The sequence below is a fragment of the Heptranchias perlo genome, unplaced genomic scaffold (assembly GCF_035084215.1).
Source record: "Heptranchias perlo isolate sHepPer1 unplaced genomic scaffold, sHepPer1.hap1 HAP1_SCAFFOLD_181, whole genome shotgun sequence".
In the NCBI taxonomy this organism is placed as follows: Eukaryota; Metazoa; Chordata; class Chondrichthyes; order Hexanchiformes; family Hexanchidae; genus Heptranchias; species Heptranchias perlo.
This window is the reverse complement of record NW_027139088.1, coordinates 81,542-153,630: the sequence shown is the minus strand read 5'-3', so window position 1 is coordinate 153,630 and position 72,089 is coordinate 81,542. Positions and strand designations below refer to the sequence as shown.

General features: G+C 45.1%; 1 protein-coding gene across 1 annotated transcript; it reads right to left on the bottom strand.

Moving 5' to 3' along the window:
* Window positions 1–13,362: 13,362 nt before the first annotated feature.
* Window positions 13,363–70,371, bottom strand: LOC137309809 (NACHT, LRR and PYD domains-containing protein 3-like). The gene is given in 17 exon segments (XM_067977843.1): window positions 13,363–13,450; window positions 14,382–14,549; window positions 14,773–14,887; window positions 14,890–14,942; window positions 15,438–15,608; window positions 15,788–15,958; window positions 16,132–16,218; window positions 50,886–50,892; window positions 53,042–53,118; window positions 53,733–53,819; window positions 55,372–57,145; window positions 61,309–61,374; window positions 61,480–61,651; window positions 61,966–62,132; window positions 63,975–64,070; window positions 66,118–66,284; window positions 70,250–70,371. Coding segments are annotated over 15 exon segments (3,267 nt in total). The 5' UTR covers window positions 64,039–64,070; window positions 66,118–66,284; window positions 70,250–70,371.
* Between the last annotated feature and the right edge of the window lie 1,718 nt (window positions 70,372–72,089).

The window sequence follows — 72,089 nt, the reverse complement described above, 5'->3', positions numbered from 1 at the left end:
GATTATTTTCTTTATAACGCTATGGTTTGTGCCTGAAGTTTCTTTACTAAAAAGAGCCCATTAAGTTAAATGTAAATTTAAACCTCGTGGAGATAAAAAGGCATTGCCCCAAATTCAAGTGTAAAATCACTTTGCACCTTTTTGCTCCTCCATCTGGAACATGTGTCACTTTCCCAGTGAGCTGCTGGATTCTGTAATAAATCATAATGTACTCTTAAAACTTCTGCTGAATTACTAAACTGGACAGGGTCCCGCAGCACTCTCCTGCTCTGTCACTTTTACAAATACTGTATTGTTTCAGGTAAATAAAATTATGAATAATGGAGAAATGAATTGAATCCGAGATCAGAACTTCATTCAGATTGAGTCCAATTTTACTCTGATTTAAATAATAGAAGCTGGAATTACATTCTCTACACAAAATGGCTAATTGGACCTTTCCTCCGAATGTCTGGTCTCTCCTACTCCTTGAACATTATGTAGAAATAACCAAATGTTAATCCATTTTTTTGCTGAAGCTCACATTTTGGTGTTTAATTCCCTCACCGCACCGCTGTCTTTGTGTTAAACACCAGCTGGTGCCTTTCTCACACAGTTTGTATCTATAACGTTAGTGCAACTGTGATTTAACAGGAGCAGAAAACGAACCCTCTCTGATTCTGTCACCTTAACAAGCTTCACCTTGCCCCTCAGTAAGATGGCAGCATTACTGTTGGTCATTTTGCTTCAGGTTCAGTGCAGCCATTTTGATTAAAATTCACATCCGCCATTTTGTTTAAGGTGCACGCCCCACCCCTCAGCAAGATGGCTGCTTTACTAGTGGCCATTGTGTTTGAGGAGCAGGGCTCTCAATTTTGTTTAAGCTACATGGTGGCCATTTTGTTTAACATGCTCACCTTGCCTCCCAGTAAGATGGCCGCCTTGCCCTCCGGTAAGATGTCCAGCTTGCCCCCCAGTAAGATGGCGGCGGTAGATGAGTTGATTTTGTTTCCTGTTCCAGGCATTGAAGTTTTGTGCATAGTATCATAATGGGTGCAACACTTACGGAGGCAATTCGGCCCACCCTGCCTGTGCTGGCTCTTTGAAAGGGCGATCGAATTAGTCCCATTTCCCCCTCGGCTCTTTCCCCACTGCCATTATCTGGGCTTTGTAATCGTTGTTGTAATATATAATTATATAACAAGTATATATATGCATGTACGTATATGTATTTATAAAAAAATATATACTTGTTGTTGTTGTAGTTGCTGTAATATAGAAATACAAGTTGTTATGTCTATAAATATTGTCTCTCAACCTTTAGATTTATCTCATTTATAAACTGGGCTTTGTTTCTGTGTAAATGAATGTTGCTGAGAGATTGTCCCTGTAACTGAGTGAGGAATCATGCTGTGCATTTGTTTTTCAAAAAAACTTCTTTGTTTTGGCTCCTTTAAATGTCATGAATTTGTTTTATTTCGTTGTCTAATTGGGAAAAGCCACAAACTGGAAGTTGACTACAAACTACAGGCTTTTCGTCACTGCCGATTAAAACAAGAGAAAAGAGCAAAGGTACATTTTGTTCACCTTTGCAAACTGCAATAAATAGGGATGAAGTAGCAAGAAATAGTCCAAGCTTTTTGTCCCCTGCTTCAAGAACAGAAGGGGAAACAAACACAGTAACAGTTTGGGCCCTGCAGCAAATACAAGCAGACAGACTGGCACCTTATTAGGGAGGTGAGTGAGTGTCGAAGCAGGAGAGAAAACCTTGCAAACTTGTATGAGAGAGAGAGAAGCAACATGTGCTCTTCAGTCTGTCCCGAGTGTATTTCTCTCTCTCCCAACTTTCCTCTCTTCTCTTTAGATTCTCTGCTTTGTAACTGGGGATTTTATCAATGGTGTTTGCTGAGAGATTGCCTGTGGAACGGAATGAGTGTGAATGAGTGTGAGGGAGCTCTGGGCTCTTGCTGAACCTTTTCAATCCCTTGCTTTGTTTTTAATCAATTCCTTATTTCTCTCCCTCTCTCCAGTGGATTATTTTTGTGGAAATGCCGTAACATGAAGATGTGGAAAGAGAAATTTTGAGAGGAGGAGGAATTCTTGGAAAAGAAGGTTTCTCTCCAGAGCGGACTTACCGAGGCCTTCACCACAGGCTGCACCCAATGGAGCTCAGGTGAATTGTGTCTGGGTCACTGTGGGATCACTGGGAGCACTGTGGGATGACCGGGTCACTTTGGAATGACTGGGTCACTGTGGGATGACTGGTAGCACTGCAGTTTCACTGGGTCACTGTGAAATCACTGGGACACTGTGGGCTCACTGGGGCACTGTGGGATGACTGGCTCACTGTTGGACACTGTGGGATCACGGCGACACCGTAGGATCGCTGGGGCACCGTGGAACACTGTGGGATCACTGGGACACTGTGGGGCACTGGCGGCTCTTATGTTTATGATCGCCGCCATTTTGTTTCAGGTACACGGTGTTACAGGAGAAACTTCTTTACCCATTCTATAAAACATGGTATGATATATACTCATTTTATATAAACAAGTTTTTGTATATAAAGATTGTCTCTCAATCTTTTACACAGTTTCAGTTTGGACACTGGGATCACTGGATGCACTATGGAATCACTGGGTGCACTGTGGGATCACTGGGTACACTATGGGATCGCTGTGGGATCATTGGTCACTGTGGGATCACGGGGTCAATGTGGGATCAATGTGGGACAGATTGCGACCACTTTGTATCAATGTGAGATCACTGGGATCACTGGGTCACTGTATGATCAATGGGTCATTGTGGGATCACTTGGTCATTGTGAGATCACTTGGCCACTGTGATTTCACTGGGGACTATTGGGTTATTGGGATACGGTGGGAGACTAGGATCACTGGGACATTGTGGGATCACTGGGACACTGTGCGATACTATGGCATCATTCAGACACCGTGTGATCACTGCAACACAGTGGCATCACTGAGACACAGCGGGACAGTGTAGGATCACTGGGTCACTGTGGGATCACTGGAATGCCATGCACTCACTGGGACGCTGTGGGATCACTGGACACTGTCTGACACTGTGGGATCACTGGAATCTCTCCGACGCTGTGGGATCACTGGGACACTGTGGGCACTGTGGGATCACTGGAACACTGTGGCATCACTGGTACCCTCTGGGATCATTGTAGGATCGTTGGTTGCACTATGTATCGTTGGGACATCGTGGGATCACTGTAGGTTCATTGGGTGCACTTTGGATGACTGGGTCACTATCACTGGGTGCACTGTGGATTGTTGGGACACTCTGCGATCACTGTGGGATCATTGGGTGCACTGTGGTTCATTGGGTGCACTGTAGGATCACTGTAGGATCATTGGATGCATTGTGGGATCAATGGGAAACTGTGTAAGCACCGTGGGATACTTCTTTACTCAGTTGGGCCGAATGGCCACTGTTTTGCAAGCCGTATATGCGATGTCATTCTATATAGTATATTTATATATATATATATATATATATATATATATATATATAATTGTTGTAAAACACAAATAGCATTTGGGCCGAATGGCCTCTGTGCTGTATTGTGCTGTACTGTACATTCGATGTAAATTATATATAAATATATAAATATATAATTATATATTCAAGAAGTAGTTATTGTGAAATGGAAATAACAGGCTTTCCTTCAATCAATGATTGTGTTAACCCAGAACATAACTCACCTCTCTCAGGTCCATCCATTACCCAGCCTTAACATGCAAATTATCAACAAATGACGTCTGGTGTCGTCTCGTGTTGTGTTGGGTTGGCTGCATTCTCCCTCCCTCACCAAATGTGTCGCTCGCTCGCTCTTTAAGTTTTGCCTCTTCGCATTTCGTCTGTTATCATTTTACTCTTGTATGTGTATTTGAACATCTGGATTAGATTCTTAATAAAACTTTTTATTCTTTGGAACAAAGCACGCAGCCTCTTGAAATCATTCACCTTCCTTAAACACAGACAACAAATGACTGACAGACAGACAGACAAACACGCACTTTGTCCTTCCTGGGACAGGGTGAAGCGTGGCTCGGCTCGGCTCCACTCGGCTTGGCAACGTATCGGCGACCATTTGATGCGTGGCCGTTTAGGAATGTAGCAATTGAGGGAGTGGGGGAGGGAAGAACAGACGGACGATAAAAAGACCAAGGTCCATCTGGTCCTCCTTCTCTCGTCCCTGGGAAGGAGGGCATGAGTCCCACCATACAACAGTCAATAATGGAGTTCTGGACTAAACATAGCAACCCATCTCTTATCAATTCAAAGAAAGGACTTGCATTCAGAAAGGACCTTCGTTTCACCACCTCACCACATCCCTCACAAAGGACTTCACAGCCAACCATGTACTTTTCCAAGTGTATTCACTGTTGTAATGTAAGGAAAAGCTGCTGGCAATTTGTGCACAGCAAGATCCCACAAACAGCAGCAATGTGAGAATGAATGAGCAGATCATCTGTGTAGTGAATAAGAACTGAAGTTAATGGTAATATTAACTCAATCAAATATAGAGATTTTGGGACTCTCGTGGAATCAAGGGATATGGGAATCAGGCAGGAAAGGGGAGTTGAGGTTGTAGATCAGCCATGATATGATTGAATGATGGAGCATGCTCGAGGGACCTTATAGCCTACTCGTCCTCCTATTTCTTATGCCCTTATGACCCGGTACTGTACCACGGTTCAATGCGCGGTAGCCAACACATGACCGCCAGTCTCCAGGTGTCTTCTTTGGAACCATGTGCAGAGGTGACAGCCAGTTACTGCTTGAAGGTTGTATTATACCAAGCTTTCGCAACCTTGTAATGATCCGGTGCGTGACGCCATGGCCGAGCTGTGACGGGTGGTCCACGAGTGTCATTGTGATGTGTCATGGAGTGCTTGATTGACGTTTCACTGTATATCGGTCGAGTAATCTCGGCATATCCTCGAAGGAGGGTGTCTAAACTTGTGGTGTTTTCAGTTTTAACAAACATTGGGCTGATGGATGGAACACGTGAAGCGATACCTTGGACAGTCAGACTGGTCGTGGAATCAATCAATGAGCTTTCGATGTTTGATATCCACTAACAGACCGAAATGCCTCAGGAAATCAGCTCTGATGTTGGGTGTCTGGACGTCAAAACCCAACAGCAAACTCGGCGTAAACGAATATTCAGAGTTACTGACCTCTCTCCAAACGTGATGATGGAGGACTTGTTAGCCACCTGTAGTGAATAAACGTTCGAAGTAGGGTGCCGGCGTTCTTCTGGAGTTGGAGGAAGAACATTAACCTCCTCACCCGTGTCTACCAAAAAACGATTTGCCAGAGTACTTGTCTGTGAGATAAAATAGGCGACTTTCATTGTCCTGACCAGCTGCACTCGTCGCCTTCAGCTACTGGCCTGGTCGTTTTCCTGACTCTGTCTCGGCTGGTCTCCATTCGCACAAAACACCAGTGGTACTAGCGTGCTTTGCCGGCCTGCTGTCGAGCACTCGGGCTAAGTGAAGACCATCTTTTATGTTCTTTCAAACCACCTCATTCGCGACCACAGCTCCGACGGTCTTCCTACAGCTGGCAGGTTAAGGCTTACTCTTGAGCTGTGAGTCTGTCAATTTGTGGGTTGAGTCGGTTCACCTCACTTCCAGCTGAAGTCGCTCCCACTAGAGATGCTGGAGTGGTCACTGGAGCGATGGAGGATGGCGGTACAGTGATTTCCAAGATTTTATCAGCGATGTTGGCAAGTTGTTCAATTTGACACTGACGGTGGTTGACGCCAGGATGAGCTGGACGTTGGTGGGCAACCTCTGTGAGATGAGATTCCTTACAATACCGTCCTCCGGAGTGTTCTGGCCTAACAGCTGCTTCAGGCCATGTCGGAACAGTGAACGCATTCGATCCCCAAGCTCCACCGAGAACAATATTTAGTGAAGACGTTTCTGCTCCGAAGCTGAAGTCCGTTTCACCAGTTGTTCCTTCAATACCTCATAAGGACGCTCCGTCGGAAGGTCGATTAGTCGATCTCCAACCACCTGAGTGATCTCAGTTTGCAGCGAGGCAATGACGGAGGCATACTTGGCTCCCTGAGCTGTTAAAGCTCTGGTCATGAACTGCACCACCACCTGGGTGAACCATATTGTTGGGTCGCAGGACTAAAAGAGCGCCAGTTTAAGGCTGACTACCGCCGCAGGAGCTTGGTGAGTGGAGGAAGTCTCTGCTTCCGACGCCATGATGAAAAAGTCAAAATGCCTCAAGCTGGACTAAAAGGTAATTTAAACTCAAATTCGTAAATAGCAAAAACAAACAATAATGTTTAAGCCCAGTAAAACTCTGGTAGGGTCTCGATCTAAAATCACGTCGATCACGTCGGCGTCACTAAAGTGGTGAATAAAGTATTTAAGCTAATAATAGAAGAATAGAATCAGAGAAAGTTACCACACAGCAGGAGTCCATTCGGACCATCATCCCCGTGCCCCTAGTTATACCCTCTCCTGTTGCCCATGTTTAGTAGATTGGTGCAATGTGAAATTTTGTTGGGTCTTAAACAGAGAGGGTGGAGTTAGACTGCAGGTACATGTTGAGACTAGTGATGCAGGGATTGTAGAGTCGAGTTATACTGCAGGCTCTGCATTGCCCTCTAGACAGTGATCATTTCTGGCAGGGATTCGCAATACAGGAATTGCAGTCAGTAATTCTCTAAACATTTTTGATACACAACAAACAATTTGGTTCGAATGAGTTTGCAGGATCTTGTTAAATAAAACCGATATCTTTACTGCAGTAAACTGTGGCCCGTCACATTGAGTTCCCATTGTGGCAGTAACTTAGATACCTGTGTGTTAGGCTACTGCAACCTCACCATTTGCCTGTACCTGTGCCAACGGCCATCAAAATGTATATTACCGTGGCTCTTCAGGTTTCCTGTCCCACTAGTGTGGGATTATATGAGTGAGAAGCTGGGCCTCGCTTTCATAAACGCAATTGTGGAGAAAAATGGTCTGTTGTTTTTAAAAAGAGAACATTTGAGTTATTGCTTGAGTGCAGACAGGCTTTTAAATCTTTAACACGACAATATTAGTGTCTAAAGCTGTTTGGCATTTTGCTGTCTGGGATAGAAGAAACTTTTGCAATTGAAGTGCCGCAAGCAACAAGGCTACGGACCAAGAGATGGGAAGTGCGATAAGGCTGGGTGGCTCTTTTTCCGCCGGCACAAACACAATGCGGCGAATGGCCTCCTTCTGTGCTGTAAATTTCAATGATTCAATCCTGTCCCTGTGCGGTTTGTAAACAGTGGCAGATCTCCCATGGTGATGGGCACAGTGAGCCTGAGAATACATTGCTTTTAATTACAGCTAACACCATATCGTGTAACACACCATGTGGTCTAGCAAAGTAATCCCGTGTGACAGAATGAAGTTATTTTGTCTGAGATTGAACATGGTATTGGCTTCTTTAAGATATCATGGTATATAAGAGATTACAAACTAGCTTCACTCACAGAGATAATGTGCCATATTAATTTAATACACGCGATGTTGCCGGGTAGTTGCTGGGGGCACAACTCAAACATTTGATTCAGATACAAACCTCCGGGGTCATTTCTTCTCGTACAGTTTTGATTGGCAGCATTTTTTGAATTAAACAGACCATTGCTTAAAATGACTGGCTCCCAGTCACTGTTTTGAAGCCATTTATCAGCCTGTCTTTTTCAAACTGGTGAGTCTGTTTGGAATCTCTGAGAATGTTAATCAAGTCGACAGTTTCCATAGTTTGTGAGAAAAAGACAACAAAGAACCAGGATGTTCGAAAGCTCGGTCACAGTTTGGTACAGCATTTGTGAATTATTTATTATTTTTTTCCATTAAGGATCTGGTTCAGCTTTACAGTAAAACTGTTGTCTTACTGCTACTATTCTGTTTCATCAATTTGTTTGGCAGTTAAAGTCTAAAACAAGCTCTAGTGTAGTGTGAATCTGTCACCCTCTGAAGAGCAGGCACTATTAGGCACTGGATAGAACGAGTGGGCTGAGATAATCTGAATGGGTTTCATGGTTCATTACCTGGAGCCCTTCAAATGTTACATTGATATCAGGACAAGCGGAAACACTGAGACATTGGGAGTGAAGCCTCACCTAACAGAGGAGCTGCTTTTTCAAGCTTAGAAATACAGCTGATTTTAAATCAGCAATATTTCACTTCATTAAATTAGGTAAAAAGGCAACTATCTCTGAACTGTCTCCACTATCTGAAAAACACAGACATTTTACTGACCGGGGAATAATGATCGTGTTCAAAAAGTACAAAATAGAAATCAATTCTAATCTTTTTAAAATAACGATCTGATATAAAGCATTCCCCAACCAAACAAAAGCACCAAGCATTCCCAGGACACTGAGAGATTAAGTGAGTGGGTAAAATCGTGGCAAATGGAGTTCAATGTGGGGAAATGTGAGGTCATCCACTTCGGATCTAAGAAAGATAGATCAGAGAGTTTTCTAAATGGTGAGGAGCTCGGAACTGTGGAGGAGCAGAGAGATTTAGGGGTCCAAGTACAGAAATCATTAAAAGCTAGTGGACAGTTACAAAAAATAATTAAAAAGGCTAATAGAATGTCGGCCTTTTTTTCAAGAGGGCTGGAATATAAAGGGGTGGAAGTTATGTTCCAGCTGTACAGAGCTCTGGTTAGAGCCCACCTGGAGGACTGAATTCAGTTCTGGGCACTGCAGCTCAGGAAGGATAGATTGCCCTTGGAGGGGGTGCAGCTCAGATTCATCAGAATTATAGCTGGGCTAAAAAGGTTATATTATGAGGACAGGCTGCATTGACAAGGCTAGTATTCCCCTTAATATGGAAGAATAAGGGGTGATCTAATTGAGGTGTTTAAGATGACTGAAGGAGTTGTTAGGATGGATGGAGAGAAACTACTTCCTCTGGTGGTGAATCCAGAACAAGGGAGCAGAACCTTAAAATTAGAGCGGGGCCGTTCAGGGGTGAAGTCAGGAAGCACTTCTTCACACAAAGGGTAGTGGAAATCTGGAACTCTCTCTCCCAAAACTCTGTTGAGGCGGGGGGATTAATTTGAAATTTCAAAACGGAGATTGATAGATTTTTTAGGCAAGAGTATTAAGGATTCTGGAACCAAGGCGGGTGGATGGAGCTAAGGCACAGATCAGCCATGATCTAATTGAATGGCGGAACATGCTCAAGGAACTGAATGGTCTACTCCTTTTCTTATGTAACAGGCTCGTGGGGCTGAATGACCTCCTCCTGTTAGTGTGTAACAGGCCCGAGGAGCTAAATGGCCTCGTCCTGTCCCAGTGTCATCGGCTTGAGGGACTGCATGACCTCCAGTTCCGGTATAACAGGCTCCAAGTGCTAAAAAGCCTCATCCTGTTCTTATCTAACAGGCTTGAGGGGTTGAATGACCTCCTCCTGTTACTGTATAACAGGTTCGAAGGGCTCAATGGCCTCCTGCTGTTCCTGTCTAATAGCCTAGAGATGCTTGCCGCCATTTTGTCGAAGATGGCCCCCTTCTTGCCGCCATTTTGTCCAAGATGGCTGCCGTAATTGCCGCAGTGCTGGCCGTGTCTAATACTCAGGAATCACTTTTGTTTGACAGGGTTTACTCTGGGATCCCCGGGTGCACTCTGGTATCACTCAGAGGTGACTGGGTGCATTCTGGGATCACAGGGTGCTCTCTGGGATCACTCAGGGGAGACGAGGTTCACCCTAGGATCCCTGAGTGCACTCTGAGATCTCTCTGGGGTGACTGGCTGTACTTTGGGATCCCTGGGTGCAATCTGGAATCACTGAGAGCATCTCTGGGTTAACTCTGGGGTCACAGGGATATTGTGGAGTCACTGCGAGATCACTGGGGACATTCTACGCGGCACTTGCCGACATTTTGACTGATAGCTGCAGTACTCGCCTCCATTTTGTCCAAGATGGCCGCCGTACTTACCGCCCCTTTGTCCAACATGGCTGCCGTGTGTAATTACTCTGGGAAAACACTGGGGTGACTGGTTGCACTCTCGGATCAGTGGGTGAACTCTGGGATCACTCTTGTCCAACATGGCTGCTGTACTTGCCGTCGCTTTGTCCAAGATGGCCGAACGATTTGTCACCATCTTATCCACGATGATCACCGTACTTGCTGCCCCTTGTGTAAATACACATATACATATATACATTATAAATAGAAGTTGTTTTGTTGTAGTAGTTGTTGTGATGTTTTAAATATAAAGACTGCCACTTGGGATCTCTCTGGGTTGACTGGATGCACTCCAGGGTTAATTTGGGATCACTGGTACACTCTGGGGTCACTGTGGGATCACTGGGGACACTTTGCGCGGTGTTTGCCGTCACTTTGTCCAAGATGGCCGCCGTACTTGCGGCCATTTTGCCCACGATGCCCCCATGCTGGCCGTGTGTAAATGCATATTTAGTATATGTGTATTTTAAATACAAATTGTTGTTGTTGCAGTCGTAGTAGTGGTGTTGGTCTAATTATAAAGACTGCCAATCTGGGATCTCTGGGTGCATTCCGAGATCACTCTGGGGTGACTGGATGCACTGAGGAATCCCTGGGTGCACATTGGCATCACTGTGGTGTGACTGGCTGTATGCAGAGATCCCTGGCTGCATTCTGGGATTAATCTGTGTTGACTTGGTGCACCTTGGGATCACTCGTTTCACTCTGGAATCACTCTGGTATGACTGGGCGCAATCTGGGGTCACTGCGTGATCACTGAACACTCTGAGCGCAGTACTTGCAGCCATTTTAGACAAGTTTGCCACCGTACTTGCCGCCATTTTCCATGATGGCCGCCATACCTGCTGCCATTTTGTCCAAAATGCCGACACGCTGGCCATGTGCAAATTAGACAAATATAGTATATATACATTATATATTATCAATACAAGTTGTTGTTGGAGTAGTTGTTGTGGTGGTGGTCTAAATATAAATACTGCCACTCTGGGATCACACTTGGGGGGTCTCCATGCACTCTAGGATCCCTGGTGCATTCTGGGTGACTGGGTGCACTGTGGGATATATGGGTGCAGTCTGGGGTCACTGGGGACACGCTGCGCGGTACTTTCCGCCATTTTGTCCAGGATGTCGCCTTGCTGGCCGTGTGTAGTCGTTGTTGTGGTCGTGCTCTAAATATAAAGGCAGCCACTCTGTGATCACACTGGGGTACCCATTGCCTCCATCAGCGTGGACCGACCGAGGCCTCCTCGACAGCCTGCAACGAAATAGGGTCCACGTGAGTTCGGTCTGTTTATTGCCCTGGGCTTTAATTTCCTCTCTGGGCTCTGGTTTTGAGGCCTCGGTTTAACATGTTCCTGTTCGATTGTGACCGTTGTGATTTAACCAGGTTAAATCCTGGGGTTAAAGTAGCCCGGCCTGCAATGTTAAACAAACACGTGAACCCAGTGTGAGACAAAAGGGCCGAGAGGAGATTAACGTCTGAAACGTGAACCCCTGAACGGGCATCGAGGGTTTGTTATAATTTCAAAAAGATGCTTGTGTTTCGGGGAGATGGGACAACTCTAAGGGGACAGAGCGGCCATTTGAGGGATTTTGATGGAGTAAATAAGGAGAAACTGTTTCCAGTGGCAGGGGACACAGATTCAAAATAATTGCCTAAAGAGCCAGAGGTGACATGAGGAAGGATTTTTATTTTATGCAGCGAGTTGTAATGATCTGCAATTCACTGCCTGAAAGGGAGGTGGAAGCAGATTCAATAGTAACTTTCAAAAGGGAATGAGATAATTATTAGAAAATGAAAATGTGTTGGACACGAAGAAATATCAGGGTAATGGGATTATCTGGTTAGCTTTTTAAAAGAGTCGACACCGGCACGATGGGCCGAATGGTTTCTTTTTGTGATGTATCATTCTGTAATTTTGCGGCAGGTTCATGGCGGCCATTTTGCGTTGGATGTCGGGAGGCCATTTTGTGGGGTCCCAGCTGAGCTCTTTTGCTCACAGTCCGTCTCACCGTTTTGTGTAAACTGCACATCCAGCCTACCGGGTAAGACCCCTCCCCCCAACACACACACACACACACACACACACACAGTTCACTGGAACAAACAGTCAGGTCTGTGATGCCGCTTGGAGGAGGAGGGATGTAGTTTCCTGGATGCTTTATTCAATATTTTAAAACACTAACACCATTTAAAACAAATAACGAGACCAGGCCTGAGCTGAAGTAAGTGGTGGAGTTTTATTAACACAGCACACTGACAACAACTTACATTTATATTACACCTTTATAGTAGTAAAACGTCACAGGGCGCTTCACAGGAGCGATTCATGCGATACCGCGACTCACAAGGAGGTATTAGGACAAGTGACCAAAAGCTTCGGCAAAGAGGTAGGTTAAAGGAGCGTCTTAAAGGAGAGCGAGGAGGAGAGGTTTAAGGAGGGTATTCCAGAACTTAGGGTCCAGGCAGCTGAAGGGACGGCCGCCAATGGTGGAGCAAAGAGAGTGCGGGATGTGTAAGAGGCCAGATTTGGAGGAGGGCAGAGACTTTGGAGAGTTGTAGGGATACTTGTTACAGAGTCTGATTCCTCACTGGGAGGGACACATACTGCACAGAGGGACACTTGTTATTCTGAACACTTCCTGTCTGTGCACTGACCCAGTGTCCCACTGCAGCCCATACTGAGCCCCACCCTGGGTCCTTCCTGTCTGTACATTGACCCAGTGTCCCACTGCAGCCCAGACTGAGCCCCACCCTGGGCCCTTCCTGTCTGTACATTGACCCAGTGTCCCACTGCAGCCCAGACTGAGCCCCACCCTGTGCCCTTCCTGTCTGTACATTGACCCAGTGTCCCACTGCAGCCCAGACTGAGCCCCACCCTGGACCCTTCCTGTCTGTACATTGACCCAGTGTCCCACTGCAGCCCAGACTGAGCCCCACCCTGGGCCCTTCCTGTCTGTACATTGACCCAGTGTCCCACTGCAGCCCAGACTGAGCCCCACCCTGGGCCCTTACTGTCTGTACATTGACCCAGTGTCCCACTGCAGCCCAGACTGAGCCCCACCCTGGACCCTTCCTGTCTGTACATTGACCCAGTGTCCCACTGCAGCCCAGATGGAGCCCCACCCTGGGCCCTTCCTGTCTGTGCATTGACCCAGTATCCCACTGCAGCCCAGACTGAGCCCCACCAGAGAATCGGCCAAAAATGTTCATATAATGAGACCAGGAATGGTTAAAAATTGAAATGTTCATATAATGAGACCAGGAATGGTTATAAATTGAAATGTTCATATAATGAGACCAGGAATGGTTATAAATTGAAATGTTCATATAATGAGACCAGGAATGGTTATAAATTGAAATGTTCACACTTCCACATTCAGTCCGGGTCTCGTTCCCTGCAATGACTTCAGTTGATTCTTTCCGTTTGAACTGAACTGATTCTCCCCCAGCCTGAAACAGATTAAAGATTAAACAGGAAATAAACAGATTGAACAACAGTGTGAATAACAGGGAGACTGGGGTTAATATTTCAATAATAATTACAGACAAATATTATCCATAAAAGGCAATGAAACCCTTTGATATTTTATTTAGAACATTAAACATTTACACAGTATTATTTATATGATGATAGGTTGAGGAATGTTGATGTAAAAGGGACCTGGATGTCCTTGTACACCAGTCACTGAAAGCAAACATGCAGGTGCAGCATGCTGTTAGGAAGGCAAATGGTGTGTTGGCCTTCATTGCAAGACGATTTGAGTACAGGAGCAAGGATGTCTCACTGCAGTTTGCAGGGCCTTGGTGAGACCACACCTGGAGTATTATGTCCAATTTTGGACTCCTTACCTAAGAAATGATATACTTGGCAAAGGGGGAGTGCAGCGAAGGTTCACCAGACTGATTCCTGGGATGGCAGGACTGTCGTATGAGGAGAGCTTTGGTCGACTCGGCCTGTATTCACTCGAGTTTAGAAGAATGAGAGGGGATCTCATTGAAACATATAAAATTCTGATAAGGCTAGGCAGACTGGATGCAGGGAGGATGTTTCCTCTGGCTGGGGGGTCCAGAACGAAAGATCACCGTCTCAGGATATGGGGTAGGACATTTAGGACTGAGATGAGGAGAAATTTCTTCACTCAGAGGGTGGTGAACCTGTGAAATTCTGTACCACAAAAAGCTGTGGATGCCAAGTAACTGAATATGTTTAAGAAGGAACTAGATAGATTTCTAGAAACAAAAGGCATCAAGAGGTATGGGGAGAGAGCGGGAATATGGAATTGAGATAGAGGATCAGCCATGATCATATTGAATCGCGCAGCAGGCTCGACGGGCCAAATGGCCGACTCTTGCTCCTATTTTCTATGTTTCGAACACTCACCGGATCCACTTCAGATTCCTGCAGGTCAGTATGAGGGAGCGGAGAGCGGGGACAGATCGGTATGTGAAGGAGTTTGATCCCAGGGACAGACCCGTCAGTGACCGGTTTGTCCTGAGAGAGGAGACGAGATCATCGGTACAAGAATCTGTGAGACCGACATTGTACAGACTGGAGATCAGAGAGAGAGAAATAACAGGAATCAGGGTAAATGCCCAGTGTTTATTAATAACACCCTTCCCTATATTAATAAACACTACATTATTAATAACACTATTACCTATACTAATAATGTTCAGTGTTTATTAATAGCACTATTACTCATACTAATAATAATGTACCGTGTTCAGCATCCAGTTATTATAAACACAATCTCACACAGTCTGGTACTTACCCCAGTTCCTGTATTTTACAGTCCGGGTTCCTCAGAGCCGCAGACAGTAGTTTCACTCCTGAATCTCCCAGTTTATGATCACTCAGATTCAGATCCGTCAGCGACCGGTTTGCATGAGAGCGGAGGAGAGATCCTCGGTACAAGAATATGTGAGACCGACATCATCCAGACTGGGGATCAGATAGAGAGAGAAATAACAGGAATCAGGGTAAATCCCCAGTATTAATTCGTAAGATGATTACTGATATTAATAATAATGTACAGTGTTTATTAATAACACTATTACTGATATTAATAAACATTGTACATTAGTAACACTATTACTGAAACTAATAATGTACAGTGTTTAATAGTAACACGATTACTGATACTAATAATAATGTACATTGTTTATTAATAACACTATTGCTGATACTAATAATGTACAGTGTTTAATAGTAACACGATTACTGATACTAATAATAATGTACAGTGTTTATTAATAACACTATTACTGATACTAATAATGTACAGTGTTTAATAGTAACATGATTACTGATACTAATAATAATGTACAGTGTTTATTAATAACACTATTACTGAAACTAATAATAATGCACAGTGTTTATTAATAGTGTTATTCATCCAGTTATTATAAACACAATCTCACACAGTCTGATTCTTACCACAGTTTCTGTATTTTACAGTCCGGGTTCCTCAGAGCCACAGACAGCAGTTTCACTCCTGAATCTCCCAGTTTATTATTACTCAGGTTCAGATCTGTCAGTGACCGGTTTGTACTGAGGGCGGAGACGAGATCCTCAATACAAGAATCTGTGAGACCGATATCCCATTTTCTGGGGATCAGAGAGAGAGAAATAACAGGAATCAGTGTAAATCCCCAGTGTTTATTGATAACACTATTACTGATAATTATGCAGTGTTTATTAATAACACTACGACTGACACTAATAATAATATACAGTGTCAGACATCCAGTTATTATATACACAATCTCACATAGTCTGATACTTACTCCAGTGTCTTTATTTTACAGTCCGGGTTCCTCAGAGCCGCAGACAGTAGTTTCACTCCTGAATCTCCCAGTTTATTATTACTCAGGTCCAGAACCGTCAGTGACCGGTTTGTACTGAGTGCGGAGGACAGATTCTTGGTACAAGAATCTGTGAGATCGTTATCGCAGAACCTGGAGATCAGAGAGAGAGCGAGAGCGAGAGAGAGACAGAGAGGAGCAGAGATAACAGGAATCAGAGAAAATTCCCAGTATTTATTTGTATTATTATTACTTATACTGACATTAATGTACAGTGTTCGGCATCCAGTTATTATAAACACAATCTCACACAGTCTGATACTTACTGCAGTTTCTGTATTTTACAGTCCGGGTTCCTCAGAGCCGCAGACAGTAGTTTCACTCCTGAATCTCCCAGTTTATTGCTCCCCAGTCTAAACACAAACAGACAGAGAGTGAGAAACAAACTGAATCCAATCCCCGATCTGACACAATTTCTCTCTGATATTACAGGAAACACTGAAAAATCTTTAGCAAATAAATAACCAGATTTCCCTGTCACTGACAATGAATCTCACTCTGTCCAACTCCCCATATATTCAGGGACTGTCAGTAAATGTATTTATTAAATAAAGTGCTGTCTGTGTGAAGCCTTTAAATGTCCATCAGTCCGGTCTCATTCCCTGATGATCAGAATTACCCTGCTGGAGGTCAGTGACCGGTCCCGTCATGTTTGGGGAAACTTGTCTCATTTCTGCTACTTCTTAAATCCCGGATTTTATTGGAATGGGGCGATTTTTCCCGAATTAATTGATAAAGCAGTGATTACCTGTGCTTTATGCAATATTGTATTAGTATTATGTTAATCTGTATAATATCTCGGGGTGAGTTATATTGTGAAACGGCGCTAACTGCTGGTGTAAAATCCATGCCGCAGGATTTCATGTAACAAGTAGAGTTTATTCTGTCCTGTTACAATTTTTCAATGTCCCTGTACTCCTAGTTGATAGGGGAGGGGAGTCTCTCAGTTTATTCCCATTAAACCGGCCCCACATTTATTTCAGGTGCAACGGTCCCGACAGTTTTTGGGGAATTTTCAGAAGTTCCCTCCCCGAGCGGGGCCTCACACACAGGGGGCAGATAATGGGAAATTCCCAGGTACACTGCCCCCTGATTGACCCAGGAGTCAACCGCTGTGTGTGAGGCCCCACCGCTGGCCGGTGTGTGTCTGTACTCCTGGGCTAATACCAGGCAAGCCGTTAGATTGGAAACTTTTTACGGGCAGATTTTCGTTCCCAAATCCCACTGAAGTGTCGGCCTCGATTAGTGAGCGAGGGGCGTGAATCCACGACCTTCTGACTCAGAGGCACGAGAGCTGCCAGCTGGGTGAAGAGCTGGTGTGAAGGGCTGTGTCATTGATGAGTTAAGATAACGGACCGACGTCCTGCGGGGAAAGCTCAGCTCGCCCACTGGCGGTTGACTGCCCGAAAGCTGTGTTTTCCTCTTTGTTACTGAATGTTTGGTGTTTCTGCTCCCCTCTCCTACACATGTTGACAGTCCGGTGAATGTTACTTGCCCCCACACCTCGGTAAGAGGGTGGGATGCTCCGACACACAGACTGCTGCAGTTAGTGTCGGTCTACGTGTAAGTCACAGTGAGAAGGAGCCTCTTCAATGGACGTATCTCAGGCAGTGAGAAAAACAGCAACAAATATCATTTATTGCAATTAAATTATCAAACTCTTTCAGTGACCTGTATTTACTGATCCGATCAAGACTGTAAAATCCCAACTTGTTCACAAGCATCCATTTTAGATTCTCCAGTCCTCAGGGATTTACCGATCCTCTTATCATTTCTCATATTTGTGTTGAATCTGCTTCTCGATAGTTTGAGGAAGCACTGATGGTAGCAAGGGCACAGTCTTCATTCTGGGTGGAGGACTTCAATGTACTTCACCAAGAGTGGCTCGGTAGCACCACGACTGACCGAGCTGGCCGAGTCCGGAATGACATAGCTGCCAGACTGAGCCGGTGGCAGGTGGTGAGAGAACCAAAACAGAGGAAAAACCTGCTTGACCTCGTCCTCACCAATCTACCTGTCGCAGATGCATCTGCCCATGACAGTATTGGTAGGAGTGACCACCGCACAGTCCTTATGGAAATGAAGTCCCGCCTTCAGACTGAAGACACCATCTAACGTGTTGTTTGGCACTGCTGCAGTGCTAAATGGGATAGATTCAGGACAGATCCAGCAGCTCAAAACTGGGCATCCATGAGGCGCTGTGGGCCATCAGCAGCAGCGGAATTGTATTTCAGCACAATCTGAAACCTCATGGCCCAGCATATTCCTCACTCTACAATTACCAACAAGCCAGGGGATCAACCCTGGTTCAATGAGGAGTGTTGAAGAGCATGCCAGGTGCAGCACCAAGCGTACCTAAAAATGAGGTGCCAACCTGGTGAAGCTGCAACTCAGGACTACATGCATGCTAAACAGCGGAAGAAACATGCTACAGACAGAGCTAAGCGATTCCACAACCAACCAATTGGATCAAAGCTCTGCAGTCCTGCCACATCCAGTCGTCAATGGTGGTGAACAATTAAAAAAATAACAGGAGGAGGAGGCTCTGCAAACATCCCCATCCTCAATGATGGCAGAGTCCAGCACGTGAATGCAAAAGACAAGGCTTAAACGTTTGCAACCATCTTCAGCCAGAAGTGCCGAGTGGGTGATCCATCTCGGCCTACTCCTGATATCCCCACCGTCACAGAAGCCAGTCTTCAGCCAATTCCATTCACTCCACGTGATACCAAGAAACGGATGAGTGCACCGGATACAACAAAGGCAATGGGCCCCGACAATATCCCGGCTGTCGTGCTGAAGACTTGTGCTCCAGAACTAGCTGCGCCTCTAGCCAAACTGTTCCAGTACAGCTACAACACCAGCATCTCCCCGACAATGTGAAAAAATTGCCCAAGTATGTCCTGTCCACAAAAAAATACGACAAATCCAATCCGGCCAATTGCCGCCCCATCAGCCTACTCTCAATCATCAGAAAAGTGATGGAAGGTGTCGTCGACAGTGCTTTCAAGCGGCACTGACTCACCAATGCCCAGGTTGGGTTCCGCCAGGACCACTCAGCTCCAGACCTCATTACAGCCTTAGTCCAAATGTCGACAAAAGAGTTGAATTCCAAAGGTGAGGTGAGAGTGACTGCCTTTAACATTAAGGCAGCGTTTGACCAAGTGTGGCACCAAGGAGCCCTAGTAAAATTGAAGTCAATGGGAATCAGGGGAAAGTTCTGCAGTGGCTGGATTCATCCCTCGCACAAAGGAAGATGGTAGTGGTTGTTGGAGGCCAATCATCTCAGCCCCAGGACATTGCTTCAGGAGGTCCTCAGGGCAGTGTCCGAGGCCCAACCATCTTCAGCTGCTTCATCAATGACCTTCCGTCCATCATAAGGTCAAATGGGTATGTTCCCTGATGATTGCACAGTGTTCAGTTCCATTCGCAACCCCTCAGATAATGAAGCAGTCCGTGTCTGCATGTAGCAAGACCTGGACAAAATCCAGGCTTGGGCTCATAAGTGGCAAGTAACACTCGCGCCAAACAAATGCCATGCAATGACAATCTCCAGCAAGAGAGGGTCTAACCACCTCCCCATGACATTCAACGGCATCAGCATCGCCGAATTCCCCACCACTAGCATCCTGAGGGTCACCATTGAACAGAAACTTAACTGGACCAGCCACATAAATACTGTGGCTACAAGATCAGGTCAGAGGCTGGGTATTCTGCGGCGAGTGACTCACCTCCTGACTCCCCAAAGCCTTTTCCACCGTCTACAAGGCACAAGTCAGGTGTGTGATGGAATACTCTCCACTTGCTTGGATGAGTGCAGCTCCAACAACGCTCAAGTCGCTCGGCACCATTCAGGACAAAGCAGCCCGCTTGATTGGCATCCCATCCACCACCGTAAACATTAACTCCCTCCACCAACGGCGCACAGTGGCTGCAGTGTGTATCAGTTACAGAATGCACTGCAGCAACTCGCCAAGGCTTCTTCGACAGCACCTCCCAAACCCACGACCCCTACCACACGGGAACACATCCAACTGCACGTTCCCCTCCAAGTCACACACCATCCCGACTTGGAAATATATCGTCGTTCCTTCATCGTCGCTGGGTCAAAATCCTGGAACTCCCTTCCTAATAGCACTGTGGGGAAGCCTTCACCACACGGACTGCAGCGGTTGAAGAAAGCGGCTCACCACCACCTTCTCAAGGGCAATTATGGATGGACCATAAATGCTGGCCTCGCCAGCGACGCCCTCATTCCATGAACGAATAAATAATAAAGAATAATTCGCAGACCGCCTTTAACGTAATAAACATTCCCAAGGGGATTCAATGAGAAGTAAATGGAGTAAGAAGATATCAGGAGGACTGGTGAAAACCTTGGTCAAAGAGTGGGCTTAAGGATGGTGTAAAAGGAGAAGAAGTAAATGGAGAGTTGGAGGGGATAATATGGGTTTTCAAGAGTAGAATTTCGAAGTCTGAAGGATAAAAATGGATCCCCGACCAAAGAAGGAGATATTAGGAGGGATGACAAAAGCTTGAAGCAAGAAATAGTTTTCATGGAAGGCCTGAAAGAAGGAAAGAACTTGCCTTTATATCGCGCCTTTCAAGGCCTCAGGACCTCCCAAAACAGTCAATAAAGTACATTGTGAAGTGTAGTCACTGTGGTAATGTAGGAAAGGTGACAGCCAATTTGCACACAGCAAGATCCCACTCACTGCAATGCGATAAATGGCCAGGAAATAGGCCTTAGTAATGTTGCTTGAGGGATAAATATTTGCCAGGACACCGGAAAGAACTCCCCTGCACTTTTTCGAATATTGCTGTGGGATCTTTTACATCTCCCTGAGAGGGTAGATGGGTCCACGATTTAATGTATCCTATTGTCGGAACCTCCGACAGTACAGGACTGCCACAGTACTGCCCCTCCAACAGTACTGCACTCCCGCAGCACTGACCATTCAACAGATTGAGAGTCCCTCAGTACTGGCCCTCCGACAGTGCAGCACTTCCTCAGTACTGACTCTCCGACAGCGCAACCCTCCCTCCATCCTGACCCTCCGTCAGTGTCGCACTCCCACAGTACTGACCATCCGACAGTACAGTGCTTCTTCAGTACTGACCCTCCGTAAATACAGTGCACCCTCACTTGCATTTCAGTGTCTGCATGGATTATGTGTTCAAGTTTCTGGAATTGGATTTCAATGCACAGCCTTCTAACTCACAGATGAGACTGCTACCAATGATCCACATCTGACACCTGAAAGGAGGAGAGGGAGATGGAGGGGCTTCGGGAGATCATTGAGTCGCGTGGATATGGCTGAAGGCACGGTTGTCAAAAGTAGGACAAATGGACTGCGGATGCACAAGCGATCAGAGGTGGAGGAGTAGAGTGTTCCAGAGGGGCTGTCGGACTGGAGGAGGTTACAGAGGTAGGGAGGGGTGAGGCCCTGATGATATTAAGTGTAAGAAAGAATAAAAATAAACTACAGGCTGAGGAGAATGGAATCCAATGCAGGTCAGTAAGGATTTTGGTGATTGGTGAGCCGCTCACCAATCAAAAAGCCAAGGGTGTGGATGGCATCCCTGGCAAGGATGTGCCAATTTTGTGGCCAAATATCATGACTTCCCAATTTTTAACTGGAGGAAATGGTGGGTCATCTAAAACAGAAAGTGGGTCTGACATCACAAAGACATTGGAAGGGTCAAGAGAGGCGGTGGTTTTGTCAGCGTCCATCTGAAAGCTGGTCCATGTCTGTGGACTGTGTCTCCAAAGGGCAGCATGTAGATAAGGAAGAGGAGGGAGCCAAGGATTGAACCTTTCGAAACATCAGAGATAACGGTGATAGGGTGGGAAGAGAAACTTCTCCTGGCTGTGATCAGAGAGGTGAGTGGAACCAAGCGAGGGTAGTCCCAGCAAAAGAGGCCAGTGTCCGATGAATGAAGAGGTGACGGGTGGGTTGTCTGTAGGTATGGAGATGGGGAGGGTTTTTAACTCAAGGATGAGAATTTAAAATTTAACGGATATGTAACTGGGAGCCAGTGAGGGTCAGTGAGGCCGAGCAGGACCTGGTGCTGGTTGGACAACAACGTTTTGGACGAGCTCACTTTTATGGAAGGTGGAGGTTGGGTGGCCTGTCAGGAGTGCATTGGAGGAATGGAGTCTGGAGGGGACAGAGACATTGATGAGGGTTTCAATGGCGATGTGCTGAGGAAGGAATGGAGGCGGGTGAGGGACTCACGGGGCCTTTGTGATGGAGGTCAATTTTACTGGAGCCGCGAACCAATGTAGAATAAACGGGTAAACTTCTGCCGTAAAATGGCGGAGAGAGGAATGTCAATGGGACACGTTCAGTGTCCGTCCCCAAATATCACCCACAGTCATTTCTGGGCTGCAATCCTCAACCTGCCCTTTAACTGTCCTCGTGGCAGTGACTCAATATTCCTATTTTAACTGGGAAACTGCAGGAACAGAGTGAAACGGGCCTGCTTGTGTCCCTGGATTCAGACTACACTGCGGAGAATCGATAACATTCATAAATGAATCGCCAGCACTGACCATGGACAATACAATTATATAAAAACCGTAAATGAAGCCGTTTATTATTGTCGGATCAGTCCCGTTTGAGAACAGATATAAACTTTATTCCTGAGAGAGGTCTGATTAAGATAATGTCCTGGACTTTGAGGTGTTTGTGTTTTATTCACCACATTATTTACATCGGAGTCAAAGCTGCTGATATAATGTGTTTGTTAAAGTGACTGTAACTAATAGCAATGGTCAGGGGTATAACCGTGTCAGTGGAGAATTATCCCCTGTATAAATCAGGGCTTGTTGGAATGGAGCAGCTCAGAGTGCCTGACGGAGTTGTGCTTTCCTGGTCAACAGAAGTCACTGCTTCTCAAAGAAATGGATTATCCAGTAATATTTCAGATACAAGACATTTATTATCCTGTTCTTGCAGCAATTGGAGTTCCAGGTAAGCCGATATCTCAGCTGTTAATGGTGTAAATCAGTGTTGAATCTGCTGCTGTACTTGGTGTATGATTTTTTTTTCTCCTAGCGCATTTAACACAGTCACCTGGTCTGTTCTTCGGTTGAATGATGGAATATTTTAAGTCTCTGCTCTTTCGGGCTTGTCGGAGCTGCATTATATCCATAATGACCCTTTTATATCCAACCCTGGCATTGTTAATGGATTATTCTCTGTACTGAATGTATTGTTGACTAATTGTATCACTTTAACTTCCAAACTTTCGATATTGTCGGAATTACATTAGATCTGTAATGACTTTGTATATACAAAGCTGGCATTGTTACTGGATTATTCTCTGTATGGAATGTATTGGAATCAGGTGTCTGGGCTAAGAGCTGGTATCAGACCATCAGGAGCTGTTAACAGTCTCATGTTGTGGAACGAACCTGTCCTGGAATATGTTTTCATCAATGTGTTTTCAGTGATTGTATCACGGTCTCAGTGTTAAAATGGGGCAGTGCAGTGTCCTCCCTTCCTAATAACATGCTTCAGTTTAACTGAGATTTAAATGTATTTATTGATTATCACTGTTATGAAATATTATTTTATGATGTGAGTATCTGACGCCGCTTCAGATGTCTGGTTACTGAACTGAGTTTGCTGCTGACTCTTTCACATCTCCTTCTCTGATTCACTGTGGATGAATTCACTGACTGTCACTGGACTTCACTGTAAAATGAAATGTTTTGATGTTATGTTGTCTCAATTTGCACCGTATCTGTTGGAATCAGGAGCCCTTCAGTGTATCTGTACATTATCAGTGTGATTTTGGCGTTTTGTTAATTGAACAATCCCGCCAAATATGACTTTACTTTATAATTACAGGAGAAGGAATTTCAATTATTGTGAGATCTGCCTGGGAGAGGCTTTCGATTCTGTTTATTCCATGATTGGCAGATGAAGTGAACAGTGTAGGTGAACAAGTGGACAATCGGATGATCTCTAGAAACATTAAACTATTCCACAGAGGCTTCACTATTTAACAAACTGACACTGAGAATAGGATCGGTGGAACACGGGGCTGGTGAACAGAATGCAGGCACAGGATGATAGGATTTAATCGGATATGAAAATGGACTTGAGAAAGAGAGTAGAGTGAGTGATAGAGAGGGCGACTGAGAGGGAAAGCGAGAGGCTGTGGTGTGAATAATTCATCAGAATGAACTGCTGAAACTTCCAGTACAATTAAATATAGAAAATGTGATTTGAAGGTGTTATTATGAAGTGCTCCTCATGTTTATATCCCTGTCAGGTACTCAGTCTGTTTTTATGAATGTTCCTTGTTTTCCAAACTTAGCACTAAATATAATTGAAATTTACTTCAAGAATAGAATCAGTAATTTATTGATTGTGATGAATTATGAGGATGCTGTGAATTTAAAACTCAGCTGAATTCAATAAACAACAAGTTTGATATAATTAATATCCAACACAGGTTCCCTGACACCAATAACCACAGAAAGGAACTGTTGAATGCATTCGTTGGATTGTGCAAGTGGGACCGATAGATCAGATTTCCTCTAACACTCTGCAGCAATCTCTCCCTGTGAATCCCACCCTCCCCTCCCACTGCATTGAATCCTATGTCTCCCTCCCAATCTCACTCACTGGCTCGGTCTCCAGCTGACTTTCCCGTTTAGTGCCAGTCCCTGTCGGCTCACTTAACCCAGAGCAACAAACCAGCTGCACCTCCCCCTGTCCCCTCACCTTCCCGACACTTCCCTCTCTTTCCCCATCCGTCTGGAGCCCAAATCCGGCTTTAATCCACTGGATTCCCGGTGTGTAAAACCCCTTCTCCCTTCCCCACCGGCACTGTGCCCTCACTCAGTCCTTCCACTGGATCCAGTGCTCACTTTATTCACTTTCTGTATCCATCTCCCAATTCATTATTGATCATTGTGCCCGAAAGCGCTGCCCAGGTCAATCAATCACTTTCCACCCTTCGATGCAGCAACAAAGCTGGAAATTTCACCACAGATCCTCTCAAACCGTTGCTTTGGCTCCAGGTCTGATCAATAATTTTTCTGGTTCCTTTTCTCTCTCTTACAGTTAACTTGGTGGCGATTGTGATCCTGTCCCGAGGAAAGTGCGGTCTCTCCAAATGTATCAGTCGCTACCTGGTGGGAATGGCAGTGGCCGATCTCATGGTCGTTATCATTGGTGTGATATTGAATTGGATTGGTGCGATTTATTTCCCAGGTTCATTCCTGCTCATAACTCCCGTGTGTAGTTTTATTGCCTCCTTGAGTAATGCAGCCACGGATGTTTCTGTCTGGCTCACAGTCGCTTTCACCTTTGATCGATTTGTGGCCATTTGTTGTGAGAAGCTGAAAACTAAATATTGCACCGAGAGAACGGCGGCTGTGGTTCTGGGAACAGTGAGTGTGCTGGGCTGTTTGGTGAATGTTCCCTGGTACTTTATGTATGAACCTTACGATATAATTGATGATGTTCCCTGGTTTTGTGAGACTAAACCGAGCTTCCGTACTTCCCCCGCATGGGCCGCATTTGACATGTTTCACCTCATTTTAACCCCTTGTGTCCCGTTCTGTCTGATTTTGCTGCTCAATGTTCTGACAGTCAGGTGTATTTTAGTGTCCAGTCGAGTCCGCAGGGGACTCCGGGGCCGCAGCAATGGAGAGAACCAGAGTGATCCAGAGATGGAGAACCGAAAGAAATCCATAATTTTACTATTTAGTATATCGGGCAGTTTTATACTGTTGTGGCTGACACAGGTTGTATTTTACATTTATCTGCGAATTGCAGACAATCGGTATTATTACTCCGACTCTGAGCCTGGTTTTCTCTCACAACAGACAGCAATGATGTTGCTGCTCCTCAGTTCCTGCACAAACACGTGTATTTATGTCCTGACCCAGACTAAATTCAGAGAGGAGCTGAAGAACGCGGTGAAATACCCACTCAATCTAATTGTTAAATTAGTGAAATAAAAGAAAGAGCTGAAGGGTTTCGAGCACGAGAACTAAATCCCATTTCATACTCCATCGAATCATAGAATGGTTACAGCACAGAAGGAGGTCATTCAGCCCATCGAGCCCGTGCCGGCTGTTTGTAAGAGCAATCCTGTTAGTCCCATTCCCCTGCAATTTTTTCCCTTCAAGTATTTATCCAATTCCTTTTTGAAAGCCATGATTGAATCTGCTTCCACCATACTTTCAGGCAGCACATTTTGCCAATCACCTTAAATCGGTGTCCTCTGGTTCTCGACCCTTCCGCCAATGGGAACAGTTTCTCTTTATTTATTTTATCTAGATCATAGAATCATAGAATCATAGAAGTTACAACATGGAAACAGGCCCTTCGGCCCAACATGTCCATGTCGCCCAGTTTATACCACTAAGCTAGTCCCAATTTCCTGCACTTGGCCCATATCCCTCGATACCCATCTTACCCATGTAACTGTCCAAATGCTTTTGAAAAGACAAAATTGTACCCGCCTCTACTACTGCCTCTGGCAGCTCGTTCCAGACACTCACAACCCTTTGAGTGAAAAAATTGCCCCTCTGGACCCTTTTGTATCTCTCCCCTCTCACCTTAAATCTATGCCCCCTCGTTATAGACTCCCCTACCTTTGGGAAAAGATTTTGACTATCGACCTTATCTATGCCCCTCATTATTTTATAGACTTCTATAAGATCACCCCTTAACCTCCTACTCTCCAGGGAAAAAAGTCCCAGTCTGTCTAACCTCTCCCTGGTCCTTCATGTTTTGAACACATCTAACAAATTTCCTTTCAACCTTCTCTGCTATAAGGAGAACACCACCAGCTTCTGAAGTCTATCTACGTAACTGAAGTTCTCATCCCTGGAACCATTCTAGTAAATCTTTTCTGCTCCCTTTCCAAGGCCTTCACATTCTTCCTAAAGTGCAGGGCCCAGAATTGGACACAATACTCCATTTGTGGCCGAACCAGTGTTTTGTAAAGGTTCAACATAGCTTCCTTGCTTTTGTACTCTATTTATAAAGCCCAGGAACCCGTATGCTTTTTTAATCTTTAAAGATTTATGCACATATACCCCCAGGTGTGTCTGTTCCTGCACCCCTGCAATATCTTATTTAATATGGAATATTAACATTTCAAACTCCAGATGAGAAACCCATTCGGAAGTCAAACGACATCAGTCCCAATCCTTGGAAGATGCAAGATAACAACTACTTGCATTTGTCCAGTGCCTGTAAAGTGGAAAAATGGCCCAAAACACCATACAGGTGTAAGATGGCATTAACTGAAATAAATATCATCTATGAAGAGGCATTTCAGTGACATATGAATTGACATTTCAAATTAAACAGGTAGTCATTTTAATTTTACTTTCAAATCTACTGTTATCATAAAAAGTTATTCAAATCCTGAAGAGGCTGAATGGAAATAGTCATGAATCTTCAAAATATAAATGTAGAGTATCTAAAACCGGAGCAATTGGTTTTCCTTTGCATTATTAAGCTGGAAGATCATTTTCTGCTTGGATACAGTTTCCATTCATATCTAAAACCAGACAGACATCCAACCACATTAAGTTTAGTGGACCATAAAGCGGCAATGATTACTTTCCTTCAATTAACTAAAATCTATAGGTTCAAACAAGCTTTTCCAGCGCTTAATATATATTCATGCATTGTGTATATGTAGCTGTGCATGAACTGGTTTGTTGTATGTATTTTCTTCCCTTTTCTCTTCCCTCAGTTGGTGACTTTGTCCCCTAAATCTATTTCATCCACACTAGGTCACTACTATTAGTCTCGTCATGTCCCATACACCAAAGAAACCACATATGGTCTCACAGAATTTTTAAAAAATTTTCATGTTCGAATTTTTTTTAATTTTATAGGTTGGAAAAATTGTGATTATTTTGAATATGAAGACTGAGGAAATGTAAAGAAAGTCCATTTAGTGAAATCTACTGCAGTAATTGGTCCATCAGTAGCATGAACAGAGCTGGCTGAATCATAGAAAAGAAACGTGGAAAAATTTACAGCACAGGAGATGGAAAAAGAGCTACCCAGCCGAATCCCACATCCCAGCACTTAGTTTGTCGCCCTGTCGGTGAAGGCACTTCACGTGCATCTCCAAGTTCCTTTTAAATGTGATGAGGGTTTCTGCCTCTACCACCCTTTCAGGCAGTGAGTTCGAGACCCCTACGATCCTCTGGATGAAAAAAGTTTTCCTCAGCTCCTCTCTAATCCTTCTACCAATTACTTTAAATGCATAAGATGGTCTAATAGACCAGTCCATTGATATCTTCCTGCAGTCTACAGCTTTTCTCTTCACTATCAACCACACGGCCAATTTTTGTAACATCTGCAAACTTCTTAATCCTACCCCCTACATTTAAGTCCAAGTCATTAATATATACCACAAAAAATAATGGACCTGGTACTGAGCCCTGTGGAAGCCCACTGGAAACAGCCTTCCAATCACAAAACCCATCGACCATTACCCTTTGCTTCCTGCCACTGAGCCAATTTTGGATCCAATTTGCCACTTTCCCTTGGATCCCATGGGCTTTTACTTCTTTGACCAGTCTGCCATGTGAGACTTTGTCAAAAGCCTTGCTAAAATCCATGTGGACTACATAAAATGCACTACCCTCATCGACCCTCATTATTACCTCCTCAAAAAATTCAATCAAATTAGTCAGACATACCTTCCCTTAACAAATCCATGCCTTTCTAAATGACGGTTTATACTGTCTCTCAGAATTGATTCCAATAATTTGCCCACCACTGAGGTTAGACTGACTGGCATGTAATTAATTGCTCGCTCCCTATTCAAACAGTACAATATTACCAGTCGTCCAATCATCCGGCATCATGCCTACAGCCAGGGAAGATTGGGAAATGATGGTCAGAGCCTCCGCTATTTCCTCCCTTGCTTCTCTTAACAGCCTGGGATGCAATTCATCCGGGCCTGGCGATTTATCTACTTTCAATGATGCTAAATCCCTTAATACTTCTTCTCTCACTATGTTTATCCCATCCAATATTTCACATTCCTCCTCCTTAACTACAATCTCTGTATCGTCCCCCTCTTTTATGAAGACAGACGCAAAGCATTCATTAAGAACCTTACCCACATCTTACGCCTCCATACATAGGTTATCGTTTTGGTCTCTAATAGGCCCTAACAGGATGGTAAGACAATTGGCTGTTTTTTTTAAAGCAACTTGACTACTGACTAATTTTCACAAGTGCATGCTCGTACTCAAACCTTGAATTTACGCCTCTCACATTGTGTAACATGTTTTTCAAGTTTGACTTCACAAATTCCTAGTGGTGGTGGTAGGTCAAAGGTTGGTTTGCTCCTATTAGGGAATAATGGAGCTCGAACTTGCTGTTTTCTTTCTCTGAGCCAGTGTTATCTCATGATCTATCAAGAATGCTCTTTCCCCTCAAACTTAGTACAGGCTGAAAGTAGCTTCGCATCTGACAAGTTCACTTTTTAAAAAATCATACCTTGTAAGGCATTTTAACATAGTTGGCAATATATTTTTTCTCACTAATGAGTTAATGTATGTGATGCAAGACACTCAAAACACAAGGAATTAATAATATAACTGCAAACTGTGAAAGCAGTATTCATGGAATTTGTACTGAAGTCGATTTTACACAAATATTAAATCAGATAATCATGTTTTGAAGGATTCATTTTTCCACCCAAATAAATACCATTTTACTCAACCATGAAATTGCTTTGGACTATAACTTTTCTGTAAATGTTATCTTGCAAACTGAACAGGGGACGGAAAGTACATTTTATATTCGCAGCACAGAGTTCTGAAATGATCTTACATTTGTTTCTGATATTATATTTTATTGACAATCTGACCTATTGAGGCAGGATTTGCTCCACACACGGCACATGAACTGTTGCTCGAAATGAAGGCACTAAAGAGCTCAGCTGGACTTCAACTAAATGGCCGCCCTGATAAATAAGCAAAGCTGGTAATCAAAGCAGATGTTTGTGGTCTGATCAGAATGGGTACACTCTAAATAAATGGAGAGGGAGAAAGGGAGTGAGTGCAGAGAAAGAGAGACAGAGAGAGACAGAAAGAGAGAGAGGCGGAGAGGGAGAGAGAGACAAAGAGAGAGAGAGGCAGACAGAGAGACGAACAGAGAGAGGCAAAAAGCGAGAAACAGAGACAGAGGCAGACAGAGAGAGAGAGGCAGACAGAGAGAGAAGCAGACAGCGAGAAACAGACGGAGCGAGGCCGACAGAGTGAAAGAGACAGAGAAAGAAAGACAGGGAGAAAGAGACAGAGAGAGAGAGACAAAGAGAGAGACAGAGAGAGAGAGAGAGACAGGGAGAGAACGACAGGGATAGAGACGGACGGAGAGAGGCACAAGGACGAAAGAACGGTAACGATTTAAAAAGCGCAGAAAATTAAGACAGATTCACATAAAAGGGTGAGAGTGTGTGTGTGAGAGAGACAGAAACAAATAGGGGCAGAGACAGTGTTACTCAGAGATGGAGAGAAATAAAGATAGAGTTATTAAGATAGGAGAGAAAAGTAAAGGCAGAAAGAAAGCGGGTACATATAATATATATTATGAGAGAGAGAGAGAAAGCAGACATGGACGGGACGAGAGTGAGACACTGATAAAGAATTACAAAGTGATAGAAACGGAGAGGTAAATAAACGGAATAAATCAATTCAAATTAAGTAGAGACTGAGGGAGAGGCAGAGCAGGAGAGTGTAAGACATAAACAGACAGTAACAAAAAGAGAGAAAGTGGAATAGAAAGCATGGAGAATAATGGAAAACAATAAAGAGGGAGAAATACAAAGATAAAAACAGAGATTGAAAGAAATGGAATGAAATACAGAAACAGATGCAAAGACGAGATCGAGAAGTCAACTAGAAACAGAGAGAAAGAAGTCGACAGAAGCAGAGCTGGAGAGAGTGAGAAATAGACAGAATGAAATAAAGACAGATGAAAAGGGAAGGAGCAAGATATGGATAGAAAGAAAAGGGAAAAGTAGTCCCACAGAGAGAAACAAAGGCAGAGATAGACAGAGGAAAACGGAAAGAGGGAGAAGGATACGGAGAGAGAGGTGGAAAGACTAAAAGACGGATGAAGTCAGAGAGAGAGAGAGCGGGGGGAGACAGAGAAGCTAGAGAGAGAAGATAGGCAGCGACGAGCAGACCGAGAGAGAGAGGGAGGCGTATAGAACTAAAAGCCAAGAGCAACAGATAAAAAAAGATGGAGAGATAAACAGTGACGGAGACTGAAATTACAGTCGAAGTGGAAATAACAAGATAGAAAAAGATGGAGACGTAAACAGCAACAGGGGCGGAAATTACAGTTGAAGTGGAAATAACAAGTAGAAAAACAAACAGAAAATAAACAGAGATCAATGAAATGAACAGGAATAGACAGAATGAAAGACGGACAAACATATAAAGTGACAGGAGGGTAGAGAGAGAAGTGAGAATAGAACACAGAAAGCATTAAATAAACAAACAAACTGTGTAATCAGCCTGGAGTGTGTGAGAGTGCTGACCAGCAGAACAGCAGCAGATGAAGCAGGCCAGACAGTTCATGTTTGTTCTGGGGTAACACTCTTGTGGATTTAATTTTGACATTTCTAATGGTGATGCCTGGAGGCTGCACAATAAAGTCACTCAGTCTTGTGTCCCTGACCCTGACCATTACTTACTGCAGGAGTTTCCCAGCTGTTCTGTGTGGTAAACACTCATCTGAAAAACGAAAGCCTGAGACTAAATCGGCTTCAGCATGTCTGAAGGAAAAGGACGATAAAAAGGAGGAAGGACTGTGAAAAGAATTGTTAATGACACGTTGTAAAAGACCACATAGCAGAGGATAGATCACCATAGCAACAATGACGATTCCAGGAGGGCGACAGGTCGTTTGAACACCTGCCGACTTAACTTGGTTACACTGTGGACACTGAGAGAAAACAAGTGAAGTATCAATCAAATGTGGGTTGTATTTGTAGGAATCTATTGTTGATAAGTTGCCGTCCCCAGAGGTGTGATTCTGTGTTAAAAAAGGTATTTAAAGCCGGGCAGAAGTTGAGTGGGGAGAGACACAGATCCACCACGACTGCTCCAACCTCGCCTTTCGCTTCCTGGCAGCACCACCTCAACTGGAATCTTGCTGACTGCTCGCTACCTCCCTGCTTAATGCCTCGATGCAGGTTTAGAGATTGCCTGTGAAGCAGATGACCTGACGACAAGAGAAAGCCATGCTGTACTATAACATTATCCATCAAAATACCTGGAATCTTCCCGGCAGGCTTGAGCCAACAATCAGTATAAAACTTTCGTTATGGGCTTAGTCTAAGATAGGCATTTGATTTCCAAACGGTTATGCATTTTGTTAATTCAGAATGTGTTGTTTTATTGTGGGTAAATCAATTCTAAATCGGACATAAACTCAAGGTGTTGGTTAAATTCTATTCTCAATTTTTATACTGTATTAATAACAAATGATTGTTTTCTTTGTGACGCCACGGTTTTATGCCTGAAGTTTCATTAGGAAAAAGAGCTCATTAAGTTTCATGTAAAATTAAACCTTGTGGAGATAAAAAGTCATTGCCTCAAATTAAAGTGTAAAATCACTTTATACCCTTTTGCTCCTCCATCTATACCATGTGTAACTTTCTCAGTGAGCTGCTGGATTCTGTAATAAATCACAATGTATTCTTAACCCTTCTGCTGTGTTACTAAACTGGACAGGGTCCCGCAGCACTCTCCTGATCTGCTACTGTTACAAATACTGTTATTGTTTCAGGTTAATGAAAAATATGAATAATGGAGAGATGAACCAAATCCCAGATCAGAGCTACATTCAGATTGAGGCCAATTTTACTCTGATTTATTTAACAGAAGCTAGAATTACATTCTCTGCACAAAATGGCTAATTTGACCTTTCCCTCCGAATGTCTGGTCTCTCCTTCTCGTTAACCATTAAGTTCAAATAATCAAATGTTAATCCATATTTTTGGAAGTTCACATTTTGGTGTTTAATTCCCTCACTGCACCGCTGTCTTTATTTTAAACACCAGCTAGCGCCAGTCTGACTCAGTTTGTATCTTTAATTATAGTGCAACAGTGATTTGCGACCCGTTTTACACTATCAGAGTCTACCTCAATGGATCTACAGCAGACCCAGACATGAGCTGTGAAGCTTTGTGAATCTCAGGGTATAAATTTGTCTACAGCAAGCCCAGACATGAGCTGTCGAGCTTTGTGAAACTCAGGGTATAAATTTGTCTACAGCAGACCTAGACATGAGCTGTGGAGCTTTGTGAATTTCAGGGTATGAATTGGTCCACAGCAGACCCAGACATGAGCTGTAGCGGTTTGTGAACCTCAGGGTATAAATTTGTCCACAGCAGACCGAGACATGAGCTGTGGAGCTTTGTGAACCTTCGGGTATAAATTGATCTTCAGCAGACCCAGACATGAGCTGCGGAGCTTTGTGAACCTTCGGGTATAAATTGGTCCACAGCAGACCCAAATATGAGCTGTGGAGCTTTGTGAATCTTAGGGCATAAATCAGTCTCGTGCAATTCCGTAAAACAGGTGGTAAAGAATCAGCCGCCCGTTCTACAATCCGCCCGATTTCCTTTTCCATTGAAGTCAATTGTTGGGAAAATCGGACCAACAACAAAACGGACTGCTGATACACCATCGCTCATTTTACGCTATCGCTTATTTTGCACCATCGCTCATTTTGTACCATCGCTCATTTTGCACCACCGCTCATTTTGTACCATCGCTCATTTTGCACGATCGCACATTTTGCACGATCGCTTGTGATGGAACAATTTCATTCTGAAAGTGCTGTTGACGTCAGGGCTGATTCCTCGAATGGGCGCTCTGGGAGAGCCCATCCATAAACCATAAGGTCGCTGCGCTTTATTTTCTGCCCACTAATTTAAATCGACTGGAGATCGAAGAAATCCGTCTGTGGGCCGGAGATTTCCCCACCCTGCTACTCGACCAGTTGTGCCAGCCCTGTTGTTACGAAAGAAGAAGCCTCTAAAGTGGAAAGACTGAAAACCCTGGTGAAAGCAACTCAAAAAATATGTGGGTAAAATTCAACTTACGTAGAAACATAGAAAATAGGAGCAAGAGTAGGCCATTCGGCTCTTGGCCTGCTCCGCCATTCAAAATGATCATGGCTGATCGTCTAACTCAGTAACCTGTTCCTGCTTTTTCCTCATATCCCTTGATCCCCTTAGCATTAAGAAATATATCTATCTCCTTCTTGAATAAATCTAATTACTTGGTCTCCACTGCCTTCTGTGGTAGAGAATTCCACAGGTTCGCCACCCTCTGAGTGAAGAAATTTCTTCTCATCTCGCTTCTAAATGACATACCCCGTATCCTGAGACTGTGAACCCTGGTTCTGGACTCCCCAGCCATCGGGAACATCCCCCTTTCATCTAGTCTGTCTAGTCCTGTTAGAATGTTACAAGTTTTGCTGAGATCACATGTCATTCTTCTAAACTCCAGTGAATATAGGCCTAGTCGACCCAATCTCTCCTCTGACGTCAGTCCTGCCATCCCAGGAATCAGTCTGGTAAACCTTCGTTGCACTCCCTCCATGGCAAGGACATCCTTCCTCAGATAAGGAGACCAAAACTGAACACAATAGTCCAGATGTGGTCTCACTAAGGCCCGGTCTAACTGCAAATCCTCTTACAATGAAGGCCAACATACCATTCGCCTTCCTAATTTCTTGCTGCACCAGAATGCTCGCTTTCAGCGACTGGTGTACAAGGACACCCAGGTCTCGTCGCACCTCCCCCTTTTCCCAATCTATCACCATTCAGATAATAATCTGCCTGTCTGTTTTAACAACCAAAGTGGATAACCTCACATTTATCCACGTTATACTGCATCTGCCATGTTCTTGCCCACTCACCCAACTTGTCTAAACCACATTGGAGCCTCTTTGCATCCTCCTCACAGCTCACTTTCCACCCCAGCTTTGTGTCGTCTGCAAACTTGGAAATGTTACATTTAGTCCCTTCATCCAAATCATTGATATATATTGTGAATAGCTGGGGCCCAAGCACTGATCTCTACGGTACACCACTAGTCACTGCCTGCCACCCGGAAAAAGACCCGTTTATTCCTACTTTGTTTCCTGTCTGTCAAACAATTCTCAATCCATGCAAGTACATTCCCCCCAATCCCATGTGCTTTAATTTTGCACACTAACCTCTCGTGTGGGACCTTATCAAAAGCCTTCTGAAAATCCAAGAACATCACATCCACTGGTTCTCCCTTATCTATTCTACTAGGTGCATCCTCAAAAAACTCCAGTAGATTTGTTAAGCATGGTTTCCCTTCCATAAACCCATGCGGACTTTGTCCAATCCTGTTAATGTCATCCAAGTGTTCTGTTATCACATCTTTTATAATAGACTCGAGCATTTACCCCCTACTGATGTAAGGCTAACTGATCTGTAATTCTCTGTTTTTTCTGTCCCTCCTTTTTTAAATAGTGGGGTTACATTTGCCACCCTCCAATCTGTAGGAACTGTTCCAGAGTCTATAGAATTTTGGAACATGATCATCAATGCATCCACTATTTCCAGGGCCACTTCCTTTAGTACTCTGGGATGTTGATTATGAGGCCCAGGGGATTTGTTAGCCTTTAGCCCCATAAATTTTCCTAGCACTAAGTTTTTACTAATAGTGGTTTCCTTCGGTTCCTCCCTCTCACTAGACCCTTGGTTCCCTAACATTTCTGGGAGGTTATTTGTGTCCTCCTTTGTGAAGACAGAACCAAAGTATGTGTTTAATTGTTCTGTCATTTCTTTGTTCACCGTTATAATTTCCCTCATTTCTGACTGTGAGGGACCTACATTTGTCTTCACTAATCTTTTTCTCTTGACATATTAATAGAAGCCTTTACATTCAGTTTTTATGTTCCCTGCTAGTTTACACTCATACACTTTTTCCCTCTCTTAATAAATCTCTTTGTCCTCCTTTGCTGAATTCTAAACTGCTCCCAATCCTCAGCATTGCCGCTTTTACTGGCAATTTTATATGTCTCCTCTTTGGATCTAATACTATCCCTGATTTCTTTTATAAGCCACGGTTGATCCACCTTTCCTGTTTTATTTTTGTGCCAGAAAGAAATGAATAATTGTTGTAATACCTGCACACGTTCTTTAAATATTAGACATTGCCTATCCACTGTCATACCTTTCAGTAAAGTTCTCCAATCTATCCTAGCCAACTCGCACCTCATACTTTCGTAATTTCCTTTATTTAGATTCAGGAACCTAGTTTCGGATTCAACTACTTCACTTTCGATCTGAATGAGGAATTCTATCATGTTATGGTCGCTCTTCCCTAAGGGATCCCGCACAACAAGATTGTTAATTAATCCTTTCTCATTGCACAATAGCCAGGCTAGGATCGCCTTTTCTCGAGTTGGTTCCTCAACATATTGGTTTTGAAAACCATCACTTACACACTCCAGGAATTCCCCCCCACCCCCAACAGTATTATTGCTAATTTGTTTGAAAAATCTCTTTGTATATTAAAGTCACCCATGATTATAGTTGTACCCTTGTTGCATGCTCTCTAATTTCCTGTTTAATGCCCACCCCTACATTTCCACTACTGTTTGGGGGCCTATAGACAACCCCCACTAACGTTTTCTGCCCCTTGGTGTTTCTTAGCTCCATCCACACAGATTCCACATCGTGATTTTCAGAGCCAATATGCTTCCTCACTATTGCATTGATTTCCTAACTTTACTAACAACGCTACACCACCTCCTTTCCCTTTTTGCCTGTCCTTCCTAAATATTGAATACCTCTGATATTCAATATTTCGACCAGGGCACAACGCAGGCGGTAGCGGATGGGCCGCCTATTATACACCCCACTCAGTTCTCCTTTGCATTGAAGTCACGGTGTGTAAAACAGGCGGTCGATGCGCTACCGACTGTAATTCCGCTCCACTGAAGTTACATTTCATCCCTGATAATCCACAGGGTGCAGCCACCAGCCTCCGACCTGATCCGGGGCACTCAGCAGGTTCATTCCAGATTGAACTCACTGACCATCTGTCAAGCAGCTCAAAGTGTCCTCAATTTCCACAACTCGAATAGTCCAACACTTTGCCCCATAAACAATACACTGTTTATGTCTGGGTGCCTCGGTAAATTTTGGTATAAGGAATATAACATTTGCCTTTTATTCCTGTTATCAATGTAACGCAAACTATCTTCCCCCCAGTCATTTTATGTCAGGTCCAACACAGCAGTAGCAATGGGACTTGGACCTGTTTCTGCTCTCATCTCACTTGTGCGTGTAATGCATACTGGGTTCAGTCCAGAACCACACACTGGAATGACACAACCTCATTATCCACGCCATCAGAAACAGTGAAATGTGCAACCACTCCTTGCAGGTCACTGGTGCTGGGAATGGGCTCGGTTGGACTGAAGGTCAGCGTGAGACTGACCGAATTGTTACAGTGAAGCTGTGAAAGCCTGAAATATGCTGCTATTGAGGGCATCAGACTAGTAATCTATGGAGGCGGTAATGACTGTCACTCCAGAAGTAACGAACGCCCTTAGAATCTCCACCATATCCCTTGTTGCAACAGGAATCACCTGGACTGCCATATTGTCCGGGGTGCTCTGAATGGCCTTACATACCTCCTGCGTTGTCTTACAAATGCAGATCTTGAACTTCTCCAACTGATCGGTCATCTCCAGAATGTGAGAGGTGACTGTCTCCACGGCCTGCCCTTTAGGTCTGTGCTGCCAAGTCATAGTTCTGTTGAAGACTGGCGTCCTCAGCTCTGGGGCCTTGGGCCCCTCAGCCAAGGACAGTTGTTCCTCGGCCTCCAAACGGGAGAAATATATTATTTCAAGCTCCTCCTGCTCACTGGTGCTCTGTGCTTAACCCTGTCATATACCCTCAGTCTCACTATAAACATCCTTTCGAGAGGGTGCATCTGGGCTGGTGATGGGAACGGTGAATCAGGTATAGCAATAGATGCTTTAGCGATTCAAAGCTTACTCTCATATCCTTACTTTATTAAATGGTGGGAGACTTTACAATTATCAACAACATGCGTTTATATAACGCCTTTAACGTAATGAATCCTCCCAAGGTTCGAGTCACTATTTCATTCTTTTCATCAAATGCACTCATTTCGCTGAGATGAAGTTTTTTCTTTAATGGCTTAACATTTCATCTTCAAATCCAGTAAATTTCCGTTGTGCTGGTCACTTTTTGATTGTTTTTAACAAGTGTAACTATTTCACTGAGATAAAGCTTTTTCTTTAATGGCTTAACATATTATCTTCAAATCCAAAAAATAATCGTGGTTCACCTTAATGTTTTCTTGTTTTCAATAAATGCACTTATTTCATATTGTCAACTCATTTAATAAGTACCTTAACCTATATGGCTACGGACCAATTGCTGGAAAATGAGATTAGGCTGGATGGCTCATTTTCGGCCACAACGGACACGATGGGCCGAATGGCCTCCTTCTGTGCCGTAAATTTTCTATGATTCTGTGATTATAAGGCACGTCACAGGAGCTTCTCAGATCAAATCAGAGGACAGCAGCTTGATGACTGGTTGGTGAGTGATACACTTTCTTGCTCTCTCAGTTAGGGGAGTGGTTTAAACTAGAGACCTATAACTTACTAATACTTTATTCAATTATTAACTTAAACTAGATCAATTAATTAATTAAAAAATTATCAAAATAAACCAAGTGAATTAATTACATAAAGACTTTAATGAAGTAAATAAATAAAACAAGTTTAGGTAGGGATCGTAGGGCGGGTGATGTGCTGTAACTGCAGCATGTGGGAGTTTGTGGAGAGCAGCGTGATCCCAGGGATCCACATTCGCAGTAAGTGTCTGCAACTCGAGGAACTTCGGCTCAGAGTTGTTGAGCTGCAGTCCGAGTTGCAGACATTGCGATGAATAAGGGAGGAGTGAGTTATCTGGATACTTCGACCCAGGCGGCAGTCACACCCCTTAGGTTAGGTAGTGGTTTAGATTTGGTTAGTGGTCAGGGACAGGAGGATGTGACTGCGAGTCAGGCAGTTAAGGGGACCTCAGATGCAGTGGTGGAGGAGTCTCATCATTTGCTTTGTCCAACAGGAACGAGGTGCTTGTTGCCTGTGTGGATGAGAATAAAGATTGCAGGGAGGAAGGGCAAATTGACCACGGCACCGTGGTGCAAGGGGCCATTCAATTTCCGGAGGGGTGGAATTAAAAGAAATATGCTGGTGTTACATGATAATATACTCAGTGGGATAGATACTGTTCTCTGCAGCCGTGACCAGGAGTCCCGAAGGCTGTGTTTCCTGCCTGGTGTCAGGGTTAAGGATATCTCCTCATGGCTGGAGAAGAACTTGGAACATGAGGGGGTTGGGGTATGGAATGTAGTTTTCGTGGTCCACGTAGGAACCAACGACATAGCTAATGCTAGGAATGAGATTCTGCTGAGGGACTTTAAGGAGCTAGGGTCCTAATTAATGAGAAGAACCACAAAGGGAATAATCTCTGCATTACTAACTAAGCCACGCCCATATTGGCATCGGGTCAAACAGATCAGAGATTTAAATGCGTGGCTCCAAGAGTGATGTGGGAGACTGAGGTATCAATTCATGGGGCACTGGCACCAGTACTGAGAAAAGAGGGAGCTGTTCCGTTGGAACTGGCTCCATTTAAACAGGACTGAATAACGAGGGCGGTAGATAGGGCTTTAAACTAAAAAGGGCGGGGGAAGATTCAAGTAAGGTTAAATTTATAAATATGAAGAGGAAAGTCAAGTCCAGAGAGCAGTGTAGCGATTTGGTTAAAGCTAAGCAGAGTTTGTGAGGAAGGGACAGAGAGTGTAACGGGAATAGTACCTCAGTGAATAAGGTCAAATCAGGGGAAAATAGTAAAACGTTAAAATTAAACGCTCTTGATCTGAATGCATGAAGCATTCGGAACTAGATCGACTAATTAGTGGCACAAATAGAGATAAATAGGTTTGATCCAGTAACATAGAAAATAGGAGCAGGAATTGGCCATTCGGCCATTCGAGCCATTTAATATCATCCTGGCTGATCTTCCATCTCAATAGCATATTCCCGCTCTCTCCCCATACCCCGAAATGACTTTTGTGTCTAGAAATCTATTTAGCTCCTTCTTATACATATTCAGTTACTTGGCCTCCACAGTCTTCTGTGGTAGAGAATTCCACGGGTTCACCACCCTCTGAGTGAAGAAATTTCTTCTCATCTCAGTTCTAAATGTCCTACCCCGCATTCTGAGACTGTGCCCCTCGTTCTGGACCTCTTGGCAGGGGAAACTTCCTCCCTGCATCCAGTCTCGAGCCCTGTGAGGATTTCATACGTTTCAATGAGTTCACCTCTCATTCTTCTAAACTCGAGTGAACACATACGACAGTGCTGCCATACCAGGTATCAGTCTGATGAACCTTCGCTGCATTCCCTCGATGGCAAGTGTATCCTTTCTTATGTAAGGAGACCAAAACTGCACGCAATACTCCAGGTGTGGTCTCACCAAGGCCCTGTATAACTGCAATAAGACATCCCTGCTCCGACACACAAATCCTCTTGCAATGAAGGCCGACATACCATTCGCCTTCCTAACTGTTTATAAGAACATAAGAAATAGGAGCAGGAGAAGGCCAATCGGCCCCTCGATCCTGCCAGCCATTCCATAAGATCATGGCTGATCTGATCCTAACCTCAAATCTAAATTAATGTCCAATTTCCTGCCCGCTCCCCGTAACCCCTAATTCCCTTTACTTCTAGGAAACTGTCTATTTCTGTTTTAAATTTATTTAATGATGTCGCTTCCACAGCTTCCTGGGGCAGCAAATACCACAGACCTACTACCCTCTGACTGAAGAAGTTTCTCCTCATCTCAGTTTTGAAAGAGCAGCCCCTTATTCTAAGATTATGCCCCCTAGTTCTAGTTTCACCCATCCTTGGGAACATCATGACCGCATCCACCCGATCAAGCCCCTTCACAATCTTATATGTTTCAATAAGATCGCCTCTCATTCTTCTGAACTCCAATGAGTAGAGTCCCAATCTACTCAACCTCTCCTCATATGTCCACCCCCTCATCCCCGGGATTAACCGAGTGAACCTTCCTTGTACTGCCTAGAGAGCAAGTATGTATTTTCTTAAGTATGGAGACCAAAACTGTATGCAGTATTCCAGGTGCGGTCTCACCAATACCTTATATAACTGCAGCAATACCTCCCTGTTTTTATATTCTATCCCCCTAGCAATAACAGCCAACATTCCGTTGGCCTTCTTGATCACATGCTGCACCTGCAAACTAACCTTTTGATTTTCTTGCACTAGGACCCCCAGATCCCTTTGTACTGCAGTACTTTCCAGTTTCTCGCCATTAAGATAATAACTTGCTCTCCGATTTTTCCTGCCAAAGTGCATAACCTCACATTTTCCAATATTGTATTGCATCTGCCAAATCTCCGCCCACTCACCCAGCCTGTCTATATCCCTCTGTTGGTTTTTTATGTCCTCCTCACTTTCTACTTTCCCTCCCATCTTTGTATCATCTGCAAACCTCGGTCCCCTCCTCCAACTCGTTAATATAGATTGTAAAGAGTTGGGGACCCAGCACCGACCCCTGCGGAACACCACTGGCTGCAGGTTGCCAGTCCGAGAATGTACCATTTCTCCCAACTCTCTGCTTCCTGTTAGATAACCAATCCTCCACACATGCCAGAATATTACCCCCAATCCAGTGATTATTTATCTTGAGCAATAATCTTTTATGTGGCACCTTGTCGAATGCCTTCTGGAAGTCCAAATACACTACGTCCACTGGTTCCCCTTTATCCACCCTGTACGTTATATCCTCAAAGAACTCAAGCAAATTTGTCAGACATGACTTCCCCTTTGTAAAGCCATGCTGACTTGGTCCGATTAAATTATGTTTATCCAAATGTTCTGCTACTGTCTCCTTAATAATAGACTCCAAAAGTTTACCCACCACAGATGTTAAGCTAACTGGTCTATAATTTCCAGCCTTCTGCCTACTACCCTTTTTAAATAAGGGTGTTACATTGGCAGTTTTCCAATCTGCCGGGACCTTTGCCGAGTCCAGAGAATTTTGGAAAATTATTACCAAAGCATCCACAATCCCTTCTGCCACTTCCCTCAAGACCCTCGGATGTAAGCCATCAGGTCCAGGGGATTTAACCGCCTTGAGTCCCATTAATTTACTGAGTACCAATTCCTTAGTGATTTTAATCGTATTTAGCTCCTCCCCCCCAAGAGCCCCCTGTTTTTCCAGTGTTGGGATATTCTTAGTGTCCTCTACCGTAAAGACTGAAACAAAATATTTGTTCAGCATTTTTGCCATCTCCATGTTTCCCACCATTAATTTCCCGGTCTCATCCTCTAAGGGACCTACGTTTGCCTTAGCCACCCCTTTTCTTTTCATACAACTGTAGAAACTCTTGCTATCTGTTTTTATATTTTTTGCTAATTTATTTTCATAATCTATCTTCCCTTTCTTCATCAATCCTTTTGTTACTTTTTGCTGTCTTTTGAAGACTTCCCAATCTTCTATCCTCCCACTAAGTTTGGCTACCTTATATGTCCTTGTTTTTAGTCGGATATTATCCTTAATTTCTTTACTTGGCCACGGATGGCTGTCATTTCTTTTACACCCTTTTTTCCTCAGTGGAATATATATTTTTTGAAAGTTGTAAAATAACTCCTTAAATGAACACCACTGCTCATGTACCGTCTTACCCTTTAATCTATTTTCCCAGTCTACTTTAATCAATTCCGCTCTCATACCATCATAGTCTCCTTTATTCAAGCTCAGTACGCTTGTTTCAGAACCAACCTTCTCACCCTCTAATTGGATATGGAATGTAACCATATTATGGTCACTCATTCCAAGGGGATCCTTAACTAGGACATTATTAATTAATGCTGGCTCATTACACAGGACCAGGTCCAATGTTGCTTGCCCCCTTGTTGGTTCAGTTACATACTGCTCAAGAAATCCATCCCTAATACACTCAATGAACTCTTCCTCAAGGCTACCCTGCCCAATTTGATTTGTCCAGTTAATATGATAGTTAAAATCCCCCATAATTATAACTGTTCCCTTATTACATGCCCCGACTATTTCTTGATTAATACTTCTTCCAGCAGAGTTGCAACTATTAGGAGGCCTATGTACTACGCCCACGAGTGTTTTTTGCCCCTTATTATTCCTTATCTCTACCCAAACTGTTTCATTATCCTGATCCTTTGTCCCAATATCTTTTGTCTGTATTACAGTGATTCCTTCCCTTATTAACATAGCCACCCCACCTCCCCTTCATTCCTGCCTGTCCTTCCTGATTGTTAAATACCCTGGCATATTTAATTCCCAGTCGTTGTCACCCTGCAGACATGTTTCTGTAATGGCCACAAGATCATACCCATACGTTGTTATTTGTGCCGTTGACTCGTCCATTTTGTTACGAATGCTACGTGCATTCAGATGAAGAACTTACAAATATGTTTTGTGACACTTAGTTCCTGCTTTTTCCTTTTTTAACACTTTACCTTTTACTCCATACCTTCTGTCCCTTCCTGATATGCTTTCCTCAGTCTCGTTGCTCACGTTCCCAACCCCCTGTCACAGCTTTGATGCTGGGTTAATCGCCTTACGCCTTCTAGTTTTCATTTTATCTGTCGTGCCTAAAGTGCCTAAAGTACACTTTCTTTCCGCTGCTCTATGCTTTTCCCTTTCATTTGTTCTTGAACAACTGTTTGTACTATTCGTATTGTAGATTTCCCCTGGGTCTTCCCCTCTCTTGCTGCTCTCAACTTTATTCCCTTCTGACTCCCCGCTCAGGTTCCCATCCCCCTGCCATTCTAGTTTAAACCTTCCCCAACAGCACCAGCAAACACCCCCGCGAGGACATTGGTCCCGGTCCTGCTCGGGTGTAACCCGTCACGCTTGTACATGTCCCACCTTCCCCAGAACCGGTCCCAATGTCCCAGGAATCTAAATCCCTCCCTCCTACACCATCCCTGCAGCCACGCATTCATCCTGTCTATTCTCCTGTTCCTATACTCACTAGCACGTGGCACCGGTAGTAATCCTGAGATCACTACCTTTGAAGTCCTGCTTTTTAATTTATCTCCTAACTCCTTAAATTCACCTTGCAGGACCTCATCCCTTTTTTTACCAATGTCGCTGGTACCAATATGGACCACGACTACTGGCTGTTCACCCTCCCCCTCCAGAATGCCCTGCTGCTGCTCCGTGACATCCTTGACCCGAGCACCAGGGAGGCAACATACCATCCTGGAGTCACGTTTGCGGCCGCAGCAACGCCTATCTGTTCCCCTTACAATGGAATCCCCTATCACTATAGCCCTGCCACTCTTCTTCCTCCCCTCCTGTGCAGCAGAGCCACCCGTGGTGCCCCGAACCTGGCTCTTGCTGCTTTCCCCTGATAAGCCATCTCCCCCAACAGTATCCAAAGCAGAATATCTGTTTGAGAAGGAGATGGCCCCAGGGGACTCCTGCTCTACCTGCCTAGTCCTTTTACTCTGCCTGGCGGTCACCCATTTCCTTTCTGCCTGCGTATTCTTTACCTGCGGTGTGACCACCTCACTGAACGTGCTATCCACGATAGTCTCAGCATCGCGGATGCTCCACAGTGAGTCCACCCGCAGCTCCAGCTCCGAAAAACGGTTAGCCAGTAGCTGCAGCTGGACACACTTCCTGCACACATGGTCGCCAGGGAAACTGGTCGTGTCCATGACTTCCCACATAGTGCAGGAGGAGCATATCACGGGTGCGAGCTGTGCTGCCATGACTTTCCTCAGACTCCTAGACTCTCTTCCCGCTCTCGGCCTCCCTTTTTATACTCTGCTCACCTCTCGGACTCTCCTGCCTCACCTGTGATGTCGCACAGTAGTTGTCTCTTGGTGCAGGTCTGCTGCTGCTTTTATTTCACAATCTCAGTCTTCTACTCTCAGGTACACTGCCGCTCTGCGGGAAAAGTTCGGAAAAGCAAGGCAAAGCAGCACCTCCCTCCCCCACTACACCGAACTCCCACACTTACCAAACTCTCAGCACACTGTGTCGTCCGCAGTGACAGGCCCCTGTATTTCTACAGTTGAGACTCAGATGAGTCAGGCAGGCCCCACCTTCAAGTACCAGTTGAATCTAGCTAACCAATTAACTTGCTACAGCAGCTCTCTGCTGAAGCCTGACAGAAATTAAAAAATCAAACTTTTAAATTGACCTTAAACAGTTGAAGCAATATGCACTAGATTTAAAGAGATTAACCCTTAAACTCCCACACTTACCGAAGTCTCAGCACACTGTGTAGTCCGCACACCGTGCAGTCCGCAGTGACAGGCCCCTGTATTTCTACAGTTGAGACTCAGATGAGTCAGGCCTGCCCCACCTTCAAGTACCAGCTGAAGCCTGACAGCAACTTAAACATTTAAACTTTTAAATTGACCTTAAACAGTTGAAGCAATATGCACTCGATTTAAAGAGATTAACCCTTAAACTCCCACACTTACCGAACTCTCAGAACACTGTGTAGTCCGCACACCATGCAGTCCGCACTGACAGGCCCCTGTATTTCTACAGTTGAGACTCAGATGAGTCAGGCCTGCCCCACCTTCAATTACCAGTTGAATCTAGCTAACCAATTAACTTGCTAAAGCAGTTCTCTGCTGAAGCCTGACAGAAACTTAAAAATTTAAACTTTTAAATTGACCTTAAACAGTTGAAGCAATATGCACTAGATTTAAAGAGATTAACCCTTAAACTCCCACACTTACCGAACACTCAGCACACTGTGTCGTCCGCACACCGTTTGCTGCACCTGCATTTTTGCTTTCAGTGACTGGTGTACAAAGACACTGAGGTCCCTTTGTACATCAACATTTCCCAATCTATCACCATTTAAATAATACTCTGCCTTTCTGTTTTTCCTTCCGAAGTGGTTAACTTCATATTTATCCACGTTATACTGCATCTGCCATGTATTTGCCCACTCACTCAACTTGTCTAAATCGCCTTGAAGCCTCTTTGCATCCTCCTCACAACTCACGATCCCACCTAGTTTTGTGTCGTCAGCAACTTGGAAATATTACATTTGGTTCCCTCATCCAAATCATTGATATATATTGTGAATAGCTGGACCCCAAGCACCGATCCCTGCGGTAACACACGAGTCACTGCCTGTTACCCCGAAAAAGACCCATTTATTCCAACTCTCTGTTTCCTGTCTGTTAATCATTTTTCAATCCATGCCAGTATATTACCACCAATCCAATGTGCTTTAATTTTGCACACTGACCTCTTATGTGGGACTTTATCAAAAGCCTTCTGAAAATCTAAATAAACCACATCCACTGGGTTCTCCCTTATCTATTCTAGCAGTTACGTCCTCAAAAAAAACCCAGTAGGTTTGTCACACATGATTTCCTTTTCATAAATCCATGTTGACTTTGTCTGATCCCGTTGATATTTTCTAGGTGTTCTGATATCACATCCTTTATAATAGACTCCAGCATTTTCCCTACTTCTGATCTGTCGTTCAGGGCTAAAGGGTTAAATTATGAGGACAGATTGCATTGACTAGGCTTGTATTCCCCTGCATAGAGAAGATTAAGGGGTGATCTAATTGAGGTATTTAAGATGATTAAAGGAATTGATAGGGTAGATAGAGAGGAACTATTTCCCCTGGTGGGGAATCCAGAACAAGGGGGCATAACCTTAAAATTAGAGCTCGGCCGTTCAGGGGTGATGTCAGGAAGCACTTCTTCACACTAAGGGTAGTGGAAATATGGAACTCTCGCCCACAAAAGTCTGTTGAGTCGGGGGGTCAATACGAAATTTCAAAATGGTGATTGATAGATTTTTGTTAGGCAAGGGTATTAAGGATTAAGGAACCAAGGCGGGTAGATGGAGTTAAGATACAGATCAGCCATGATCTAATTGAATGGCGGAACAGGCTCGAGGATCTGAATGTTCCATTCCTCTTCCTATGTAACATGATCGTGGGGCTGAATGGCCTCCTCCAGTTTCTGTGCAACAGTTTGGAGGGGATGAATAGCCTTCTCCAGTTCCTACTTAACATGATAGAGGGGCTGAATGGCCTCCATTTCCTGCAAAACAGGCTTAAAGGACTGAATGGCCTCCTCCTGTACCTGTGTAACAGGCTCGACGATCTTAATGGCCTCGTCCTGTTCCTGTGTAACAGGCTTGACGGGCTGAATGGCCTCCTCCTGTTGCTATCTGACAGGCTTGAGTGGTTGGTAGGCCTCCAGTTCCAGTATAATAGACTCGAATGTCCGTATGGCCTCCTCCTGCTCCTATGTGACATGCTTGAGGGGCTGATCGGCCTCAGTACTGATGTAACTGGCTCGAGGACCTGAATGGCATCCTCCTTTTCCTATATAACAGGTTCGAGGGGATGAATGGCCTCCACCTGTACCTGTGTAACAGCCATGAGGGGCTGAATGGCCTCCTCCTGTTCCTGTCGAACTGCAGTGAGTTACTTGCAGCTACTGCATCCAAGATGGCTGCCGTAATCGCCGCCATTTTGTCCAAGATAGCCACCTTACTTGCCGCCATTTGTCCCAGAGGGCCGCCAAACTTGTGCCCATTTTGTCCAAGATGGCTGCCATACTTGCTGTCATGCTGGCCTTGTGTAAATACGCATATATGATATATATATTATGAATTCAAGTTGTTGTTGTTGTACTAGTAATAGTTGTGTTCGTGGTCTAAATATAAAAGTTTGCCATTCTGTGATCACTCTGGGGTGTCTGGGCGCTCTCTGGGATCATTGGGTGCATCCTGGGATCACTCTTGTGAGACGGTGTGCAATCTGGGATCCCTATGTGCGCTCTGGCATCACTCCAGGGTGACTGGGTGCACTCTGCCAGCATTTTTTGCAGGATGGCAGCCACACTTGCAGTCACTTTGTCCAAGATGGCCACCATATTTGCCGCAATTTTGTCCAAGGTGGCCGCTGTGCTTGCCGCCATTTTTTTCCAAGATGGCTGCCATTCTTACCGCCATGTTCGCCGTGTTTAAATATACATATATATATCATATATATACTATAAATACAAGTTGTTGTTGTTGTAGTTGTTGTGGTGATAGTCTAAATATAAAGACTGCTACACTGGGATCAACTTGGGGTGACTGAGTACAGTGTGGGATCATTGGGTGCAATCTGAGGTCCCTGGCTGCACTCAGGATTCCCTGGCTGCACTCTGGGATCACTCTGGGTGCAATCTGGGATCCCTGGATGCACTCTGCGATCAATCACGGGTGACTGGTTGCACTCTTGGATCACTGGGTGCACTCTGGATTCACTGTGGGGTCACTGGGACATTCCGGGGTCGCTGTGGTGTAACTGGGGACACTCTGCGCGGTACTTGCCAGCATTTCGAACAAGATGACTGCCGTACTCGCTGGCGATTTGTCCAAGGTGGCTTCGGTACTTGGGGCAATTTTGTCCAAGATGGCCACCACACTAATTCACGTCCTCGTCGTCGTCGTTTGTTTGTTTGTTTGTTTGTTTGTTTGTTTGTTTGTTGTTGTTGTTGTTGTTGTTGTGTTGGGGGTTGCTGAGGTGGTCTAAATATAAAGACTTCAACTCTGGGATCACTCTGGGTGACGGATGACACCCCCAGAAGGGACCGACCAAGGCCTCCTTCCCTGGAGGGGATGGATGGTGGCTTCCCTTAGAGCGCCTGACCAAGTCCTCCCCCAGAGTGGACCGACTAAGCCATCCCCCAAAGGGGACCAACCGAAGCCTCCTCTACAGAGTGGACTGACCGAGGACTCCTCCAGGGGGTACCGAATGCGGCCTCATGAAGAGGGGGCTGACCGAGGCCTCCTCTAGAAGGGACCGAGCCAGAGATCCTGCACAGGTTGCACCCAAACAGGGCCCACATGAGATCGGTCTGTTTATTGCCCTGGGGTTTAATTTCCATTCTGTGCCCTGGTTTTGGGGCCTCGGTTTAACACGTTCCTGTTCGATTGTGACCGTTGTGATTTAACCAGGTTAAAGTCTGGGGTTAAAGTAGCCAGGCCTGCAATATTATACAAACACGTTAACCCACTGTGAGACAAACAGGGGCCGAGAGGAGATTAACGTCGGAAACATGAACCCCTGTACGGGCTTCGAGGGTTTGTTACAATTTCAAAATGATGCTTGTGTTTCGGGGAGATGCGACAACTTTGAGGGGACAGAGCGGCGAGTTGAGTCGGTTTTGATGGAGTAAATAAGGAGAAACTGTTTCCAGTGGCAGGGGGTCGGTAACCAAAGGACACAGATTCAAAATAATTGTCAAAAAGCGAGAGGTGACATGAGGATTATTTTTTATGCAGCGAGTTGCAATGATCTGCAATTCACTGCCTGAAAGGGAGGTGGAAGCAGATTCAAAAGTAACTTTCAAAAGGGAATTAGATAATTACTAGAAAAGGAAAAATGTGTTGGCCACGGGGAAAGATCAGGGTAATGGGACTATCTGGTTATCTTTTTAATAGAGTCGACAATGGCACGATGGGCCGAATGGTTTCCTTTTGTGATGGATCATTCTGTGATTTTGCGGCGGGTGCATGGCGGTCATTTTGTTTTGCATGTCGGGAGGCCATTTTGTGGGGTCCCAGTTGAGCTCTTTTGCTCATAGTCCGTCTCACCATTTTGTGCAAACTGCATATCCAGCCTCCGAGTAAGACCCCTCCCCCCACCAAACATAAACACACACAGTTCACTCGACCAAACAGTCACGTCTGCGGTGCCGCTTGGAGGAGGAAGGATGGAATTTCCAGGATCCTTTACTCAATAATTTGAAACACGAACACCATTTAAAAAAATAACGAGACCAGGCCTGAGCTGAAGTAACTTTCAATAACTTACATTTATATTGCACCTTTATAGTAGAAAAATGTCACAGGGCGCTTCTCAGGAGCGATTCATGTGACACCGAGCCACACAAGGAGGTATTGGCACAAGTGACCAAAAGCTTTGGCAAAGAGGTAGGTTTTAAGGAGAGTCTTAAAGGAGGAGAGAGAGGCGGGGAGGTTTATGGAGGGAATTCCAGAGAATAGGGCCGAGACAGCGAAAGGCACGGCCGGCAATCGTGGAGCAAAGGGAGTGGGGGATGTGCAAGAGGCCAAAACTGGAGGAGCACAGAGATTTTGGAGGGTTCGAGGGTCAGTTGTTACAGAGTCCGACTCATAACTGGGAGGGACAGAGACTGCACATGGGGACATTAATTACCAGGAACACTTCATGTCTGTACATTGAACGAGTGTCCAACTGCAGCCCAGACTGAGCACCACCCTGGGACAATCCTGTCTGTACATTGAGCTGTGTCCCACTGCAGCCCAGACTGAGCCCCTCCCTGGGCCCTTGCTGTCTGTACATTGACCCAGTGCCCGACTGCAGCCAAGACTGAACCCCACCGCTGGGCCCTTCCTGTCTGTACATTGACCCAGTGTCCCACTGCAGCCCAGACTGAGCCCCACCCTGGGCCCTTGCTGTCTGTACATTGACCCAGTGCCCGACTGCAGCCAAGACTGAACCCCACCGCTGGGCCCTTCCTGTCTGTACATTGACCCAGTGTCCCACTGCAGCCCAGACTGAGCCCCACCCTGGGCCCTTCCTGTCTGTACATTGACCCAGTGTCTCACTGCAGCCCAGACTGACCCCACCTTCGGACAATCCTATCTTTACATTGACCCAGTGTCCCACTGCAGCCCAGACTGAGCCCCACCCTGGGCCCTTCCTGTCTGTACATTGACCCACTGTCCCACTGCAGCCCAGACTGAGCCTCACCCTGGGCCCTTCCTGTCTGTACATTGACCCAGTGTCCCACTGCAGCCCAGACTGAGCCCCACCATGGGCCCTTCCTGTCTGTTCATTGACCCAGTGCCCCACTGCAGCACTGAATGAGCCCTACCCTGGGCCCTTCCTGTCTGTACATTGACCCACTGTCCCACTGCAGCCCAGACTGAGCCTCACCCTGGGCCCTTCCTGTCAGTACATTGACCCAGTGTCCCACTGCAGCCCAGATTGAGCCCCACCCTGGGTCCTTCCTGTCTGTACATTGACCCAGTGTCCCACTGCAGCCCAGACTGAGCCCCACCCTGGTCCCTTCCTGTCTGTACATTGACCCAGTGCCCGACTGCCGCCCAGACTGAACCCCACCGCTGGGCCCTTCCTGTCTGTACATTGACCCAGTGTCCCACTGCAGCCCAGACTGAGCCCCACCCTGGGACCTTCCTGTCTGTACATTGACCCAGTGTCCCACTGCAGCCAAGACTGAACCCCACCCTGGGCCCTTCCTGTCTGTACATTGACCCAGTGTCTCACTGCAGCCAGACTGAGCCCCACCTTCGGACAATCCTATCTTTACATTGACCCAGTGTCCCACTGCAGCACAGACTGAGCCCCACCCTGGGCCCTTCCTGTCTGTATATTGACCCACTGTCCCACTGCAGCCCAGACTGAGCCTCACCCTGGGCCCTTCCTGTCTGTACATTGACCCAGTGTCCCACTGCAGCCCAGACTGAGCCCCACCCTGGGCCCTTCCTGTCTGTTCATTGACCCAGTGCCCCACTGCAGCCCAGACTGAGCCCTACCCTGGGCCCTTCCTGTCTGTACATTGACCCACTGTCCCACTGCAGCCCAGACTGAGCCTCACCCTGGGCCCTTCCTGTCTGTACATTGACCCAGTGTCCCACTGCAGCCCAGACTGAGCCCCACCCTCGGTCCTTCCTGTCTGTACATTGACCAAGTGTCCCACTGCAGCCCAGACTGAGCCCCACCCTGGTCCCTTCCTCTCTGTACATTGACCCAGTGTCCCACTGCAGGCCAGACTGAGCTCCACCCTGGGACCTTCCTGTCTGTACATTGACCCATTGTCTCACTGCAGCCCAGACTGAGCCCCACCATGGGCCCTTCCTGTCTGTACATTGACCCAGTGTCCCACTGCAGCCCAGACTGAGCCCCACCCTGGGCCCTTCCTGTCTGTACATTGACCCAGTGTCCCACTGCAGCCCAGACTGAGCCCCACCCTGGGTCCTTCCTGTCTGTGCATTGACCCAGTATCCCACTGCAGCCCAGACTGAGCCCCACCATGGGCCCTTCCTGTCTGTACATTGACCCAGTGTCCCACTGCAGCCCAGACTGATCCCCACCCTGGGCCCTTCCTGTCTGTGCATTGACCCAGTGTCCCACTGCAGCCCAGACTGAGCCCCACCCTGGGCCCTTCCTGTCTGTACATTTACCCAGTGCCCCATTGGGGACCATCCAGCCCCGGATATCCGGCAGAATCAGCGCTGTGGGACCGGGTGACTGAGTCTCGTGACCCTGTCGCTGGGCCTCTGACGTCACAATGGGAGACGACGCTCGCTCAGCTCGAGCTGGAAACCGTTAAAGGGCCGTTCGGATTTAAACCTGGAGCGCGGCCGGTTAAAGGGGAGGGACAGAGAATCGGCCAAAAATGTTCATATAATGAGACCAGAAATGGTTATAAATTGAAATGTTCATATAATGAGACCAGGAATGGTTATCAATTGAAATGTTCATACATTGAGCCCTGGAATGATTACAAATTGGAATGTTCATATAATGAGACCAGGAATGGTAATAAATTGAAATGTTCATATCATGAGACCAGGAATGGTTATAAATTGAAATGTTCATATCATGAGACCAGGAATGGTTATAAATTGAAATGTTCACACTCCCACTCTCAGTCCGCGTCTGGATTCCCGCAGCGACTCCAGGTGTCTCTTTCCGTTTGAACTGAATTGATTCTCCACCTGACTGAAACAGATTAAAGATTAAACACGAAATAAACAGATTGAACAATAGTGTAAATAACAGGGAGACTGGGGTTAACATTTCAATAAAAATTACAGACAAATATTACCCACAAAAGGGACTGAATCCCATTGATATTTTATTTGTTAGATTGAACATTAACACAAACACTCACCAGATCCACTCCAGACTCCTGCGGGTCAGTATGAGGGAGCGGAGAGCGGGGACAGATCGGTCTGTGAAGGAGTTTGATCCCAGGGACAGACCCGTCAGTGACCGGTTTGTACTGAGAGCGGAGACGAGATCCTCGGTACAAGAATCTGTGAGACCGACACCATCCAGACTGGGGATCAGAGAGACAGAAATAACAGGAATCAGGGTAAATCCCCAGTGTTTATTAATAACACTATTACTGTTACTAATAATAATGTACAGTGTTTATTAATAACACTATTACTGATACTAATAATAATGTACAGTGTTTATTAATCACACTATTACTGACACTAATAATAATGTACAGTGTTTATTAAAAACACTATTACTGATGATAATAATAATGTACAGTGTCAGACATCCAGTTATTATAATCACAATCTCACACAGTCTGGTACTTACTCCAGTTCCTGTATTTTACAGTCCGGATTCCTCAGAAGCGCAGACAGTAATTTCACTCCTGAATCTCCCAGTCCATTGAAATTCAGATCCAGGACCGTCAATGACCGGTTTGTCCTGAGAGCGGAGACGAGATGCTCGGTGCAAGAATCTGTGAGGTCGTTATTCCATAACCTGGAGATCAGAGAAAGTCAGAGGAGAGAGACAGAGGCAAGCAGAGATAACAGGAATCAGAGTAAATTCCCAGTATTGATTTGTATTATTATTACTAAAACTTACATTAATATACCGTGTTAGACATCCGGTTATTGTAAGCACAACCTCACACAGTCTGATACTTACCACAGTTCCTGTATTTTACAGTTCGGGTTCCTCAGAGCCGCAGACAGTAGTTTCACTCCTGAATCTCCCAGTTTGTTGCTCCCCAGTCTAAACACAAACAGACAGTGAGAAACACATTGAATTCAATCCCCGATCTGACACAATTTCTCTCTGATATTACAGGAAACACAAAAATCTTCAGGAAATTAATAACCAGATGTCCCTGTCACTGACAATGAATTTCGCTCTGTTCAATGCCACATATATTCAGGGACTATCAGTAAATGTATTTATTCAATAACGTGCTGTCTGTGTGGAGCCTTTAAATGTCCCTCAGTCCGGTCTCATTCCCCGATGATCAGAATTACCCTCCTGGAGATCAGTGACCGGTCCCGTCAGGTTTGTGAAAACTTGTCTCATTTTTGCTGCTTCTTAAATCCCAGATTTTATGGGAATGGGGCGATTTCCCTGAATTAAATGATAAAGCGGCGATTACCTGTACATTATGCAGTATTTTATTAATCTGTATAATATCTCGGAGTGAGTTATATTGTGAAAAGGCGCTAACGGCTGCTGTAAAATGCGTCCCACAGGACTTTATGTATCAAGGAGAGTTTATTCTGTCCTGTTACAAGTTTTAAATGTCCCTGTACTCCTAGTTTATAGGGGAGGGGAGTCTCTCTCTTTATTCCCATTAAACTGGCTCTACATTTATTTCAGGTGGAACGGGCCCGACCGTTTTTGGGGAATTTTCTGAAGTTCCCTCCCCGAGCAGGACATCACGCACAAGGGGACAGATTATGGGAAATTCCCGGGTTCACTGCCCCTGGTTCACCCAGGAGCCTCCGGCTGTGTGTGAAGCCCCACCGCTGCCCAGTGTGTATTTGTTCTGCTGGGCTAATATCCCACAACCCGTTCGATTTCAACCTTTTTACCGGCATATTTTAGTTCCCAAATCCACTGAAGTGTCGGCCTGGATTAATGAGCGAGGGGCCTGAATCCACGACCTTCTGACTCAGAGGCACGAGTGCTGCCAGCTGGGTGAAGAGATAGTGGATGTATTGGAGAGTGTGAAGGGCTGTGTCATTGATGAGTTAAGATAACGGACCGACGTCCTGTGGGGAAAGCTCAGCTCGCCCACTGGCGGTTGACTGCCCGAAAGCTGTGTTTTGCTCTTTGTTACTGAATGTTCGGTGTTTCTGGTTCCCTCTCCTACACACGTTGACAGTCCGGGGACAGTCACTTGTCCCCACACCTCGGTAAGAGGGTGGGATGCTCCGACACACAGACTGCTGCAATTACTGTCGGTCTACGTGAAAGCAACAGTGAGAAGGAGTCTCTTCAATGGACGTATCTCAGGCAGTGAGAAAAACTACAATAAATATCATTTATTGCAATTCAATTGTCAGACTCCTCCAGTGACCTGTATTTACTGATCCGATAAAGACTGTAAAATCCCGACTTGTTCACAAGGATCCATTTTAGATTCTCGAGTCCTTAGGAAATTACTAACCGATCCTCTTATCATTTGTCATATTTGTGTTGAATCTGCTTCTCTCTGGTTTATCTGAACTGTTTGTTTCCCTTCATTACGGAGCAACAATATAATTCGTGACTGTTCTACAATTGGTCTAACAGTTAGAGACAAATGAACAGTTACCTCAACACCTGGCATTTGTGCAGTGCGGGTCCCAGCCGCTGGAGTCCTTCATACCGAATGGAGCAGTTCTCCAGATTGAGGTGTTTTATAGTATCGCAGAGTCCAATGACATGAGACAGCACCGCACAGTCAATCGGGGTCAGTCGCAATTCACTCAATGTAAGTGTTTCCACAGATCCCACTGTGACCCGAGCCAGTGTTTGATTCTGAGACTCAAACAGGTAGTGGAATGTGTTCAGGAGGTCCGTTTTACGAGTTTCTCTCCCTATGTTTCCAATCTCTCCTTCAACCTTTTCCTTCACCCAGTCAATCACTCCACAAATTGTGTGATGAAGAAATGGACCCAGAAACTCCTCCAGGGGCCGAGCTGACCGTGAGGAGGAGAGACCAACAACAAAACGGAGAAATATCTCAAATCGCCCATCTTCCTTGCTGTGGGCTTCACTGAGGAGTTTCCCGATGTCCCCTGGATCTGGAGTCAGGAATTGGGCGAGTGCGGCTACAAACTCTTGGATGGTGAGGTGCGGGAATGTGTAAACCATACTCTGGGCAGAATCATCTCTCTCCAAAAGTTCCACCATGAACCCAGACAGGAACTGGGAAGGTTGCAGATTGTTCTTGATCAAATCTCCATTTCTGAACACAATCTTCTTCTCGGAGACTCCAGTGAAGGCCATCTCACCGATCTTCAGTAACACATCACGGGGGGATTCAATCTCTCGGCCATGGTTTTTCAGAATGTTGTAAATATAGTAGGAATATAGTTGGGTGATGGTCTTGGGAACTCGCTGCTGTTTCCTGTCTCTTTGTGTGAAGAAGGGACCCAGTGACAGACCGAGGATCCAGCAGTGGGAAGGGTTGTAACACATGGTGTACAGGATCTCGTTCTCCTCCACATGTTTGAAAACAGCTGCTGCCACCGCCTGATCTTCAAAAAACTTGTTGAAATATTCCTTCCGTTCTTCACCAACAAATCCCAGGATTTCAGCCCAGACACTGATCTCAGCCTTTTCCAATAAATGTAATGCAGTGGGGCGGCTGGTCACGAGCACTGAACATCCTGGGAGCAGCTTGTGCTGTATTAAACTGTACACAATGTCAGACACTTCACACCAGTCTTCAGGATCTGTGCACATGTACTGAGGTTCTGTATTTCTCCGATTGTCAGCAAAATCGATACTGTCCTTGAATTCATCTAAACCATCGAATATAAACAGTAATCCTACTGGGTTCTTCCAGAGATCTCCCAGAATATTCCCAAAGTAAGGATACATATCCAGTATCAGATTCCTCAGGTTTATTCTACAGTTAATAGCGTTCAAATCCCGGAATTTAAAACTGAAAACAAATTGAAAGTGTGGGTATATTTTCCCAGTGGCCCAGTCATAAACAATCTTTTGTACCATTGTTGTTTTTCCAATCCCCGCGACTCCGCTCACTGCTGCTGAACTCCCAGAACTGGATCGCTGGAAGAAACTTTTCATTTTCTGGAACAAACTGCCTCTCTGAGAAAAACTGCTCTGGAACAATTGATCTGTTCGGATTTTTTCCAGTTCTCTCCAGAGATGTTTCCCTCTCCACTCTTCATGGTCTCGGCCTCTTGCCAGCAGTTCATGTTCTACAAGTGTCCGATCTCGAACAGTAGAAATAACCGTTAGCTCAGTGTAAAGAGTGACCAGCTGGAAAATCTTAACCTTCTCCTTTATTAGGATCGTGTTCACTCTCAGTGTTTCAGTTTGGACCCGGAGTGTTTCCTTGTGTTTCTGTTGAACATCTTCAATGAGAACAGACAGAAAGTGGTTCTCAATGTTAGTTATTTTGAAAAAAGTAACAACTTCTCATTATCACTTTACTCGTCAGTGTCATTTCGTCAGTCCTTGGGCAAGTTATCTTGATTATTGTGGGCACTGGGAGAGAGACAGACTGTGAATGGACAGAAGTCCCACTGTTATTGTATCATGTCTAGGGCAGGTTATCTGCGATACTGTGTGTACTGAATAGACTGAAATGGGCAGAAATCTATTGTTTAACCTCAGTTGTGGGGAAGCTTTTAGAAACGATAATCCGGGACAAAATTAGTATTCAATTTATTAAGTGTGGATTAGTTAAGTAAAGCCAGCACCGATTTGTTAAAGGTAAATCGTGTTTAACTATCTTGATTGAGTTTTTAAATGAGGTGACAGATTGCGTTGAGGAGTGCAATACGATTGATGTTGATATGGACTTTCAAAAGGCGTTTTATAAAGTGTCGCAAAATAGGCTTATTAGCAAATTTGAAAGCCATGGAATAAAAGGGGCAGTGGCAGCATGGATACGAAATTGGCTCAGTGACAGGAAACAGAGAGTCGTGGTGAACGGTTGTTTTTTGGACTGGAGGAAGGTTTACATTGGTGTTCCCCAAGAGTCGGTACTCGGACCATTGCTTGTTTTGCTATATATTAATGACTTGGATCTGGGTGACGCAAAACGTGAAAGTGCAGTAAACAGTGAGGAGGATCGTGATAGACTTCAATAGGACATAGACAGGCTGGTGGAATGGGCGGACATATGCAGATACAATTTAACGCAGAGAAGTGCGAAGTGAAACATTTTGGCAGGAAGAATGAGGAGAGGCAATATAAACTAAATGGTATCATTCTAAAGGGGGTGTAGGAACAGAGAGACCTGGGGGTGTATGTTCACAAATTTTTGAAGGTGACAGGACAAGTTGAGAAAGCAGTTTAAAAAGCATACGGGATACTTGGCTTGAAAAATAGATGCATAGACGACAAAAACAAGGAAGTGATGATGAAGCTTTATAATTCCCTGGTTTGGCCACAACTGGAGTACTGCGTCCAATTCTGGGCACCGCACTTTACGAAGGATGTGAAGGCCTTAGAGATGATGCAGAAAAGATTTATTCGAATCGCTCCAGGGATGAGGAACTTCAGTTACGTGGATAGACTGGAGAAGCCGGGGTTGTTTCACTTGGAGCAGAGAAGATTGAGAGGAGATTTGATAGAAGTTTTCAAATCCATGAAGGGTTTAGGTCAAGTAAATAAGGAGAAACTGTTCCCATTGATCGGACGGTCGAGAACCACAGGACACAGATTGAAAGTGATTGGCAAAATAACCAATGGCGACAGGAGAATAAACTTTTTTTAAGTAGCGAGTAGTTATGGTCTGGACTGCTCTCTCTGAAAGGGTTTGTGGAAGCAGATTCAATCGTGGCTTTCGAAAAGGAATTCGATAAATACTTGAAGGAAAAGTTTTGCAGGGCTACAGGGAAATAGCAGGGGAATGTGGCGAACTCGGTAGCTCTTGCAAAGAGCCGGCAGGGGCTCGATGGGCTGAACGGACTTCTTCTGTGCTGTAAAAAATTTATGATTCTAATGTATCAGACCGTGGGCAGGTTATCTGGGGTATTGTGGGCACTGCGAGAGGGAGAGTCTGTGAATGGACAGAAGTTCCACTGTTATTGGAACGGACCGCGGGCAAGTTATCTGGGATATTGTGGGCACTGGGAGAGGGACAGACTGTAAATGGACAGAAGTCCCACAGTTATTGTGTCAGACCTCGGGCAGGTTATCTGGGATATTGTGGGCACTGGGAGAGGGACAGAATGTAAATGGACAGAATTCCCACTGTTATTGTATCAGACCTCTGGCAGGTTATCTGTGATATTGTGGGCACTGGGAGAGGGACACACTGTGAATGGACAGAAGTTCCACTGTTATTGTATCAGACCTCGGGCAGGTTATCTGTGATATTGTGGGCACACGGAGAGGGACAGACTGTGAATGGACAGAAGTTCCACTGTTATTGTATCAGATCGCGGGCAGGTTATCTGGGGTGTTGTGGGCACTGGGAGAGGGACAGACTGTGAATGGACAGAAGTCCCACTGTTATTGTATCAGACCTCGGGCAGGTTATCTGGGATATTGTGGGTACTGGGAGAGGGACAGACTGTGAATGGACAGAAGTTCCACTGTTATTGTATCAGACCTCGGGCAGGTTATCTGGGATATTGTGGGCACTGGGAGAGGGACAGACTGTGAATGAACAGAAGTTTCAATGTTATTGTATCAGACCTATACTTCTTTAGTCACCTGATCACAGGTAAATATTACTGACATTCTGAAGGTACAGGGGGGATTAAGAAAGACAATTTAAGGTATTAGGAGTTTAGGTTGAGGGAATGGTGAGAGGGTTTGATGTATCTTGTTAGTGTAAGAGACTTCGGTATTGACTCATTTCAACGTAATTCACAACTTTAATGCAGGAAAAAGGCTCACACTCACGAAAATAATTAGAGACGGAGAAAATTTAAAGTCAGAAATAAGAAGAGAAATCAGGGTAATTTTCTCACTGAAGGGTCAGAGAGCGGGGGACACAGTTACCAGGGAAACACACTGAAGGGGCAGTGTAATTGGGGTTAAAAGACAATTGAACGTGTTTCTGTGGATACACTGAGAGGAGGAGTAGGTGGGGCCATCTCTCTAAAAGAGGCAGGCTTATTTGGGCCAAATGGCCTTTTCCTGTCTCTAATCATTCTCCCGTTATATTGTGTTTCAGAAATTGTGAACAATATTTCAGCAGCTTTGCACCTATATTTAATGTGTTTTTATAACAGTCCTTTCATAGAATTAGAATTAGAACTACTGCCCACATCACTCAGTGTAATGTTAGAGCAGAAAACATTCACAGTTCATATCAACTGTTCTCCCAATAATTATACTCTGTTGTTTCATTTTGGTCTGAATTTCCTACAATGCAGGATTGGGAAATTACAAATCTGTTTCCATCAGTCATTCCATTGGGTCTAAAAAGACCGTGAGTTAAAGGATTATTCTTTGAGTAGAATAAGTTCTCTCTTTCATTGCCATTAGTCATTCCATTGGGTCTAAAAAGACCCTAAGTTAAATGACTATTCTTTGAGTAGAATAAGTTCTCTCTTTCATTGCCATTAGTCATTCCATTGGGTCTAAAAAGACCCTGAGTTAAATGACTATTCTTTGAGGAGAATAAGTTCTCTCTTTCACTGCCATCAGTCATTCCATTGGGTCCAAAAAGACCCTGAGTTAAAGGACTGTTCTTTGAGTAGAATAAGTTCTCTCTTTCACTGCCATCAGTCATTCCATTGGGTCCAAAAAGACCCTGAGTTAAAGGACTGTTCTTTGAGTAGAATAAATTCTCTCTTTCACTGCCATCAGTCATTCCATTGGGTCTAAAAAAGACCCTGAGTTAAAGGACTATTCTTTGAGTGGAATAAGTTCACTCTTTCACTGCCATTAGGAAGCCAGCCCAGAACTTCCGAATTACCCTGAATATTGTCTTTCCCTCACATTACTCCACGGATTAACGATCTATTGTTTGAACATCTGAACATCTTCTCAGATCAGATCGAACACCGACGTCTCATTCTGTGCTGTGTAATGAAAACATTTTAATATTTTGCATTTCTCCACCTCTTTCCCTACCGTTGATGGTGGGCCAGATTTCTAGAGCAGTCGGTCAACCTTAAAGTCTGGCTTAAGGCACTGCTCATTAATTCTGATCCCAGAGCTTCTATGTGCCTCATAGGAGTTGTGTATTGGGATTCACGGTGTATCAGGATCATGCCAGGTGTGTATGGGTATTCACAGTGTATCAGGATCCTGCCAGCTGTGTATGAGGATTCACAGTGTATCAGGACCCTGCCAGGTGTGTATGGGGATTCACGGTGTATCAGGATCCTACCAGGTGTGTGGGGATTTAACAAGTGCTGGCGATCATCAGCTGGATTAAGTGAAATAATGCAACCTCCGCATATTCCTAACGAGGTTTCATTTCTGTTCCCTCCACCCTATGAATTTCTGATTCCCAGATTCTGACAATCTCTAAACAAAAGTCTACAGTCAAACATTCTGATTCTCAGAAGTGAAATAAACGGTTTGAAATCCCCATTTCATCACTTACCTTTCAGGTGACTGGGTATTTCAGATAAACCTCGTCCGATGTTCATATAATCAAATGGATCAGGACCTGTTTAAATCAATGAGCTTTCATGAAATCTGATCTGTGTAATATTAAAGTAAATTCTGCAGTTTTTCAATCTGAAATTGAATTCAGTGTCTGATTTTACTGTACCAAGTTCCTGCATCTCTTTCAGTATTTTGTCCAACTTTGGTACCACATGGTGCATTTTCACAAAGGATTCCCACATCACCCTTCGGGCCCGAGAGCCTTTCTCCATCACCAGATTTAGGAGAAGTTTGGAACTGTCCGCCCTGTTTCCCTTCTCCACGAGATCAACGACTTTCTGCAAAGAACAATATTTAATATATTGGTCTCTCCTTTTCCCAGTCCCACTGAAACTATTTCCTTTTTTTTCATTCCACAGAAAAGTTATACCCGAAGCGTTCCTCTATCCTTTGTGCAAGCACTGACCGATCCACTGGGTATTTTCCTCTCATCGTATCATTGTTTCAGATTTACTGTATTTTCAGTTTGATCCATTTATTTCCTATTTGGCCTGTTTCTGTTCTGTAACATTGTTTGATTCTAAGATCTCATATCCTGTTAGTTCCCTGATGTTTAAATAATTCAAACTCATTCTGTGTCCCTCCCACTTACCCGATGTTCCTGTCCACTGAAATGCCACTCGTATGTTAACAACGAGCTGACTCCGTCCACCCCTTCTTCAATCGCCTGTTCCAGTCTGTCCCGGTAGAATTTCGTCAACTGGAACAGATGATAGTCGTCGCAATTTGTCAGGAACTCAGTGATTGCAGTGTTCGGATCTGTGATCAAAAATGGAGAAAACTAAACACATTATCGACTTTCTATCCGGGCGGTTACATTTCCTCTTATAACAAACGGCTAAAGCCTCCTGTGAGCCACATTATCAAACACCTTCTGAAAACCCAGAGACACCGCATGTGATACATTCCATCGACCGATATAGTCACCTCTCAACAAAGCTGCATCAGATTTGTCAAATACGGCTTGTCTGCAGCGAATCATTTCCAGCCTCCCCTGATCATCCCCTGCATCTCGAAACGTTCACGAATTCGATCTGGAATTACAGATTCTAGGAGTTTGCCCACTACTGACGGAGACTGATTGGTCTCCAGTTACCCGTTGACCCTCTCTCCCTATTTTAGCAGAGACATTACTTGGGCTCCTTCAGTCCACCTGGATATTTTTGATAACAAGCGAGGATTGAGAAATTGGGGTCAGAATCCCTCCTATCGCCTCTTTGACTTCCTTTAACAGCCTCGGGTGTGTTATCTCTGGGGCCAGTGATTTATCCACCTCGGCGATGTTTCTCAGATCCAAATCCTTCTCTTTACCTCTCTGTTCTCCTTTTGGAATATCCTGGAAACCTACCTCTTTGACCAAGCTTTCCGTCACCAGTTCTAATATCTCCTTATTTGACTCTGTGTCAAATTTTGTTTGATAATCGCTCCTGTGAGGCCCCTTGGGTAGTTTTACTATATTAAAGGCGCTATATAAATGCAAGTTGTTATTGTTCTAGCTCTGTCATAGAAGCTTTATTAATACTGGCGACCAGAGGTATTTTTCTTTCTCCTCAAAATGTGATAACCAAGAACGTTTTGCTCTGAGTCCTGTGAAAAATCAGGCCCTGTCTTACAGATACTAGATCACATCTCTGATGATTCTGATTTTCCAAATGTGTTTGGAGTGATTTGTATATTTAGAGATAAAACTCAACCATAACTCCGATTTTTTGGAATGTTGACCCGTTTCCGTTTATTGTTTTTTTTAATACCAAGTGACTTTATCTCTCAATACTTCAAAACCACCTTCCTTTTTACCTGCCAATAACTTTTCATTATTTCATAAATCTTCTGCTCCTGCTCCAACAGTTTTATGAATTCCGTTCTCTCATCTCAGACCCGGATATTTCCCACCCTCCAGTCATATCAGCTGAAACCCTCCCACTGCTCCATTCACCCAGTCTGTAAAGCCATTGTTGTTCGATTCAGACCGTGACCGTCCCTTCCCTTCTCCCTGAACTCACCCTCGTGCCCCGAGACCGTGAACCCTTCCTTCCTGCTCCATTCACCCAGTCTGTAAAACCAATGGTGGTCAGTTCAGACCGTGACCGTCCCTTCCCTTCTCCCTGAACTCACTCTATTCGCCAAGACCGTGAACTCTTCCCTCCTGCTACATTCACCCAGTCTGTAAAACCATTGTTCTTGATCGGTTCAGATCGGGACCTGCTCAGGGCTGCAGAAGAGCCTGTCTATTCCCTGACTATGGAATATCCCATCACTATCACTCTCCTATTCCTGTGTCCCACCTGCCTCTCACCCCCGCCCCACTCGGGGTGTCCCCCTGCTCCCTGGCCTCACACTGTTACTCAGGAAGACCATCCTCTGAGTCACTGTCTCTGTCCACATTACAGTCCCCACCATCAGGTATCAATTGGACAGTTCCAGTACTCAGGAGATCCCTACACCTGTGACTGCACTATGCCTCTCGATGGTCACTCACTTCCCTCTATCTACACTGTATCTGTACTGTTACATCTTCCTGTATGAACTGCAGGTTCTTGCTCCTGATCTGGACCCTTTGTCAGGACGGAAATTGTATTGTGAAGAATTTTCTGAACCTACCTGTGTCCATTCTCATTCTTGTTGAAGATGTTGGATCTTCTCCCCTGTTTGAACCTTCAGCCATGGTGGTGACAGACGTTCCCAGATTCTGATGCCCTGTAATAAATATAATATAAATAGGAGGGTTAGACAGAAATATTAAAATAAGCAGAGCATTGCCTTGTTAAACATGATTCCAAGTCTCTCCTCCCCCATCAGCACAACAGCTGTTCGCTCTGGGATCGAGCATTTCCCGAGTGTTATGATCAACACTCCACATCAGGTGTGACATAGACAGCTGCCCAGTGAAGTCCAGTGAGTCCCGCTGATCTCCACAACCCAGTTCCAGACGGGAACCCATCGGCAGAGACTCTGAACTGGGAGCGTCCCTTGGTAAGATTTACTCACACAGTACAGGCCAGAACCAGCCTTATTCCTGAGGCAGTGAATATTCTGGAGGGAAATATGGAGCGGGGTGATCATTGATGGATTAAATTACCCTTCACTCGGTTTAACACAGTCTGAGGCAATTGTGTTATTTGTATTCACAAATTGTGTTGAATATTTTTGATTTGTTGAGTTTCGTCATTAAATTCAATTACTTTATGAATATGATATCTATCCTCATACACAATATATAGCTGGGTGGGATTCCTCTGGTGCCTTTGGGCAGTGAAAGTGTCCGTGTGTTCATGGAGATGTGTCCTGGTTGGTGTTTCTACTGGAATATATTTACCACATCCCCATGGTGTCAGCACCTGACAATCACTGTAGGAGGTGAGGAGATTTACCACTGTTCTAATATTAACACTAATGAGCACTGTGTGAGGTGAGGAGATTTACCACTGTTCTAATATTAACACTAATGAGCACTGTGTGAGGTGAGGAGATTTACCACTGTTCTAATATTAACACTAATGAAAACTGTAGGAAGTCAGGAGATTTACCACTGTTCTAACATTAACACTAATAAGCACTGTAGGAGGTGAGGAGATTTACCACTGTTCTAATATTAACACTAATAAGCACTGTAGGAGGTGAGGAGATTTACCACTGTTCTAATATTAACACTAATGTATAATGTTATGAATCGTGTAACTTTAAACATTCAGGTGATGCACAATATTTATTTAGAGAATGTCGTTCTGGGTTTTACAGTCTCAATGTTCAAGTGGTGGATTTGACTGTTTTTATATAATCACGTGTGTGACTGGCAGTTGTATGTGTGTCTCACGAATGTGCTCCCAATCAAACTATCAGTCCCAGTGCCATTTCCTTTCCCCACTGTGGAAATGTAAAAATGATTAAATCTCGGATCAGTAATTTCTCCAAACTATATTTGAAGTTATTCTCCGGCATTAATTTATAACCAAGTTTGAGACTTTGTAAAATTCAATTCCTGCTGTTTCACTCACACTGACACTAGTATAATAAACACACAACAGCAACAACTTGCATCACCACAGAGCCTTTAACATCGAAAAAACATCCCAAGGCGCTTCACAGATGCCGAATCAGACAGAAAATGGCCAAAATTTTGGTCAAAGAAGTGAGTTTTAGGATGGTCTTTATTGTGACACCGCACACAAAATAATCAAATGGAAGAAATTTTACAAATCTTTATTAAAATTTAAGATCGACATATCATTTTATCACCAAATTATATCGAAATGGTAATCATTTAATTCAACTGTAATTTTGAAATTCAGAAATAGATTTACTGATGGGAAATAACATTAAGTAAAACCCAGTAAGATGATTGATTTTGATAGTTGGATCTGAAATATATTTGAATTCGATAACACTGTCTGGTACTACCTTAACACACAGCGATATTATGAGGGCTATCAAGGTGGGTTTATTCCGATTTGATGCTGGGGGCGGGGAGACACTGTTTTTCTGCTGGGCTCTGCCTCGGACTGGAGCCACTTCTTCGATCAAACCCCTTCACTCCAAAACACACACAAGATTCATCAGTGACTGTGTGTTTTGAGATAGAAACTGATCTCACTTCACATTTCATTGCACGGCCTCATGCTGGATAATTGTACTCGGTGATCAGACTTTCCCAGTCTCATTCTCACCATTTCGCCCCTTAACTTGTAACCTTTGTGGACCGCCAACAGGACCAGTGTTTATCTGAGTAAGTGAGACTTTCTCTTACCTTTCTCCCCAGTCCATCTATGGAAGCTCTTTGAATCGGAAGGGTTCTCTCTGGTTGCTGCTCTCACAATCCTGTGCTGATTCACCTGCTGTTGTTCCTCAGTCTACAATCCCTGTTTACTTCCAGCTGTGGGCTTTTCTCAATCACTCCGTCATTCACCGGGAGATCTAATAATGGCAGGGCAGAAAATGAGACAAACATTGACTGTGTGAAGGAGAATGTAATCTGCACTTTCCCTCTAATGTTGAATTAAAATAAAAGTAATTGAAACTTAAACAATTGAACAACAAATATTTGATTGAATAAACACACTGTTTGAGGAACTCTGTTCCCACATTCCATGTCTCTTTCCCACCCCGACCACAATATGTGATCGTTTCATTCTCCAGCCCCAGTTAGAGGCAATTCCTTCTCCATGTCCCGCCCCTGGTTTTAGGATCACATTTGCTATTTGTGAATCAGTGACCATTCCTTTATATTTTCTGGCTGAACTCCATCCAGGGGCGAGACCCCCAGTTTCCAAGTGTATTTTAGTAGCATCATCGACAAACAGGGAGAGTTGATGGGACAATATCCTCAGGGATATGGTTCTACCCACAGAAGGCAGCTGTACTGCCCCAACACCGTGACTGGGAAGTGTGACTATTACAGTGAGTTCACTTCACTGAATATTTACAAAACATAACATAACATGGGACTGATTTATCACAGAAAGAAGAGATTTCCCCTGCTGTGAGTGTTACTGTTTGGACACTGCGATGAGTATAAGTCCTATTAACAACTGTGGACCGGGTTTCTAACCGTCTTGAATTGACAGTTCCTGACTCAGAGGCTGGATGTGTCTCCAGTTAGCTGCAAATTCCAAAGTTCTGGCACGTGGGGGTGGGGAAGCAACGTTGGTAACTACAAGTGAGACATTTTAATAACAATATTTAACAGTCAAATAGGTATTAACTGTAATAACAACACCTCAGTGTGGGAATGTGGTGGGAACTTTGACCATATTTAAGAGAACAAGAGAAAATAGAAGCTCTCAGCAATTAACTTGTTTCTATTTTGCTATAAATGGTCATTGATGTACAGAACTGGACGATAGATTACAACTCATTCTCATGCCTGTAATAAAATATCTCTGATTAGATAAAATCACGATCAGTAACGAAATGATTTGAAGTAGAATGTGTGAACAAATATGGCCCATTCTTAGTTTTAGGATAAATCAAATCACTATCCCCAAAAATATCAATAGTTGAATGCGTAATTGGAATTGAAAGATTTATTGGGGCCACTGTCCAAACACAATGGATATGATCGAAGGACTCACACTTCAGGGAGGGCACAGTGTCACCAATGATGACATTGTACCGTGTCTGATACAACGGGGCGGGGAGGGCACTTTGTCACCACAGGATGGCATTGTACCTTGTCTCGAACAAGGGGGCGGGGAGGGCACTTTGTCACCACAGGATGGCAGTGTACCGTGTATGGCACAATGGGGCGGGGAGGGCACCGTGTCACCACAGGATGGCAGTTTACCGTTCCTTACACAATGGGCGGGGCAGGCACTCTCGGGTACCGACCCCAAAAGATGGCAATGTACCATTTGAGATATGGAGGAGGCGTGGGTATATCAGTCAGTGATTCTTTGTGTGTTTGATAGAGAGAGATAGGGGAAGTGAACTCGTGTCTATTTCAGTGAGTGAATCTTAATGTTTGTGTGTACATGAGAGAGAGGGAGAGTGAAACAGATTTTATCAGTGAGCAACTGAGGATTGTATGAGTATGAGAGAGAGACAATGGATGCCTCTGCCTAACTGTGAGACTCTGAATGTGTGTTTATGTGATGGAGCCAGATACATTGTGCATCAGTGAACAACTGAGTGTGTGTGTGTGTGTGTGAGAGAGACAGAGAGAGAGAGAGAGAGAGAGACAGAGGATGTGTCTGTATATCTGAGTGACTCTGAGCAGGTATGTGCATACGTGACGGAGGGAGACACACTGTGTATCAATGTGGGACTGACTGAGTGTTTGTGTATGTGAGAGGCAGAGAGAGAGAGAGAGAGAAAATGGCTCTGTATATCTGAGTGAGTTTGTGTGTGTGAGAGGGAGACAGAGTATGCCTCTGTATATTAGCGAGTGACTGAGTATCTGTGTGTATTTTCTGTTGGGGGAGAAGCGGCAGGATGATGAAATCTAACCTTTAACCATCAACCACTTCTAAAATCGTACACGGACTGGTATTTAACAAGTTAAATTGCCAGAAGACAAATGTCCATATCAAACGTTCAATCAGACGCAGCAAGGGCAGACCACATGCAAAGTGCAAAAGCGTCTTGTTCTTATAGATTAAAAGGTTGAGGAAGTGAGTTCACACAAACGGAAACCGTTCGCCTCTGTCTCTGCAAGTTTCAGCATGTTGCTGTTACTTTCTGTCATTCAGAGGCAGACATTTTGAGACCCACTCAGTTCCCCCTTCAGTTTAATGTTTACCAAAAGGTTTATTCAATTCCACTGTGTTTTGATTGAAGTCGCTCTGGGTTTCAATTCGACCCTATCATCCAACTGAGAATAATGGGGTCACCCGTATTTGGTGTTGATTGATTCTCTGCATTAGGTTTTATCTTTAATTCTGATCACCACCTGGTTTCCACCCAGAACCGTGTGTGTGACGAGAGAAAGAGGAGAGATCTGCACTAAATGCAGACATGTGTTTCCTTCGATATAATCCCCCACTCTCATCATTCTCAGTCACTCACCCAATTCGTCCATTGAAAAGACTGAAGCGACATGTGATCTGGTCCACACGGGCCCTGTCGCCAGTCAGGACTTGATACTCGGGGATCAGGCTGATCTCCCCACCTTGCTCTCCCTGTCCCCAGTGAAGACTCTGGTACTCGTAGATTCGGCTGATCTACCCGCCTTGCTCTCCCTGTCCCCAGTGAAGACTCTGGTACTCGTGGATTCGGCTGATCTACCCGCCTTGCTCTCCCTGTCCCCAGTCAGGACTCTGGTACTCGGGGATTCGGCTGATCTCCCCGCCTTGCTCTCCCTGTCCCCAGTGAAGACTCTGGTACTCGTGGATTCGGCTGATCTCCCCGCCTTGCTCTTCCTGTCCCCAGTCAGGACTCTGATACTCGTGGATTCGGCTGATCTCCCCGCCTTGCTCTTCCTGTCCCCAGTCAGGACTCTGGTACTCGGGGATTCGGCTGATCTCCCCGCCTTGCTCTCCCTGTCCCCGGTCAGGACTCTGATACTCGGGGATTCGGCTGATCTCCCAGCCTTGCTCTGCCTGTCCCCAGTCAGGACTCTGGTACTCGGGGATTCGGTTGATCTCTCCGCCTTGCTCTCCCTGTCCCCAGTCAGGACTCTGGTACTCGGCTGATCTCCCCGCCTTGCTCTCCCCTTCCCCAGTCAGGACTCTGGTACTCGGGGATTCGGCTGATCTCCCCGCCTTGCTCTCCCCTGGACACAATCTGAGTGGAGCCCTCCAGGAAGTGTCAGCGCACATCAACCTCGCTGTCACCTCTTCCGCTAAATGTTACTGACATATAAAGATCATGTGGGGCATAACCCGAAACCTCGCGTTGCCTTTACTCTTCCTACCAGCTGATTCAAGTGGGTTTGATGCGAGTTAAGTTTCGTATTAAGTGCTCAAATTAGTAAATGCTTCGATTTCCAATCCCCCCATTGATTTCAAGCAGACAGCTCAGAAGGAGGCCATTCGGCCCCTGCTGTCCGTGCTGGCTCTTTGAAAGAGGTATCCATTTAATCCCACTCCCCTGCACTTTCGCAATGGTCCTGCAACCTTTCTCCTTTACAAGTGATTAACCAATTCCATTTTGAAAGTTACTGAACAAATGTGTTCACCGCGAGCGAATGGACAGTCGGAGCATCAGTTATACACAGAGGCATTGGGGCAGATTTTAAACACGAATCTGCTTCCACAACCCGATCAGGCATTCGGTTCCAGATCAGAACAACTCGGTGCGTAAAGAAAATTCTACTCATCTCCCCCTGGCTTTTTTCCCAATTCTCATCAATCTGCGTCCTCTGGTTACCGACCCTCCTGCCAGTGGAAAGAGTTTCTCCCGATCTACCCTATCAAAACTCCACTATTAAATCTCCCCTTTACCTGCTCTAAGACGAACAAACCGAGCTTTGAAGTCCCTCGGGCCAGACGCAGAAAATTGCAGGATATTCGCTGGAAGTTAATGTCATTTAAGTCAATGCAAGCAGCTCAGGAATGTGGGAAATCTGAACAGTCAGTATTTTACATAGAAACAGGAAACAAGTTGTACTGTTTAAAGTAAGGGGCTCTCTGTCATTCTCCCTCTCCCCCCAACCCCGCCCATCATTGATGAAAGTAAGGGGCTCTCTGTCATTCTCCCTCTCCCCCTCGCCCACCCATCACTGATTAAAGTAAGGGGTTCTCTGTCATTCTCCCTCTCCCACCCATCACTGATTGTAGTAAGGGGCTCTCTGTCATTCTCCCTCTCCCCCCAACCCCACCCATCACTGATTAAAGTAAGGGACTCTCTGTCATTCTCCCTCTCCCACCCATCACTGATTAAAGTATGGGACTCTCTGTCATTCTACCTCTCCCCCCAACCCCACCCATCACTGATTAAAGTAAGGGGCTCTCTCTCATTCTCCAACTCCCCACATAGATTTTGTACCTATTGGATCAAACTCGATTGACAAGTCCGTCCCCGTCATCCCCAACCGTCTCATCCCCCGGGGACCTTCCGGGCCGGGGTATGCGCACTGCACACTCGGCACAAATGAATGCCTCCCCCACAGACACAGCCCTCTCTCACTTGATTGACCGACCGCAGAAAGTGTCACGTGCCTCCAGATTTTTAAACCCTTCCGGCCGTTTCAACGACTCAGCGCCTGCCCGGATGCAGCGCTCTTGCGTGATGTCAGCAATCCGGCGGGGTCGCGACCTGATGGATGGAAGAGTCCAGGGGACTGGAGACGATCAGCTGGTCCCCATCCACCGCCATCATCTCAATCAACCGCCATCCTCCCCCTGGAGAGGATCAACTGGTCCCCATCCACCGCCATCATCTCAATCCACTGCCCTCCTCCCCCTGGAGAGGATCAACCGGTCCCCATCCACCGCCATCATCACAGTCCACCGCCATCCTCCCCCTGGAGAAGATCAACCGGTCCCCATCCACCGCCATTATCTCAATCCACCGCCATCCTCCCCCTGGAGAAGATCAACAGTTCCCCATCCACCGCCATCATCTCAATCCACCGCCATCCTCCCCCTGGAGAAGATCAATAGTTCCCCATCCACCGTCATCATCTCAATCCAACGCCATTGTCTCAATCCACCGCCATCCTCCCCCTGGAGAGGATCAACCAGTCCCCATCCACCGCCATCATCTCAATCCACCGCCATCCTCCCCCTGGAGAGGATCAACCGGTCCCCATCCAACGCCATCATCTCAATCCACCGGCATCCTCCCCCTGGAGTGGATCAACCGGTCCCCATCCACCGCCATCATCTCAATCAACCGCCATCCTCCCCCTGGAGAGGATCAACCGGTCCCCATCCACCGCCATCATCTCAATCCACCGCCATCCTCCCCCTGGAGAGGATCAACCGGTCCCCATTCACCGCCATCATCTCAGTCCACCGCCATCCTCCCCCTGGAGAGGATCAACCGGTCCCCATCCACCGCCATCATCTCAATCCACCGCCATCCTCCCCCTGGAGAGGATCAACCGGTCCCCATCCACCGCCATCCTCCCCCTGGAGAAGATCAACCGGTCCCCATCCACCGCCATCATCTAAATCCACCGCCATCCTCCCCCTGGAGAAGATCAACCGGTCCCCATCCACCGCCATCATCTCAATCCACCGCCATCCTCCCCCTGGAGAAGATCAACCGGTCCCCATCCACCGCCATCATCTCAGTCCACCGCCATCCTCCCCCTGGAGAAGATCAACCGGTCGCCAT